The 68,075-nt window shown below is 48.2% G+C and overlaps 1 protein-coding gene across 2 annotated transcripts; it reads left to right on the top strand.

Moving 5' to 3' along the window:
• Positions 1-9,723: 9,723 nt before the first annotated feature.
• LOC126965474 (uncharacterized) lies at positions 9,724-60,692 on the top strand. 2 transcript variants are annotated; one of them, XM_050809104.1, is made up of 2 exons: positions 9,724-10,259; positions 59,561-60,692. In XM_050809104.1, the coding sequence occupies exons 1-2, from the start codon at positions 9,898-9,900 to the stop codon at positions 60,225-60,227; spliced, it is 1,029 nt and encodes a 342-aa protein (XP_050665061.1). In that variant the 5' UTR covers positions 9,724-9,897; the 3' UTR covers positions 60,228-60,692. The 2 variants fall into 2 exon arrangements, with proteins under 2 accessions (XP_050665061.1, XP_050665060.1); XM_050809103.1 differs by lacking the exon at positions 9,724-10,259 and adding an exon at positions 48,961-49,036 and having other exon boundaries at positions 59,268-60,692.
• Positions 60,693-68,075: the final 7,383 nt, after the last annotated feature.

The following is a 68,075-nucleotide window of genomic DNA, read 5'->3' as shown; positions in this document are numbered from 1 at the left end:
TACGTGTATCGTGCGTAGAAAATACTATGGTGTGTATAAGTGTTATTCCTAACTATTAAATTGGTAAATAAGTTAAGATTTATGTGTAAATATTACATTGACTGCTAACTCAATCTCATACATTTCAAAACATTCTTCATAATATATATTCTATTTATAGAATTTACCGACGCCATTAGCTTATAAAATAACAAGAACTTTTAGTGACTTTTAATTAAATTTTCGTAGAAAGTGGAGGAATAAGGAATTTCAAACAGTCTTATAAAAAATTAAATTATATTATTAATTGTAATTGTGAAAAACGAAGTCATAAGGCGTGTAAGTATTAAACTTAAAAAAATAAAAAATCTATCAACTGACACTACCGCCGCCATTTCCTTGTTTGTCCGTCGTTAAACCACAGAGTAGTTAACCAAAGGGAGGTGCCATTGACACAGAGTATATACCGGAAATCAATTACTAGTACTGATGGCGTTATAGTTGATACGGGAAATAGAAAAAGACTTAGTATTACATCAATATATTACATACATATATCAGTTAGAAAATATTTGAATATTAAAATGTCGTCTGATAAAATGCCGCTTAGTTCGCCAAAAACGCCTACGGAAAAATTGGGAGAATCTTCGCGTCCTGTATGGAAATGGTCACCAAGTGATGCACGAAAGTCATACAACGCCGTAATTGAAAAGTTAGATGAATCTTGGAATATTCCGTCCTCAACTAAAAAGATCATCAAAGATGCCTTGGACCTGTTTTATGACTTAATTAGAGAAGTAAACAGCGAAAACTTAGCTTTAAAGAGGGAAATGACAAAAATGAAACAAGATATGGAAAATATGGTTCAAGATGATAGCCAGGCTGGAACCACCCCCAAAAATCTGGATCACCTACTAGAAGGTGTTAAGGCCCTTAATGTCAAGAGCGACAAGTTGCAACAAGATATGGAACGCATCGCCTCACAAACAACGCGGTTTCTCGAGACAGCGCCGCAAATTGCTGTATCGCCGACCTATGCGGACGTTGTAGCACGAGCTCCGGCCACATCCGGTCACGCAATAATCGTAGGGAGCACGTCTCAAGACGACTCGAGCGAGAGCGTGCTCAAAAAGATTAGGGTGGCCGTCGATCCAATTAAAACTGGGGCCCGAGTCGATAGTGTCCGCAGGGTACGAAACCAGCGCGTTGTGATCACATGTGGATCGAGGGAAGAGGTGGAAGTTGTGACCGGCCGACTTAAAGAGAGCCCGACACTCACTTACCAGCAAGTAAAGGGGAAGAACCCTCTCATTATTATTAAGGATGTCCTGTCAGACCTTAAGGACGAAGATGTTCTTTTGGCCCTGACAGCACAAAATAAATGGTTATTTTCTGGGCTCTCAGAAGAGGAGCAAATAATGGAGATCCGATTTCGAAGACGGTGCCGCAACCCTCACGTAAACCATATTGTTATGCGCGTAGCTCCAAAGCTGTGGCAGCGGGTGACGGCGGAAGGTTCAGTCCACATTGACCTCAAGCGGTCAACGGTGGAGGACTTCTCGCCGGTCATCCAATGTACCCGCTGTCTTGGATTTGGACACGGTCGACGAAACTGTAAAGAAGCTACTAGCCTATGTAGTCACTGTGGTGGCCCTCACCTACGACACGATTGCCCTCATTATATAGTGGGAGAACAACCATGCTGCCTCAATTGCCGGAGCGCTGGCCTGGAGAAAACAGACCATGGGGCTTTTAGTGTCGAGTGTCCGGTCAGGCGAAAGTGGGACTCTATAGCCCGCCTGAGCGTGACATATTGTTGAGGAACCCGCGGTACTTAGTTATAATTAATGATATATAACTATTTTCATTTTAAATTGTTTACACTGTATTGAAATTATTGAAATATTATTATTAAAAATAAATAGTTATTTAGTTTGTTACAGTATTAAACTACTTGAAAAATAAAATGTTATCGTATTTCAGTTATATAATAGTTTTCCTATGTGAAAATGTATAAATCATTATAGTTTGAAAGGTTTCTATAGCAATATTCTAATTTAATTTGTTAGTGGTTTTTGTAACTTTGCAATATTGTTGTGTCTATAAAAATAAATCGAAAACCTTTCAGGCTTAATACAATAATAGCTCATTACAACATAAGTACCAATATTGGTTTTCAAGATTTATAGGAAATTGTACTTTTAAAATTAATACTTTAAACTTAAAACATTAAAATATAAGTAATTGCTAAGGTAACGTAGTCTTCTATTGTGGGAATTAATAAGAAACAATAAATAATAATAACAATACTTATAAGTTATAGGCAAATTCTTAAAAGTGCAAAGGTAACAAATATTTTTACTTTTCAATATTATGTTAGCTATAAAAACATTAATTATTATATTATTTGATTTTCAGATATGTTAAAGTGTTACAGGCGATTATAAAAATTAATGTCTAAATCTTTATTAATGTGTTAGCTTTAGAATGTTCATATAGCATTGTATACTTACTAAGCAGCTATGATTTGTGTTAGATTTTTATTTTTGTAAATTTAAAAACAAGTTGGAAAGCCTTTCAGTTTTATGATATTAGCTTTTTATGACTGAGTTAAGATACTCTTATTTTGTCGATATTGAAGATTTATATGTTAAAAAATTGTACTTTTATAATTAAAACTATAAAATATGTAATTTAAAGTGTTTAGGTATTTGAAGTAAATATAAGCATTATATAGTTAGTTGAATATTAATGCGGTAAAGAATTGTAAAGGTGAAAGAGTGTACTATTTCTATTAATTTTTGGTTCTTAAAAGCTTCTATAGCACTGTATATTAAGCAGTTAGCATTTGTTATTATATTATATCGGTTACGAAGACTTAAATCTTAAAAAAGTAATTAAAATTAAAAGTGTGAAGCTAGTTTAAGCAAATATATTTTATTTATAGTTAATTAAATAGTAATGCGTATGAGTACAACGAATTTTGCTTGTCCAAAAGGGTTGTACTCTTATTAGTTTATGGAATAGAAAATGCACATAGATTTTACTAAAAAGAGATTGTCTGATATGTCTGTCTATATGATAATAGATGGACCAGGCATTTCTATGCTATTATATCTAATTATATGTTATAAATGTATTGTATGCGAAGTAGCATTTATGTTAACCTTTTGATTATTTCATCTTTATTTGAACCATGTAAAGGGCTGCCGGAAAAAAAAAAATATATATATATATATCTATATATAAAAAAAAAAAAAAAAAAAAAAAAAAAAAAAAAAAAAAAAAAAAAAAAAAAAAAAAAAAAAAAAAAAAAAATAACAATAAAAAAAAAAAAAAAACCGGCAGTCTCTCTAGATAATAAATGAGAAGTGTACTTATTTACACAATAATTTAAAACTCTACGATATATATTACGATTGTAACAAATACGGTCAATTCACTTTCAGCAAATATTGTAAGTAACGACTGTAATTTAGGATCAAAACCCCGACCGCTTGATGGTTGGGAAAAAGTAGGGCGAAATTAAAAAAAAAAAAAAAAAAAAAAAAAAAAAAAAAAAAAAAAAAAAAAAAAAAAAAAAAAAAAAAAACCTAACCTAACCTAACCTAACCTAACCTAACCTAACCTAACCTAACCTAACCTAACCTAACCTAACCTAACCTAACCTAACCTAACCTAACCTAACCTAACCTAACCTAACCTAACCTAACCACCAGTCTCAGTCGCACCTCTGACGAGTTAGCAGGAAATCCGCATCGCTCCCGCATACGTAAAATAGTTGAAGTGGTATTTTTGCTCTGAAACTACCGTGTTATACGTCCACGGACGCGTCTTGCGACGACAAATCCGGTGATATAAGTTTGGTGAAAATCACCCAGTAAAAAGTGCCCAAAAGTGCCAAAAAACAGTGTTTTCTTTTATAAAAACTGTGTTAAGTGCTTCTCCCGGCGAAACAAGATCGGCAACCCACCTCAACCTTCGTGCCAGGAGCTGCGTCCTGTTGAGCTGTATATTTTGACCCCAAGATCGGAATTTTCCATCAGCGGGAAAAGGAATAATCCGGGAAATAGTGCATCAGGGCGTGCCACGAGGTTGGTGATCCTGCGTTGCAGAACATCGAGTAGTTGCTCGTTGGATAGTCCTCAACGAGCCCAACATAACGACATATCACAAGTGCAGGCCGTGATAACCAGGGAGCCCTCTGCGGCAGTCTTGCAAAAGGCTATATTTGCAAAGACCCTAATTCCAGGACCCCTGCAGCTGTACAAGTGAAAAGCCGGGAAAACGAAGACACCATTACACCACACATCCAGTAATTTTTTGAAATTTTTTATATTTTTAGTTAAGGTATTGTACAAATTACCAAGTTAACCTTTACCGTTAATAACGGCAAAATTAAGTTGGTAACTTCTTCCAACGCTTAATTCCGCTGGTTTTTCCAAAAATTAAAATAAGTCCCTTCTGGACAACCCTCTTATTATATATAATCAATTTTTAAATTTCCAAAATACGTAGCTTATTTCCTAAAATCTCATTTTTAAACTCAAAATTTAACATATTAGGAAGGGTTAACTTGGTACAACCCTCGGGCCCCAACCCTAATAAATTATCAAATTTTTATAATTAAAATAGATTAATTAAGCTTTCACCTTCCATAGCACATTAATTTCAAAATTTTTAGTCAACCGTAAGAGACATAAATTAAGCTCCAAAAATTATAGAAAATGTTTACGGTTAGTCTATGAAATGTTTATGTTTCTGTTTTCTGTTTTCATAATATAGAAGATTTGTACAAAAGCGGCTAAGGGTGTTCCGCATACTTGAATTAAATAATATTAAAAATTTAATTAAACTTAGGCATAATATTCATACGGACAGACTGACGAAAAATTTGGAAACCAGGATAACTTTGAAGTCCCCTTAGTTAGACCCCCCGAGCTTGGGCTTAAACTGTTCCTCTTCTCAAGGGGAACAGACTGGCACCGGCAGATTCCCCCTCCAATCTCCCCCCCCACCAAAATCCCAAATAATCCCATAAACACTCCATAGGTCGACTCCCGACATTTCCCCCCCCCCCCCCGAAATTTTCGACCTCACCCCCTCAGGGTCTAACTTTTGCCCCGCATATCTTAGACCCCCCGAGATTGGGCTCAAACTGTCTGTCTTCTTGAAAGGAGCAGTTTGGCCCCACCAGATATCCCCCCCGACCTCCCCCTCCCCCAAAATCTGAAAAATCCCCTAAACTCTCTCATAGGCCGACTCCCGAAACCTTCCCCCCCCCCCCGAAATTTTTTGACCTCACCCCCTCAGGGTCTAACTTCTGTCCCCTTCATCCCAGACCCCCCGAGTTTGGGCTCAAACTGTTTGTCTTCCCGAAAGGAACAGTTTGGCCCTGACAAATTTTCTCTCCGACCTCCCCTTCCCTTTAAATCTTAAAAAAATCCCCAAAACTCCTGGTTTTCCGAACTACATTAGATTGATACCTTAATTTTAACATCTCCGCTGTATATATTTCTTTTTTGCTTGTTTGTATTGTTTCGATTTAATTTTATATATTTGCTACTTATCTGCTGCCGTTCTAAAAAAAAAAAAAAAAAAAAAAAATGTCAGCGTCTTCCGACAAGACATCTCGCCCTTTCAGAACTAGTAATAAGGGGTCGGTGGCAACAGCGATGGCCACAAAACGACCATCTTCTGACCCCGGAAGGCCTCGTACATCAGTAAGCCGAAAGACCGACGCGGAGGAGGGTTCCTTCACTGGAAGCGAATTCGGTGCGGGCTCGGGCAGCAAGCCTGGCAGTGCCACCCTGGCGCAAACACTCCAGTGGGAGGCGGATTACCATACCCCGCCATCCGGAGCAAGATCCGTCAGCGCCGGGGAGCCCGAGAGCCCGACGGCAACCCTCCTAAAGGATGCCAATCGCGTGTACCAGCGGGCCAAGGAAGAGCTGGAGAAGTCAGGCAACCTGAAAGGGTCCATTAAGGCTACTGTGGTGGAGGGCCTCAACTTCCTGTATGAGGCCACACTCCAAGTTAATAGTGCGCGGCGTGACCTCCAATTAGAGGTCGCAAACATGAAGAGACGCCACGCAGAAGACATCTCGAGGAGGGAGTCCAGCCACACGGAGCAGGTCATGCTTCTTACGCAGCGGCTGGAGAGGGCGGACGTGAGTGGACAGACTGCGGAGTTGCGAAAGGAGCTGGAGGCACTCCGCAAAATAGTCGAATTTGACCTTATCCAGCAGGTCAAACTGTTCCCCTCTCCACCCGCAGCGGACCTGGGCTCCCTGCTGGGAGAATTAAAATCAATGCGTGAGGAGGCAACAAACATGCTTGTTGAGGTGCGAGCTCTGGGGGCCAAAACAACGAAGCTCCGGGAGGAGCCTACACAGGCTCAAGTGCCACCTTCATATGCGGCAATGGCCGCCAAGGCGCCTGCAAAGTCCGGCCACTCAATAGTGGTGACAAGCAAGTCGCCCGAGGATTCGAGCGACAACGTTGTCGCCAAAATAAGAGTGGCCGTTGACGCCACTAAAACCGGCGCCAAGGTGGACAGCGTCCGCAAAGTGCGCAATAAGAAGGTGGTGCTCACTTGCGGCACCAAAAGTGAGGTGGAGGCTGTAAAGACCCGGCTTGGGGCCAACTCTGGCCTCCAAGTTCAAGAGGCAAAGGGTAAGAACCCGATGGTAATCATCAGGGACGTACTCGCTTGCCTCAAGGACGAGGAGGTCATCGGAGCCCTAAGAGCACAGAATCGGGAGCTCTTTACAGGCCTCCAAAAAGACCACGAAACGGTAGAAACATGCTTTCGCCGTAGGTGCCGCAACCCGCACCTCACTCATGTTGTCCTGCGTGTGGCCCCTCCGCTCTGGCGCCGTATGACGGACGAGGGATCTGTCCACCTGGACCTTAAGCGGTCTAAAGTGGAGGACTTCTCGCCCGTCATACAGTGCTCGAAATGCTTAGCATTCGGACACGGTCGGCGTCACTGCAAAGAGTCTTCGGACCTTTGCAGCCACTGCGGGGGGCCACACGTAAGGTCCGAATGCCCCGATTATGTCACGGGGGAGCCGCCCAGCTGCGTCAACTGCAGACACGCAAAGCTGGATAAGACCGACCACGGTGCGTTTAGCAGCGACTGTCCGGTGAGGCGGAAATGGGATGCCATTGCCCGCCTTGGCGTGTGTTACTGCTAAGGGCACCGCGGTTGTGTTTCCAGTCGGTCGTGGGCTCGGGGATGCTGCTTCAAGGCATATGATACAGGTTAACCTGCAGCGGAAGCGATTGGCAACCGATGAGCTGATGGCTGAAGCTGTCAGCCAGAAGGTGAGCCTGGCAATGCTGCAGGAACCCTACACAAGTAATCAAGGTGCCTTGAAGCGGTATCCGGGGGTCCGCGTCTATCAGATGGACCAGGGGACAAGTAGAATCAATCCCGCAAAGGCCGCAATAGCGGTCTTTGATAAAGACCTCCAGGTTAGGTGTGACCCGAGCCTCCAGTCGGAGAACATAGTGGCAATCACCATTGAGTTCTCCGACTGGACACTTGGGATAGTATCCGCCTACTTGGAAGGGGATAAGCCCCTGGACCCATACCTGGAACGTCTATCCAGCGTCCGATCCAAATTGGGAACCTTGAGTGTTGTGATCGGAGGTGACTTTAATGCGTGGAGCCCCTGGTGGGGTAGCACGCTCGAGGACCACCGGGGAACCGAATTGGCAGGGTACTTTGATGACAACGAGCTGCACATCCTAAACACTGGGACCGAACCCACATTTCAGGTGGTTCGGGAAGGTCGGCTCTGCACAAGCAGAGTCGACATCACGGTGTGCAGCCAAAGTATCCTGTCAAGGATGGAGTCCTGGAGGGTGGACCCAGACATGGTCAGTTCCGATCACAATGCCCTAAGGATAGGCCTTCGCACAGGTCGTGCGAAAGCACCTGGCCCAGCACCAACCACTCGGGTTTACAACACAAGAAAGGCAAACTGGGATAAGTTCCGAAAGGAACTTATCCTACAGTTACAAAACCGCCAAATCCGAGTGGATAAAGTGTCGGCCATAACCGCCCCCGAGGATATCGAACACGTTGTCCTCGAATATCAGGAGGCGGTTCGTCATGCGTGCGAGGCCGCCATCCCAAAGTTGAAGCGAACACTGAAGTATGAACCACCTTGGATGACCTCCGAACTTCTGGCCCTAAAGCGCGACGCGATTACTAAAAAGAATCGCGTGCGCTGCGCGGCCCCAACAAGGAGGGAATTCGTCGTCCGCCAGTACCTGGATGCCCGGGAAAAGTATGAGTCTGCCGCACAAGCGGCTCAGACCCATAGCTGGAAGGAGTACTGCACAGCGCAAACGGGCGAGAGCTTGTGGGACGGTATTTACAGAGTCCTCCGTCAAACCTCGAAAAAACAAGAAGATAAACTTCTTGTGAGGGACGGAGTGACTCTGGATCCCAAGCAAAGTGCAGAGCTCCTTGCAGCTACGTTCTTCCCGGACGACAGGTTGGAGGACGACAGTCCCGTACATTCCGCAATAAGGAGGGAGGCGGACCGCCCTCTGTGTGAGTTAGCTTGCGCAGGGGACGATCCGCCTTTCACCCTTGCGGAACTCAGGGAGGCGGTTCACGGCTTCAGTGCTCGTAAAGCTCCTGGATCGGACGCGTTCTCTGCAGACATCAGTGCCAAGAGCATTGAGGCAGATGAGCGGCTCTTCCTAGAGATCGCCAACAGGTGCCTCGCTGTGGGATACTTCCCGAAGCCATGGAAGCGTGCGGCAGTCGTGATACTTCCCAAGCCGGGAAAGTCCGACTACCATCATCCAAAGTCTTACCGTCCGATTGGACTCTTGTCCGTCCACGGTAAGACTTTGGAGAAAATGATGGTACGTCGGATAAAGTGGCACGTACTGCCGACGCTGAATCCGGCTCAATTCGGATTTATGCCACAGCGAAGCACTGAGGATGCCCTCTTTGCCTTGATCGAGCACATCAGAGCTGAGGTCAGGGCAAAGAGGGTAGTCCTAATGGTGTCTCTAGACATAGAGGGGGCATTCGATAGCGCCTGGTGGCCAGCTATTAAACACCAGCTGGCCGCCAGGAAATGCCCCGGGAACCTGTACTCCGCCGTATGCAGTTACCTCAGTGATCGTGAGATCACCATTCGTTATGCGGGCGCCGAGTGCGTGAGGCCCACGACCAAGGGGTGCGTTCAGGGATCGATTGGGGGACCCATATTCTGGAACCTCCTGATCGATCCATTGCTGGGCGCCCTCGAGGAAGAGGGCCTACGCGTGCAAGCCTTCGCCGACGACGTAGTGCTCGTCTTCTCGGGCTCCTCTCCGGAGACTATCGCGCGGACCGCTAATTCCGTCCTCCGGCGGGTCTACGACTGGGGCTTGGACAACAAGCTGCGATTTGCTCCACACAAGACCAACGCCATGGTGATCACTAAGAAACTGAAATTAACACCTATTCAGATCACCATGGGCGGCGAATGTATAAAGATGGTAACCGAAACCAAAATCCTGGGTCTTACTATCGACCACAGGTTGTCTTTTAAGCCACATGTCGCCGAAGTTTGCCATAAGGCAACGGCCATTTATGGCCAACTATCAAGGGCGGCTAAGACAACCTGGGGTCTGAACCCAGAGGTGGTCAGGACCATCTACATCGCCGCTGTGGAGCCAATCGTACTATACGCTTCAAGCGTCTGGGTCCCAGCCGTAGATCAAGTCGGAGTGCGGAAGCTGCTGGACGCGGTTCAGCGGGGGTTCGCGCGCAAGATCAGCCGGACCTACAAAACCGCCAGTTTGAGTGCGGCGCTGATCCTGTCAGGTATATTGCCACTCGACCTGAGGATCCGAGAGGCGGCAGAATTGTACCGCTATAAAAGGGGTGAGGACATTGATGGTATGGCAGACAGGAAGGCTGAACAGCGGGTTAGCTTCCTGGATGCTCCCCATCCAGCCCTCGCTCCTGAGGTAGAATTCTGTTGCCTCGAGGAGACACAGGCCGAAACCGCCGTGGTAGAAGTGCAGGATGACCAAGGAGAAGGAGAGGGTTATCTGCAGGTCTACACCGACGGCAGCAAGATACAGGGCAGGGTTGGAGCCGGAATTTCATACAGGCGGCGAGGCCTGGAAGTCAGAGCAAGGAAACTCAAATTAGAGGATTATTGCTCTGTCTTCCAGGCCGAGATGTGCGCAATTTCGAAGGCTATCGAGGACATCTTGAAGATGCCCGACATGAAGGTCGAGATCCTTAGTGACTCCAGGTCGTCGCTGGAGCTGCTAAGGGATCGATCATCATTTAACCCGATAGCCTTCGAAATCAAAAACCTGATCCGGCGGGCTCGAGAATTGGGGAAAACCATTCGGTTCCGCTGGGTTCGGGCGCATGTAGGTATTGAGGGGAACGAGAGGGCTGATCACTTGGCGAAGGATGCGGCGCTCCATTCGAAATCGAGGGCCGCATACGACGGAGTACCGGTTTCGACTCTTCGCCGCGGTATAAGAGCCAGGACCCTCGACGTCTGGCAGGAGCGCTACACTGCGGGTCACACCGCAAGCGTCACAAAGGCGTTCCTGCCAGACGTCGTGGCGGCTTACAAGCTGGTGCGGGAGGCACCCTTCTCCGCTCTGATGGTCCAAGTCATCACGGGTCATGGTGGCTTCTCGGCGTATCTCCACCGGTTCGGACTGAAGGATAGCCCAGCGTGCATTTGCGACGGTCATACTGACGAAAGCGCAATGCACCTGGTGCTCGAATGCCCTAGGTTCGGTCGGTGGAGGTACGACCTTGAGGTCCAGAGTGGAGTGGCCGTACTGGAGGCCAACCTCCCCTTATTATTGTCAGAAAAACGAGAACTACTTGAGGCATTTTGCCTCAAGATATTGATAGATGTGCTGCCGAAGAACGGCAGCAATATAAATGTAAAAAAGCTTAAAATATAATGTGTGTAAATAAATAGTAAGGTAGGAAATAGATAAGAATAAAAATTTAGCAATAAATAAGTAAAGCACGGTTCCCTATGACTGAGCATAGGGCCCTTTTTACTACCAATAGTCTGTAAGAATGTGTGCCTAGGTTAAGATAGTGTTAAGAATCTGTATAGTATTAAAAAGCTAATAAAAGGAAAAAAAAAAAAAAAATATATATGTAAAATCTGTTAGTTATAAGATCAATATCATGTAAGAAATGTAATGAAAATATATATTAGTGTGTAAGCGACTGTAAATAAACATTGTAAATAAATAATAAACCACCCCCAAACCCTACAGCTCAATGGTAGGGAGGAAGTAGCTTAGTAGCTCCTCGGCCCTGGAACGAAAGTTGCCAGGGAGGTAGGCCACTAGTCGCAAAAAAAAAAAAAAAAAAAAAAAACCTAACCTAACCTAACCTAACCTAACCTAACCTAACCTAACCTAACCTAACCTAACCTAACCTAACCTAACCTAACCTAACCTAACCTAACCTAACCTAACCTAACCTAACCTAACCTAACCTAACCTAACCTAACCTAACCTAACCTAACCTAACCTAACCTAACCTAACCTAACCTAACCTAACCTAACCTAACCTAACCTAACCTAACCTAACCTAACCTAACCTAACCTAACCTAACCTAACCTAACCTAACCTAACCTAACCTAACCTAACCTAACCTAACCTAACCTAACCTAACCTAACCTAACCTAACCTAACCTAACCTAACCTAACCTAACCTAACCTAACCTAACCTAACCTAACCTAACCTAACCTAACCTAACCTAACCTAACCTAACCTAACCTAACCTAACCTAACCTAACCTAACCTAACCTAACCTAACCTAACCTAACCTAACCTAACCTAACCTAACCTAACCTAACCTAACCTAACCTAACCTAACCTAACCTAACCTAACCTAACCTAACCTAACCTAACCTAACCTAACCTAACCTAACCTAACCTAACCTAACCTAACCTAACCTAACCTAACCTAACCTAACCTAACCTAACCTAACCTAACCTAACCTAACCTAACCTAACCTAACCTAACCTAACCTAACCTAACCTAACCTAACCTAACCTAACCTAACCTAACCTAACCTAACCTAACCTAACCTAACCTAACCAGACATCAGTGCTAAAAGCATTGAGGCAGACGAGCGGCTCTTCCTAGAGATAGCCAACAGGTGCCTCGCTGTGGGGTACTTCCCGAGGCCCTGGAAGCGTGCGGCAGTCGTGACACTTCCCAAACCGGGAAAATCCGACTACCATCATCCAAAGTCTTACCGTCCGATTGGACTTTTGTCAGTCCACGGTAAGACTTTGGAAAAGATGATGGTACGCCGGATAAAGTGGCACGTACTGCCGACGATTAACCCGGGCCAATTCGGCTTTATGCCACAGCGGAGCACTGAAGATGCCCTCTTTGCCTTGATCGAGCACATCAGAGCTGAGGTCAGGGCAAAGAGGGTAGTTTTGATGGTGTCTCTAGACATAGAGGGGGCATTCGATAGCGCCTGGTGGCCAGCTATTAAACACCAGCTGGCCGCCAGGAAGTGCCCTGGAAATCTGTACTCCACCGTGTGCAGCTACCTCAATGACCGTGAGGTCGTTATTCGTTACGCGGGCGCCGAGTGCGTGAGGCCCACGACCAAGGGGTGCGTTCAGGGATCAATTGGGGGGCCCATATTCTGGAACCTCCTGATAGATCCGTTGCTGGGCGCCCTCGAGGAAGAGGGCTTACGCGTACAAGCCTTCGCCGACGACGTAGTGCTCGTCTTCTCGGGCTCCTCTCCGGAGACTATCGCGCGGACCGCTAACTCCGTCCTCCGGCGGGTCTACGACTGGGGCTTGGACAACAAGCTGCGATTTGCTCCACACAAGACCAACGCCATGGTGATTACCAAGAAACTGAAAATAACACCTATTCAGATCACCATGGGCGGCGAAAGTATAAAGATGGTCACAGAAACCAAAATCCTGGGTCTTATTGTTGACCACAGGTTGTCTTTTAAGCCGCACGTCATTGACGTTTGCCGAAAGGCAACGGCCATTTATGGCCAATTGTCAAGGGCGGCCAAGACAACCTGGGGTCTGAACCCAGAGGTGGTGAGGACCATCTACATCGCCGCTGTGGAGCCAATCGTACTTTACGCTTCAAGTGTCTGGGTCCCAGCCGTAGATCAAGTCGGAGTGCGGAAATTGCTGGACGCAGTTCAGCGAGGGTTCGCGCGGAAGATCAGCCGGGCCTACAAAACCGCCAGTTTGAGTGCGGCGCTGATCCTGTCAGGTATCTTGCCACTCGACCTGAGGATCCGAGAGGCGGCAGAATTGTACCGATATAAAAGGGGTGAGGACATTGATGATATGGCAGACAGGAAGGCTGAACAGCGGGTTAGCTTCCTGGATGCTCCCCATCCAGCCCTCGCTCCTGAGGTAGAGTTCTGTTGTCTCGAGGAAACTCAGGCCGAGACCGACGTGGTAGAGGTGCAGGATGACCCAGGAGAAGGAGAGGGTTACCTGCAGGTCTACACCGACGGCAGCAAGATACAGGGCAGGGTTGGAGCCGGCATCTCATACAGGCGGCGAGGCTTGGAAGTCAGAGCAAGAAAACTCAAATTGGAGAATGATTGCTCTGTCTTCCAAGCCGAAATGTGCGCAATTTCGAAGGCTATCGAGGACATCTTGAAGATGCCCGACATGAAGGTCGAGATCCTTAGTGACTCCAGGTCGTCGCTGGAGCTGCTAAGGGATCGATCATCATTTAACCCGATAGCCTTCGAAATCAAAAACTTGATCCGGCGGGCTCGAGAAATGGGTAAAACCATTCGGTTCCGCTGGGTTCGGGCGCATGTAGGTATTGAGGGGAACGAGAGGGCTGATCACTTGGCGAAGGACGCGGCGCTCCATTCGAAATTGAGGGCTGCATACGATGGAGTGCCGATTTCAACTCTCCGCCGCAAAATTAGAGCCAGGACCCTCGACGTCTGGCAGGAGCGGTACACCGCGGGTCAAACCGCAAGTGTCACAAAAGCGTTCCTGCCGGACGTCGCGGCGGCCTACAAGCTGGTTAGGGAGGAGCCTTTCTCCGCGTTGATGGCCCAGATCATCACGGGCCATGGCGGGTTCTCGGCGTATCTCCACCGGTTCGGACTAAAGGATAGCCCAGCGTGCATTTGCGACGGTCTAACTGACGAAAGCGCAATGCACCTGGTGCTCGAATGCCCTAGGTTCGGCCGGTGGAGATGCGACCTTGAGATTGAAAGTGGGGTGGCCGTCGTGGAGGCCAAACTACCAGCCTTGGTTTCAAAGCCTTTACGGAAAAATTTTGAAATTTTTTGTCGTAGGATTTTAGCCGATGTGCTGCCGAGGAACGGCAGCAACATAAAAGTAAAAATTAAATAGTCTAGGAATTGTAAATAATACGTGTCTTTTGTTTTCTTTTTATTAATAAGTAAATTTGTAAATAATGTATAGAAAGGTTCCCTATAATATTGTTATATAGGGACCTTATACAACACAGAGACACACACAAGATATAATTTTAAATTCAATTGTATGTTCACTAAAATCGTGTATTTAGTCATAAGTGTAAGAAAATGTAAATATAAAATATTATTAATAAATGATTACCCACCCCCAATCCCTGCAGCTCAATGGCAGGGAGGAAGTAGCGTAACTAGCTCCTCGGCCCTGGGACGCAAGTTGCCAGGGATGGTAGGCCACTAGTTAGAATAAAAAAAAAAAAAAAAAAAAAAAAAAAAAAAAAAAAAAAAAAAAAAAAAAAAAAAAAAAAAAAAAAACTAACCTAACCTAACCTAACCTAACCTAACCTAACCTAACCTAACCTAACCTAACCTAACCTAACCTAACCTAACCTAACCTAACCTAACCTAACCTAACCTAACCTAACCTAACCTAACCTAACCTAACCTAACCTAACCTAACCTAACCTAACCTAACCTAACCTAACCTAACCTAACCTAACCTAACCTAACCTAACCTAACCTAACCTAACCTAACCTAACCTAACCTAACCTAACCTAACCTAACCTAACCTAACCTAACCTAACCTAACCTTTTTTTTTTTTTTTTTTTTTAACGAGGAGGAAATACATTTACGTACTACCCCTGTGCACTATGTGGCACAGGGAGTGTGGGACTCAACCACTTAGACCATCTTCTACGTAGCTAGAAGTTGGCCAAGTTTGGTAATACCCACTAAAACCTCCTCGAAAGCAGAGAGTTCCCCTTTTTGAGAGGTTCTCCGGGATCTTTGCAGGGCATTTCACCGGAGAAAACCTAACCTAACCTAACCTAACCTAACCTAACCTAACCTAACCTAACCTAACCTAACCTAACCTAACCTAACCTAACCTTTTTTTTTTTTTTTTTTTTTTTTTTTTTTTTACGAGGAGGAAATACATTTACGTACTACCCCTGTGCACTATGTGGCACAGGGAGTGTGGGACTCAACCACTTAGACCATCTTCTACGTAGCTAGAAGTTGGCCAAGTTTGGTAATACCCACTAAAACCTCCTCGAAAGCAGAGAGTTCCCCTTTTTGAGAGGTTCTCCGGGATCTTTGCAGGGCATTTCACCGGAGAACCTCGGGGAAGAGGCCATCAGTGGCCCTCTACTGGCTGCTAGGGGCTGGGGTTGAGAGGTCTTCTGGGACCCCTCTCCCCCTCCTGCCCCGCTCTGCTGCCCTCTGAAGGGCAACTGATGCCCTCTCTCTGTTTCTTTCGGCTTCCTCCTTCTGTAGCATTACGTGCTCGCAGAAGGAGGAAGCCGCCTTCCAGGACTCCTCGCTGTCCAGCATGCTCTTGACCATGCCAGGCAGCGAGAGGTCCTGGCCGATCACTGTCCTCAGGTCTTGACGCCTCGTTTCCCACGCGGCGCAATTCCGGAGAGTGTGATCGGCCGTATCCTCCTCGGTGTCATCACAGTGATGACACCGAGGCGATACCTCCTTCCTCACAACCCGGCACAGATATCGTCCAAAGCAGCCATGGCCCGACAACACCTGTGCCAGGCGGAAGGAGATCTCCCCCTTTCGTCTTTTCTTCCAGTCACTTAGGACTGGAAGTATGGCGCCTATAGTGCGCGCGCCCACTTGGGAGGACTCAAGTTCCTCCCGCCACTGCCGCATAATGGCAGCGTCAGCCGCGCGCCTTATAGACGCCTCGCGCTCCCTCCAAATTTCGCCGCCCATTTCCGCCTTAAGGCGATATAGGGCGGCGCTCATGCGAGCCTCCAAGGCCCAGGGCGGAGTGCCCGCAATAACGCAAGCCGCATCAAATGATACCGTCCGATAGCACCTGGCTATGCGGTTCGCTATCACTCGCTGCGGCCTGCGGAGGAGTGACCCATTGCCTTTTCTTTTTAAGGCATCTGCCCAGATGGGGGCCCCATACAGAGCCATGCTCTTCAGGACCCCGCTATACAGCCTCCTGACGCTTTGGGACGGCCCCCCCGCGTTTGGTAATAAACGCGCGAGAGCTCCAGCCGCCCCAACCAATCTCTCTCCGAGGTGCCTGAAGTGCGCCTCAAAGCCCCAACGGCCATCCAGCACAAGGCCTAGGTACCTCATGCAGGGGGCCACCGGGACACGCACTCCGTTCACCTCGATGAAAGCGCCAGGAGGTGGGCCCCTCCTTGGGCCGTGGAACAGGATGGCGTCCGTTTTACTTAGCGCCACCCTGAGCCCCAACAGCCTGATCCGCTCAACAACAAGGGAGGTCCCGACCGAGGCCAGTAAACCTGCCTCCCCAAAGGACCCCCCCTGGGCCACCACCAGGGTGTCGTCTGCATAGCAGAAGATGCGCATCTTGGGTAGAAGCGCACCTCGCAACACCCAGTCGTAGCCCATGTTCCAGAGGAGCGGACCCAGCACCGACCCCTGCGGGACTCCGCACTCTACGGGACGCCGCCTCATCCTCCCGTCTCCCGCCACGTAGGCCACCCGGCGCCCAACCAGGTAGTCCTTCACTATTCGGCGCAAGTACCAGGGCACCTCGAAGAAGTCGAGTGCCTCAGCAATTACGCCGAACGGGAGACTGTTGAAGGCGTTGGCTATGTCCAGGGAGACCGCCAACGCCCTCTCACCATCCGCCACCACACTCTCAACATGAGCCCTCAGCTCAGTGAGGGCGTCAAGCGTCGAGCGGCCCTTCCTAAAACCGAACTGGTGTTCGGACAAGTCCGGGCCCTCGGCAGAGAGGTGGCGACTTAGGCGTGAGGCCACTATCCATTCCAGCAGCTTCCCAACCTCATCCAGCAGGACTATAGGTCGGTAAGCCGCTGGAGAATCATTTGGCCTACCCTCCTTTTTGATGAGGCATAGGCGTCCCTCCTTCCATACTTCCGGGAACCGCCCGACATTAAGACATTTGTCGAACAGTCCCCGGAGTTCCCCCTCGACATGTGGGAAGGCCAGGGCCAGGACACGGCCGTGGATACCGTCCGGGCCCGGAGCCTTCTTCCTTGTCTTGAGGCGATCAAGGCAGAGGCCCAGTTCCACATCTGTCACGCCCTGGACCTCCCCTGTCGCCTCTTCCATAACCTCCCGCTCCCGCATCCTGGGCGGGATCAGGTCCACTGCGGTAGGGAAGAGCCCCGCGACCACTTCCTCTACAAGCGCTGGCTCCAAGACCTCCGTGAGCGGAGCCCCCCCACCCTTCAGCTTGTTTCGAGCTGAATGGTAAGGGCGCCCCCACGGGTCCCTCTCCAGGCCATCGAGAAGGTCCTCATAAGCCTTCTCTTTAGCCTGCCTGATCGCAGACTGGAGAGCCCTCTTTCGGTCATAATATACCGTTCGAAGGCCCTCCATCATTTCAGGCGTGTCGCCTCTCCGACGCCGACTCCGCAGATAGGCCCTACGGGCCCCTATGCTTTCGGTGCGTAGGACGGCTAGCTCCTGTGACCACCAGAAAACAGCCGTCCTGCGCGGGGCCCTCTTCCAACGTGGCATCGAAGAGTCTGAGAGGGACTTCATCGCCCTCTTAAAGTCAAGAGCCAGCGCTTCCACGTCATTTGTCATAGCTGGGCCTCCGGGCCTGAGCCACGATCTTATGATCGCCGCCTCCTCGGCCAATTCCCGATCAAGGTGACTAATCACCCATCTCGGGAAGGCCGAGTTCACCCCCTCCGGTGGGACACCAGGAGCCGGGCAGCAGCTAGATGTGAGGACCCCCAGTCGGATGTACCTATGGTCCGACAGGGTCTCCACATCCTCCACCACCCGCCAGGCAGTGACCCTGCACGACGCCTCAGGGGAGGCGAGGGTAATGTCAACTATCGATGCCCCCTGAGGCCTCACGCACGTCGCTACTCCCCCGGTGTTGAGAACGACGAGGCCCAGCTCAGCCGCCCATGCCACCAAGGGAGCACCCCGCACTCCGGTCATGGTGTCGCCCCAACTGCGTGAGCGACAGTTGAAGTCCCCCATGACCAATATGAGGCGGGACCTGGCCCTCCTGATGGCCGGCCCAAGGCAGCCCAGGAAGCCCTCAAACTCCCACAGAGGTCTGTTAGGGGAAAAATATACCCCCACCACTGTTAGAGGGCCCCAGTCTGCTACGACAAAGCCATCCCCCCTTTCCCGAGCTATCAGGGGCGGACCCCCTGACCGTGCAACAATTGCGACCAAGCCATGAGAGTCCGCCGCCCAATTACTTCTCTCGGGAGGACTATATGGCTCCGCCGCTACCGCCACATCCACACCCCACTCGGCCATTGACTGCAGGAATAAGTCCTGTGCCCCAGCCGAGTGATTGAGGTTCCCCTGAAGGAGCTCAAACAGTGTCGTACCGTCCATTACGACGACATTTGTTCAAGCTCCCCCTGAGGAGCAACCGTACCCTCCAGACTGGTGGGCGCGCTCGGTGCGCTCGGTTCCATGGATATGGCGGGGGCCGGCACCCCCGTTCTCGGTGTGTTCCTTTTAATTAGCGGGGGGTTGCACCTCCGCCCCCCCATGCGGTGTCCTGCGGGTGCTCCGGCATCGGCACAGACGTCGCACCTTGGCTCCTCGGTGCAACTTTGTGCAAGGTGCCCTGTCCCACCACAGCGGCAACATAGGCCGCTGCGGTCCTTTGCAGTGCACGTTGCACTGCCATGTCCGATGCCGTAGCACCGGAAGCACCGTAAAGGCCTAGCCTCAAGGAGGGTGACCCGTACGGTGCTCCATCCTATACAAAGGCGATCCTGCATGATCGCCTTTGCTGCTGTGGTGGGGCACTTTACTATCGTGCTGCCCATGGAGATACGCCCCGCACGCACATGTTCGCGGGGAACATTCCCCCTGGCAGCAACGGCCCCCACCACGTCATCTAGCGTCACGCTGTCTTCCAGCCCGCTGATCCGTATATCCACGGATTTCACAGGCCGGTTGACAGTCGCGATCCCTGCTAGTGCTCCACGTATTTCCTCAGCAAGCCTATCAGCTTGCTGAGATCGCTCGGGCCCCCCAATTTCAAGGATTCGGCTTCCGAGGGCCGTTTTCCTTGTGCGGACCTCCTTCACCCCTATGTCCGCCAAGCTGACCCGCTGCTTAGCAGCGGTGAGTGCCCAAGCATACGTTGCGCCCCCCGCTACCGCATCCTTGGACAGGGTGATGACCACCGCTGCAGTTGAAGGTGGCCTGAGGCTCACCTTCGCTTTGGGCGATCCTGCCAGCCCATCTCCCTTTGTCGGCTTCACTGACTTCACCGGCTCCACTGGCTTGGTGGACTCATTCGCACGTATCCGGCGGATTCCAGCCTGCGCCTGCGGAGCCGGATTAGCCGGCGCGGTCAACGTCGTGTTGACCGTTGTTGGAGCAGGCTGCGTCCTCTTCTTTTTTCCCCTCGCCGCCACCTTGGTCCACGAATCGGCTTGAGGATTTGCCGCTGGGACAGGGGGGCCCTGGGGAGCTTCCTCTCTAGTGCTCCGCTCGACCTGCCTGGTGGCAGCTGCCAGGGGCGGCCGGACCACCGGTGCCGGCAGCAACCGGTCTTCGATACCAGCCAGCTTAGCGTCCATCATCTCGCCGATGGTTCGCGTCAGGTCACCCTTCAGACCTTCGACCACCTTCTTGATGATGGCTGCCTCCGAGGATGGAGCCTCCGCCACCACTGTGTCCACCACAGCCTTGCGTTCCGAGAACTCCCTGCGTATGGCCTTCAGGTCATTCTCAAGGTCGGTGACCCGCGCTCTCAGGCGATTGTTGTCGTTTGACAACCGCCGCGCTTCATCGCGGAGCTGCCGCGACTCCTCTTCTGCGGTCCTTGCCGTCAGGACCTCAACCATCTCCGCCATATCTTTGGCGGCAATCTTAAGGTCGCGCACGTAGCCACCTTTCAGGTTGCCCGACTTTAAGGCGATGTCCAAAATCTTTTGGGACCGCTTATTCGCACGTTGCAGGATTTCAAACCCCGCCATCCTCTCTAGGTCCTTGCCTAGAATCTCATCTGAGATTCCAGGCTCAGCATCAAGCTCAACAGCAGCAGGCTTCCGGAAAGCCTGGCTCCTGAGCTTCTTCTCTAACTCGTTTTCTTGTTCTTTCTCCCTACCTTCTTTTAGCAATCGTTTGGCCTGAGCCAACCCTGCTGTGTGACCAGCAGCCTTTTTTTTGGCCTTATTGGCCCTCCTCTCCACGGATTCCTCGGTCTCAGTAGCCGAGGCTTGGTCGGAATTACTCGACCGCTTATAAAACGACCGTTTCCGGCCAGCACCGTATTCAGAGCAACTCGACTCATTTAAGCTATCCGTGTCCATTGTTGCAGGTTTACAGACTACAAGCAACAACGGAAACAGATAAACACACAAAAAATTTATAACATAACTTATACACTATGAAAATATTAATTAGTAACTAAACTATGTCTAAGCACTAACCTACAATAGAGTATCTAACCACACAGTTCTTAATAACTACTTATATCTATTACGCTAGTGTCCTCTAAGTCTTCGACCTGTCGGCGTCACTGCTCGGCGTCACAGAGAGAAGCGCGAGCCGCGCTCGCCGCGCTCGCCGCGAGTCTCGCGCGGGCGCGACACTAGCGACACCGCGACGCTCTGCGGAGCGTCACCCACAACTCGGAACAAAGGAAATGGCTATTTCCCTTTGTATGGGTACGATATTAACAAACGATATATCGTTGGATTCGTCTTAAAACGGCGATCTCAACGATATATAACACTTAACTGATAAATTTATACACAGTGAAGTAAAAGCATATAAAATTTACTTCAAATTAAAAATTCTCACGGCCGTATAAGTGGTCCGATTTCGAATTTGAAAGCACTCACGTGTCTACCAGAGCCTGGTGCACCACACAAACACTAAAAACAGGGGGGTTACCGCGACTCCCAGCGAGTAAACCACACCCAAACTATGTGTCACTATCACTTCAGATGTTGAGATCGATAGATAATTTACCGAACACTCGAAAGAAAAACTAATTACACCACTGTATTCGCCGTAAAAAGGCGCGTCTTTTGATATATAGCAAGTATATACATACAAGCTATAATCACACCAAAAGCCGTCGTGAACGCGGAGCGAGGTGAAAACGATGTTGCCACTACGACCGCACCAACCTAACCTAACCTAACCTAACCTAACCCAACCCAACCCAACCCAACCCAACCCTTTTTTTTTTTTTTTTTTTTTTTTACGAGGAGGAAATACATTTACGTACTACCCCTGTGCACTATGTGGCACAGGGAGTGTGGGACTCAACCACTTAGACCATCTTCGACGTAGCTAGAAGTTGGCCAAGTTTGGTAATACCCACTAAAACCTCCTCGAAAGCAGAGACTTCCCCTTTTTGAGAGGTTCTCCGGGATCTTTGCAGGGCATTTCACCGGAGAACCTCGGGGAAGAGGCCATCAGTGGCCCTCTACTGGCTGCTAGGGGCTGGGGTTGAGAGGTCTTCTTGGACTCCTCTCCCCCTCCTGCCCCGCCCTGCTGCCCTCTGAAGGGGAACTGATGCCCTCTCTCTGTTTCTTTCGGCTTCCTCCTTCTGTAGCATTACGTGCTCGCAGAAGGAGGAAGCCGCCTTCCAGGACTCCTCGCTGTCCAGCATGCTCTTGACCATGCCAGGCAGCGAGAGGTCCTGGCCGAGCACTGTCCTCAGGTCTTGACGCCTCGTTTCCAACGCGGCGCAATTCCGGAGGGTGTGATCGGCCGTATCCTCCTCGGTGTCATCACAGTGATGACACCGAGGCGATACCTCCTTCCTCACAACCCGGCACAGATATCGTCCAAAGCAGCCATGGCCCGACAACACCTGTGCCAGGCGGAAGGAAATCTCTCCCTTTCTTCTTTTCTTCCAGTCACTTAGGACTGGAAGAATGGCGCCTATAGTGCGCGCGCCCACTTGGGAGGACTCAAGTTCCTCCCGCCACTGCCGCATAATGGCAGCGTCAGCCGCGCGCCTTACTGACGCCTCGCGCTCCCTCCAAATTTCGCCGCCCATTTCCGCCTTGAGGCGATATAGGGCGGCGCTCATGCGAGCCTCCAAGGCCCAGGGCGGAGTGCCCGCAATAACGCAAGCCGCATCAAATGATACCGTCCGGTAGCACCTGGCTATGCGGTTCGCTATCACTCGCTGCGGCCTGCGGAGGAGTGACCCATTGCCTTTTCTTTTTAAGGCATCTGCCCAGATGGGGGCCCCATACAGAGCCATGCTCTTCAGGACCCCGCTATACAGCCTCCTGACGCTTTGGGACGGCCCCCCCGCGTTTAGTAATAAACGCGCGAGAGCTCCAGCCGCCCCAACCAATCTCTCTCCGAGGTGCCTGAAGTGCGCCTCAAAGCCCCAACGGCCATCCAGCACAAGGCCTAGGTACCTCATGCAGGGGGCCACCAGGACACGCACTCCGTTCACCTCGATGAAAGCGCCAGGAGGTGGGCCCCTCCTTGGGCCGTGGAACAGGATGGCGTCCGTTTTACTTAACGCCACCCTGAGCCCCAACAGCCTGATCCGCTCAACAACAAGGGAGGTCCCGACCGAGGCCAGTAAGCCTGCCTCCCCAAAGGACCCCCCCTGGGCCACCACCAGGGTATCGTCTGCATAGCAGAAGATGCGCATCTTGGGTAGAAGCGCACCTCGCAACACCCAGTCGTAGCCCATGTTCCAGAGGAGCGGACCCAGCACCGACCCCTGCGGGACTCCGCACTCTACGGGACGCCGCCTCATCCTCCCGTCTCCCGCCACGTAGGCCACCCGGCGCCCAACCAGGTAGTCCTTCACTATTCGACGCAAGTACCAGGGCACCTCGAAGAAGTCGAGTGCCTCAGCAATTACGCCGAATGGGAGACTGTTGAAGGCGTTGGCTATGTCCAGGGAGACCGCCAACGCCCTCTCACCATCCGCCACCACACTCTCAACATGAGCCCTCAGCTCACTGAGGGCGTCAAGCGTCGAGCGGCCCTTCCTAAAACCGAACTGGTGTTCGGACAAGTCCAGGCCCTCGGCAGAGAGGTGGCGACTTAGGCGTGAGGCCACTATCCATTCCAGCAGCTTCCCAACCTCATCCAGCAGGACTATAGGTCGGTAAGCCGCTGGAGAATCAGTTGGCCTACCCTCCTTTTTGATGAGGCATAGGCGTCCCTCCTTCCATACTTCCGGGAACCGCCCGACATTAAGACATTTGTCGAACAGTCCCCGGAGTTCCCCCTCAACATGTGGGAAGGCCAGGGCCAGGACACGGCCGTGGATACCGTCCGGGCCCGGAGCCTTCTTCCTTGTCTTGAGGCGATCAAGGCAGAGGCCCAGTTCCACATCTGTCACGCCCTGGACCTCCCCTGTCGCCTCTCCCACAACCTCCCCCTCCCGCTTCCTGGGCGGGATCAGGTCCACTGCGGTGGGGAAGAGTCCCGTGACCACTTCCTCTACAAGCGCTGGCTCCAGGACCTCGGTAAGCGGAGCCCCCCCACCCTTCAGCTTGTTTCGAGCTGAATGGTAAGGGCGCCCCCACGGGTCCCTCTCCAGGCCATCGAGAAGGTCCTTATAGGCCTTCTCTTTAGCCTGCCTGATCGCAGACTGGAGAGCCCTCTTTCGGTCATAATATACCGTTCGAAGGCCCTCCATTACTTCAGGCGTATCGCCTCTCCGACGCCGACTCCGCAGATAGGCCCTACGGGCCCCTATGCTTTCGGTAACCTAACCTAACCTTACCTAACCTAACCTAACCTAACCTAACCTAACCTAACCTAACCTAACCTAACCTAACCTAACCTAACCTAACCTAACCTAACCTAACCTAACCTAACCTAACCTAACCTAACCTAACCTAACCTAACCTAACCACTACCACTAGTAAAATAAAATCCACTACACCAACGGCTGAAATAAAAAGACTGCAAAAACCTCAGTATAAAAACAAAACAGCCGAGGCTAAGGCTTACTTATCAAAAGCCAAATTGCACTTAAACAATAGTCGCAATTTAAAAAGTGAGATTAAGGCCGAAGTTACAGACGCCATAGAAAAGTTATATCTTATGGTAAAAGAACTCGAAGGGAAACTGGAATCACGAGGAACTCCAAAGAGCGACGAGACATCCAAGACTGAGAGATTGGAACAACATAGTATGCAGATATTGCAAGAAATTAGGGAAAACAGGAAACAAATTGAAAAGCTTACAGAAATTGTTATAGAAAAACGCGAAATGCAAGAAGCATCTAATACTTATGCAAGCGTTACTGCTGCTGGGACCGCCAAACTTCACTCACACAGAAAAACACTTCACTCAGTCGTGGTCACCTCAAAGGACGAGGGAGAAACCGGTGACCAGGTCCTCGATAGAGTTAGGAAAGCAGTAGATGCCAAGGAGGGTTGGGTCAGGGTTGAAAAAGTAAGAAAAGCCAAAGACAGAAAAATTATATTGGGTTTCAAAACAAAAGAGGAAAGAAAGAAAGTAAGAGACAGATTGGAAAGTAAAGGGATAAATCTCACAGTTGAAGAGGTAAAAAATAAGGACCCGCTTCTGATCCTCAAAGGAGTCCTAATGGCCAATACCGACGATGACGTCCTCAAAGCTATTAGGAACCAAAACCATCGCCTGTTCAAGGACCTAGGCGAGGACGAAGACAGGGTAGATATAAAGTATTCCCGTAAGGCAAGAAATCCTTATACTCGCCACATTGTAATAAGTGTCTCGCCGACCATTTGGCAAAGGGCAACTGAAAGCGGTTATCTGCATATAGATCTCCAAAGAATACGGGTAGAAGATCAAACCCCACTCATTCAATGTACGCGGTGCCTAGGGTACGGCCACAGCAAGCGGCACTGTAAGGATACAATCGACCTGTGTAGCCATTGCGGTGGTCCCCACCTAAGGACAACGTGTGCAGACTGGCTAGCAGGAGCGTTACCAAACTGCCGAAACTGTGTAAAGGCAAATCTGGGTCATGCAGAACATAACGCTTTCAGTACAGAATGCCCAATAAGGAGGAAATGGGACGAACTGGCCCGTTGCACTGTGGCATATTGCTAAAGGCACCCCAGGCAAACAAACTCGATTCGTAATCTTACAAGCCAACTTACAAAGAAAGAAACTGGCAACAAATGAATTACTTATCGAAGCCAAGAAACGTGGAGCGGCCATTGCACTCCTTCAGGAACCCTATGTGGGTGGGGCAAGAAGTATGAGATGCCACAAAGGCGTTCGTATCTTCCAATGTGCTGATGCAGGAAATGGCACGGTCAAGTCTGCCATAGCCATCTTTAATGCAGACTTGAACATAACACAGTATCCAAAGCTTACTACAAGCAACATCGTTGTGGTTGGGATTAAAACCAGCACTTGGGAGATGACACTCGCTTCTCTGTACTTTGAGCCGGACCAATCACTTTGTAGCGGCCAAATCCGCTACTTACTTCCGCACCGCCGCTTATGTTCTTGGACCACACGACATCACGCCACATCGTACGATCTATGACGACAGCCTACGTCACGGGTGGTGCGAGCTGCGAACCGGCTGCATCGCGTGCGCGTCCCCGCGCCCGCGCTCCCGCCGCACACCGCGGGCCCTGCGCCCGCCGCCACAGCTAGGCCTCCCGCGCCTGCGCCCCGCGCGTCGCATAAATACCAGAGGCGATCGCCCGCGCCACGCATTCTGCACATTTATTTACCTCGCGCTCACAGCTTTCCGCTTGCTTTATTTTTGCTTTGTATAGACGCTCATTGCATTCTACATTTTGTAAAGTATTTCTTTTAATTAGTAGTAAATTCAACCTTTCATCTTTGACTCAATCTTTCATTCTTACTTCGCTTCAAACAAATATCATAGCATCCCTAGCTCAGCCAGGGGTAGTCATCGAGAAGTCGTAGGAGTAGAATACGTGCTACAGTGGTGACCCATCCGACAAGTGACACGATGACTGGCGCAGAACAACAACAAAAGGGATTAGGCGGTGGTCCAAGTACAAGTGACGGCGGAAATAACAGTGACGTATTTCGAGTGGGCGTACGGATACCACCCTTTTGGCCCGAGGAACCGGCTGTATGGTTTGCCCAAATTGAAGGTCAGTTCATTTTGTCTAATGTTACAAGTGACTCCACCAAGTTTTATTATGTCATTAGCCAATTAGACCATCAGTACGCAGCAGAAGTCAAAGATATCATTATTTCCCCGCCGGCTACAGACAAATACGAGAAATTAAAGTCGGAACTTATCAAGCGCCTCACAACGTCTAGAGAACGTAAAATTAAACAGTTGTTGATGCATGAAGACCTTGGTGATAGAAAGCCATCTCAATTTTTGCGTCATTTACAAAGCTTAGCAGGGAAGACAATACCAGAAGAGCTTATACGAACTATTTGGTCGAGTCGATTGCCAAATAATTTACAAACAATTGTCGCATTACAGAAGGACAGCGCCCTCGAAACCGTGGCAGATCTGGCGGACCACGTTCATGACATAGCACCGCCCGCAGTCGCTCAGGTAGCCAGATCAGCAACTGAACAGCCAGGTACTGCTTTTGAAATTATGTGTAACAAAGTAACAGAACTGACACGGCAGGTGGAGTCACTAATGCAGAGCCAGCAACGGCAGTCTCGATCCCGCTCCAATGACTTTAGGAACGAATACCGCACGTCACGATCCCGCTCTAATTCCCGATACCGACAGCAACCAGAAGACGATACACAATGCTGGTATCATTTCCAATTTGGCTCGAACGCAAAGAAGTGTGTCAAGCCCTGCACATTTCGTTCGGGAAATGCCAAGGGCAGCCACTAGTGGCCGAACACGTCTGCCCTACATCATCAGGCCGCCTTTTTATCACCGACCTTAACACAAAAGTACAATACCTTATCGACACAGGGTCTGACTTATGCGTTTATCCACGTTCTCGCATTCAAGAACATCGCACGAAGACGCAGTACGAGCTCTTTGCAGCAAACGGTACGGTGATATCAACATTTGGGTACGTTCACTTACAACTCAACCTAGGGTTGCGCCGCGTATTCAGTTGGCGCTTCGTGGTGGCAGACGTCTCCAAACCAATCATTGGCGTCGACTTCCTTAGCTTTTATAACCTGCTCGTCGACTGCCGCAATCACCGCCTGGTCGATGGGGTAACGTCACTGTCCGTCGCCGTACCACGCCAGCACCACAAGGAGGACATCTCATCAGTACGTACAACATCGCCAGGGGACTCGTTGTATAACGACATTGTACGAGAGTTTCCGAACATTACACGCCCAGCTGGTAAGCCAAGTGAACCAAAACACAACACGGTTCACCATATTAGGACGACGCCTGGCCCACCAGTATTTTGCCGCCCTCGTCGGTTAGATCCGGAGAGACTCACCATTGCCAAAAAGGAGTTGGAAGAGATGGTACAAAATGGTACAGCTCGGAGATCAGAGAGCCCCTGGTCCTCAGCACTGCACCTAGCACGTAAGAAAAACGACGGCTGGAGACCTTGTGGGGATTACAGAGCATTGAACGCTCGCACTATTCCAGACCGATACCCTGTGCGGCACATCCAGGACTTTGCGCACCAGCTGGCAGGCAAAAAAGTCTTTTCTACGGTGGACCTCGTTAAAGCATATAATCAGATCCCAGTCCATGCTGACGATATTCCTAAGACTGCCATTACCACGCCTTTCGGATTATTTGAATTCCCTTACATGACATTCGGACTTCGTAATGCTGCACAATCTTTCCAACGTTTTATGGATGAAGCACTTAGAGACCTAGACTTCTGTTTTGGGTACATTGATGACATCCTAATCTTCTCTGAATCTCCATTACAGCACCAGCAACACCTTCGCCAGCTATTTCAACGTTTGACAGATTACGGCATACTGATAAACACAGCGAAATGTGTATTTGGTAAGGATGAAGTAACTTTTCTTGGCTTCACAGTGTCCGCAGCAGGCGTTAAACCTTTGGAGGAAAAGGTCCAGGCAGTTCAAGACTACCCGCCACCCAAGACGGTAAAGGAGTTGAGGCGATTCCTAGGAGTCATCAACTTCTACCGAAGATTCATTCCTGGAGCAGCAGCAATACAAGCACCGCTTAATGCCTTACTAGCTGGACCGAAAACCAAAGGATCACACCCAGTCAACATGACTCTAGAGCTGCTAGAAGCATTTAAAAGATGTAAGTCTAGTCTTTCCCATGCCACACTCCTAGCACATCCAGATACCACAGCAGAGCTGGCGATACAGACTGACGCTTCGGACCACGCTATTGGAGCCGTACTGCAGCAAAGTAAGGGAAACACCTGGCAACCCCTCGCTTTTTTCTCCAGAAAACTCAGCCCTTCCCAAAAAAAGTACAGCCCTTACGACAGGGAATTATTGGCGATTTATGAAGCGATTCGTTATTTCAGATACATGGTTGAAGCGAGGACATTCACCATCTACACTGACCACAAGCCCATTACGTTTGCATTCAGCACTCAACGTGACAGCTGCTCACCTCGTCAGTTCCGGTACTTGGACTTCATCAGTCAATTCAGCACTGATATCAGGTATATCCCTGGGAGGGACAACACAGTAGCTGACAGCATGTCTCGGGTTGAAGAGATGACAACGCCCCTAGATTACCAGTCCCTCGCCCGTGCCCAGGATTCTGATGCTGAACTTCAAAACTTACTCGTAAGTGGGTCAGGCCTAAAATTAGAAAAGGTCATGCTAGAGAACTCTGATATTCAGGTATTCTGCGACACTTCTACTCAATACACCAGACCTTTTGTTACTTCAGCTTTCCGACGTCAGGTATTCAACACGTTACATAGTCTAAGTCATCCCGGAGCAAAAGCCACAGCGCAATTGGTAGCACAACGCTTCGTTTGGCCGGGTATTAAGAAGGACTGTCGACAATGGGCCAAAGAGTGTCAACAATGTCAGCGCAGTAAAATATCTCGCCACACATCAGCTCCATTAGCAAAGTTCACAATGCCTTCAGCTCGCTTCCGTCAGGTCCATATGGACATAATAGGTCCCTTACCTTCTTCTGTTGGTCACAGGTACTGCCTCACCATGATCGACCGCTTCACTCGATGGCCGGAGGCCATGCCCTTGCAGGACATCACTGCAGAATCCTGCGCTGCCGCCTTCGTAACTGGGTGGATTGCGCGGTTCGGTTGCCCCGAGAGCATCATAACCGACCGCGGCCGCCAGTTTGACAGCCAGCTGTTCAAGAGGGTCGCCGCGCTGGTAGGCGCCGACCACCGCACCACAACAGCTTATCATCCCGCAGCAAATGGCCTCGTAGAGAGGCTACACCGTCAGCTCAAGGCCGCTATAACCTGCCACACCAGTGCTCAATGGACGGAGGCATTACCTCTCGTGCTGCTGGGCATACGCAGCGCGTGCAAAGATGACCTGCAGGCGTCTACCGCGGAATTAGTCTACGGCGAGCCACTCCGCTTACCTGGACAGTTCCTTCAGCCCATACGGGACGACCACATCGACGTTACCGACTTCGCCAGCAGACTGAAACAGCACATCACTAAGCTGTCACCAACATCTACGTCATGGCACGGACAACGTACATTCTACGTGCCCAAAGACCTACAGCACTCCACTCACGTGTTCCTGCGCCAGGGTCCTGTAAAACGGCCGCTACAAGCCCCGTACACCGGACCCTACAAGGTACTACGTCGGGGCTCCAAGTCATTTGACATAGAAGTCCAGGGTAAGACGTCAACAGTAACGATCGACCGTCTCAAACCAGCATATATCGCAGATGACAACTTATCAGGAAAAGACACACAAACACAGACTGTACCTACACAAAAGGAAACTACGGAAGAAGAACACATCAGAACTACAAGAAGTGGACGAAGAGTCAAGTTTCCCGACTACTATCACCCGTAGTCACGGTCTCAGTGGGGGAGTACTTGTAGCGGCCAAATCCGCTACTTACTTCCGCACCGCCGCTTATGTTCTTGGACCACACGACATCACGCCACATCGTACGATCTATGACGACAGCCTACGTCACGGGTGGTGCGAGCTGCGAACCGGCTGCATCGCGTGCGCGTCCCCGCGCCCGCGCTCCCGCCGCACACCGCGGGCCCTGCGCCCGCCGCCACAGCTAGGCCTCCCGCGCCCGCGCCCCGCGCGTCGCATAAATACCAGAGGCGATCGCCCGCGCCACGCATTCTGCACATTTATTTACCTCGCGCTCACAGCTTTCCGCTTGCTTTATTTTTGCTTTGTATAGACGCTCATTGCATTCTACATTTTGTAAAGTATTTCTTTTAATTAGTAGTAAATTCAACCTTTCATCTTTGACTCAATCTTTCATTCTTACTTCGCTTCAAACAAATATCATAGCATCCCTAGCTCAGCCAGGGGTAGTCATCGAGAAGTCGTAGGAGTAGAATACGTGCTACAACTTGATCCCTTTTTAGCCCACTTAAAGAAAATAAAACGAGAGATTAAACCCCAAAAATGGTTAGTTGGCGGAGATATAAACACGAAAAGCTTATGGTGGGGAAGCCAAACAACTGATAACAGAGGTGACGAAATATTGGGAGCGCTTACAGAGCTAGATCTGAACATAATGAACAAAGGGGAAACACCAACTTTTGATACAATCAGAGGAGGAAAGCGATTCAGTAGCTATGTCGATATTACGGCATGCTCGACAAACATTCTGGACCTGGTAGACGACTGGAAGGTAGTCGAGGGACTCACAAGCTCCGACCACAACGGCATCGAATTTCACATACACTTACAGAAACCACAAGATACACAGATAATTAGAACTACACGAATTTACAACACAAAAAAGGCGAATTGGACCCAATTTCATACGAAGCTAGGCCAGTTAAAAGCCGATAACCAAATTACTTTACACAAAATAGATCATAGAAATAACACCAACCAACTAGAACAAATAATAAAAAACTACACAGATATTATAACACAAACATGTACACACACAATACCCAAAGTAAAACAAAAAACAACACTTGCGTTGCCGTGGTGGACGGAAGAACTAGCACAAATGAAAAGAGAAGTAGCTACCAGAAAACGAAGAATTAGATGTGCGGCTTCAGTTCGTAGAACAAAGGTCGTTGCCGAATATCTCGAACTAAAACAAGAATACGAATCGCTTGCAACCCGTTCCCAAATCGAAAGTTGGAAATCGTTTTGTGAGAAACAGGAGAGGGAGAGTGTCTGGGAGGGGATCTACAGAGTTATCGGGAGAACCACGCGCAGAGAGGAAGACTTGCCAATGGAAAGGGACGGAGAAATACTTGACGCAAAAGGATCTGTCGAGCTACTGGCAAATACTTTCTACCCCGATGACCTTGAAGATGGAGATAACCCTCATCATTCCCAGGTCCGTGAACAGGCCAACAGAGTAAACAGGGAAAGGCATCCACCGTTTACAATGAGTGAACTGAAATGGTCGATGAAATCATTCAACCCCAAGAAGGCCCCAGGAGCTGATGGACTCACTGCAGATATATGCTGTCGGGCAATAGAAAATGATCCCGAATTATTCTTGCGGATCATAAATAGATGCCTCGAGCAGTGTTACTTCCCTGAAGCCTGGAAAGAAGCCGTAGTCATCGTGCTCAGGAAACCAGGGAAATCAAATTACTGCAACCCAAAGGCTTATCGGCCTATCGGCCTACTGCCACTGCTAGGTAAGATTTTTGAGAAGATGCTGGTGCGCCGCCTGAAGTTCCATTTATTGTCAAAAATGAGTACTCGCCAGTACGGATTCATGCCACAGAGGAGCACCGAGGACTCCCTCTATGACTTGATGCAATACATCCGCACCAAGCTGGATGAAAAGAAATTAGTAACACTCGTTTCCCTTGACATAGAGGGAGCCTTCGATAGCGCTTGGTGGCCAGCAATAAGGATCCGACTGGCTGAGGAAAATTGCCCCTTGAACCTGAGAAAAATTATAGATACCTTAGTAACAGAAAGGTAAGGGTCCGATACGCAGGAGAAGAGTTCTGTAAAGAAACAAAAAAGGGCTGCGTCCAAGGATCTATTAGCGGTCCACTATTATGGAACCTTCTATTAGACCCTTTACTCAAGGGCCTTGACAAAATTGGAATCTACTGTCAGGCCTTTGCAGATGATGTGTTGCTGGTATTCGACGGCAAAACAGCACTAGATATTGAAGTACAAGCCAATAGTGCTCTCAGGCTTGTTTGGGAGTGGGGTGTACAGAATAAGCTTAAATTTGCCCCACATAAGACCAATGCAATGACCATCACACGTAAACTTAAATACGACACCCCACGCCTGAACATGGGCGGGATCGATATTGCCATCTGCAACGAAATAAAAATTCTAGGTGTAACATTGGATGCCAAACTTACCTTTAACACGCATGTCTCCAATGTCTGCAGAAGGGCGATAGCCATATACAACCAACTATCCAGGGCAGCAAAAAGCACTTGGGGCCTTCACCCAGATATAATACGCATTATTTATCTCGCTACAGTGGAGCCAGTGGTTCTATACGCCACTAGTGTATGGGCTCCTGCAGCTGCTAAATTGGGGGTAGTGAAGCATTTGGGTACGGTCCAACGGGGATTTGCCCAGAAATTATCCAAAGCGTACAGAACCGTATCGCTGAATGCTGCTCTAATATTAGCCGGAATTCTGCCGCTTGACCTTCGAGTTCGAGAAGCCGCGTCTCTTTACCAATCCAAAAGAGAGGTAACTTTGACTGCATTAGCAGGAAGAAATGTGGAACAGATGTCATCTGCAATACATTCTCGACACCCTGCGGAAGACGTGGATATCGAACTAACAACTCTGGCAAACCAAGACCATTTGGACACATACGGCAAAGCGGATATTCAAATCTTCACTGATGGAAGCAAAATTGAGGGCAAGGTTGGCGCAGCTATATCCATCTGGTGCAGTGGTACAGAGGAGAAATCAATTAAACTTGCACTTTCTCAGTACTGCACTGTGTACCAAGCTGAGCTCTTTGGCATATGTAGAGCTACGAAAGAAATATTAAAATCTAAGCAGCTATCGTTCGGAATATACAGCGACCCAGCTGCCCTCCAAACAATCACGGACTCAAACTCCCTACATCCCCTAGCAATAGAAGCACGAGATAATATAAGAACTGCATCTCTCCAAAACAAAGTAGTTTATCTGTTTTGGATTAAAGCTCACGCTGGACTGGAGGGGAATGAAAGGGCCGATTGTTTGGCAAAAGAAGCTGCCTTAAACTTGAAACGCAAGCCAGATTACGATCTGTGTCCAATCTCACATATAAGGAGAAGCATCCGAACAAAAACACTTGAAGAATGGAATGAACGCTACGTAACTTGTGGAACCGCGGCCGTCACAAAATTGTTTTTCCCCGACGCAAAGATGGCCTATAGTTTAATAAGGAAAATTCAAGTATCCAATATACTAACACAAGTTATGACGGGGCATGGCGGCTTTTCTGAATATTTATACCGCTTCAAGTGTAAAGAAAGCCCTGCCTGTATATGCGATCCAACAAGCGAAGAGACAATCCAGCACGTACTATTCCACTGTCCTGTTTACTCCAAATTTAGGTTTGACATTGAACTAGAACTAAACATACACTTAAAAGAAGACAATGTGAAAGATATCATGATAGATGGCGACAGGGACAAATTTTTAAAGTACTGCATAAAAATAGCACAAATTGTTATAAACAGAAACAAGTCAAAGTAAACAAACTATGTTTCAATAATATAATAATTATATTAATAGTAAACATAGAATAACAGATTGAATAAATAATATTAATAAATCATAGTAGTACTAAGGAAAAATAGATACTAAGTGTATAGTGTAATAATAAATAAACAAAGTGTTTGATTAGCTAAGAAACCCAAAAATAAGAAATAAACAAGAAATAGTATACATAGGATTAGATACATGGGAATCCCACCCATAAAACAGTAATGAAAGTTGAAGTAGGACAGAAAGATATCGTATGAAGAATGAAAGTACGAGAGGCATAACAGTGAGAACTGGCATGTAAGAGACATTAGATAATATAGGCTCCGATTATGTTGGAGGTAGGATATATATAAAAAAAAAAAAAAAAAAAAAAAAAAAAAAAAAAAAAAAAAAAAAAAAAAAAAAAAAAAAAACCTAACCTAACCTAACCTAACCTAACCGAGTCGCATCGCAATCGCCAGTGAAAGTGTCACGATTTTGAGTAGCTCCGCAGTTTTAAAATCCCATAAATAGGTTTTTTCGCGATATCATATCCAAGTTATATATCATTGGATGCGCGCTCGAACGTCTCAGTGATTAGTGAAAGTGTGTTGAAAATCGGTTGTAATTTGGACTTTTTATTAAGAAAAAACACAAAAGTGAAACTTTACAGTTAAATTGTGCCGAAACAAGATCGGTGACGTATTGTTTTCGGACTGCAGTGTTGTGCACCTTGTCTGCCCTCACTCTTGGAAAACACGTCCATTTTTTTCTGGGGAAGAACCGAAGAAGAGGAGGAAAAAATTTATTTTGCGACTGAAATAGACTACATAACTACTTTTTTTGAATTGTAATTCTGTGCACTACATCTGCCTCCTTCGATTAAGACCACTCCCAGATTTTTCTGGTGAGGCTACGAAGTAGGAGAAGGAAAAATTTAATTTGCGGCTAAACAGGTTCGTCAATCCAAAATTATTAATAACGATCAAGAGCCCCTCGTTAATACGCATCTTTTGAGACCCATCACAGAATTTTTAGTCAAGGCCTCGAAGTAGGAGAGGCAAAAAAACAACATCCAGGTGTGAGCCATCAGCCATTCGAAGAGTCCGACGGGATCCAAGGGTACCAGAAGATCGGCCGCGACGAGCTCCTTACGAAGACACCAATCAACAGTAATTTTAATTAATTTTTAACCATAAACCAGCCTTTTTTCGTTTTGTAAGTAAAAAATTTTAAATTTGTAATTAAAATAGTAATCGTAAAATTAACTCTTAAATTAATTGTGTGATACTGCTAGAAAGAGCTCTTTACGCTCTTTTCAGGCATACCAAGCAAGCTGACGTACCTTAATATACTAAAGTACAAACATCATTACCAAGTTATATTTTGCGGCTTATAACTGCAACGTATAGGTTGGTAAAATTTTGTGTTCCGAAATACGGCTAAGGGTGACACGTTTTAGATTCAATTTAATTAAATTTAATTAATTTTTAGACAATAGATTGCCACAAGCAAACATACAAAAAATCTTCAAATAGTCATAACACCCGTCTCAGTTGACTCAGACCCTTCGAGTTTGGGTTGCAACGGATCCTTTCCTCGAGGGGAACAGTTTGGATCAGGCGGATTTCCCCCCAGATACCCCCCCCCTGAAATACCAACAAATTATTTTTAACACTTCCATAGGCCGTCCCCCGAAATCTCCCCCCCTCCCCCATTTTCGACCTCACCCCCTCTAGGGCTAACTTTGGCCCCTGTGCTCCCAGACCCACCAAGTTTGGGCTCAAACGAACCCTCTCATTGAGAGGAACAGTTTGGCTCCGACGGATTTCCCCCACGACCCCCCCCCCTGAAATACCAACAAATTATTTTTAACACTTCCATAGGCCGTCCCCCGAAATCTCCCCCCCTCCCCCATTTTCGACCTCACCCCCTCTAGGGCTAACTTTGGCCCTTGTGCTCCCAGACCCACCAAGTTTGGGCTCAAACGAACCCTCTCATTGAGAGGAACAGTTTGGCACCGACGGATTTCCCCCACGACCCCCCCCCCCCCCTGAAATACCAACAAATTATTTTTAACACTTCCATAGGCCGTCCCCCGAAATCTACCCCCTCCCCCATTTTCGACCTCACCCCCTCTAGGGCTATGGCCCCTGTCAGTCTTCTCGAGAGGAACAGTTTGGCCCCCACAGATTTTCCCTCCGACCACCCTCCTCCCTAGAATCTCAAAAAACACCTCCAAAGACCGACTTCTGACTTAAAATCCTATACAATCCGAAATGGCACTTTGTAGAACCCCTACAAAAACTCCAAACTCGTTTGAGAGCGAAGAGCAAAAGTCACCGCCCAAAATGATAACAACATATAAAAACAGACTTACCGAAGCTGCGGCGCTACAGCAGAGCGCCATTCTCCAACTAGACTCAGCGAGAAATTTGAAAGGAGAGATTAAAACTGCAGTTTTGTCTGCAGTGAAACGACTCTATACACTAGTTAAAGAGGCAGACGGGACGGCGAGTAACAAAAACGAAAAACAAACCAACATAACAACTAACGTAGATTTCACACTAGAACCAAGAATCGACAGGCTAGAAGAACACCTTAACAAATTAGAAAGAGAAACAAATAAGCTGGAGAAAGTCAGAAGAGAACTAGAGAGACAAACCATGAACAACATAGAGGCACTTGATCACAAGGGCAAGGAAATAGTGTCCAGGATAGAACAGGAGACGGGTAAGATGATAGCAACGTACGCGAGTGTTACAGCAGGCCAAAAACCAACAACACCACAAAACGTCGCGTACCGTAAGGAGCCACCAATACAAGAGCAGATGCACTCGATCATAATTAAATCTTCTAACCCAGAAACCACCGGGGAGATAATCGAGCGCATCCGAACCACCGTAGATGCCAAAAATACAGGTATAAATATTGATCGCATCCGGAAAATCAAAGACCAAAAAGTCGTGGTAGGGTGTAACACAACGGCGCAGCTAGATAGGGTAAAGGACCGATTAAAGGCTGATTCTGTGCTCACCGTCGAAACGGCAGAAGCTAAGGACCCCTTGGTCGTCCATCGAGGTGTACTGCAGATCAACACTGATGAAGACATAGTTGCCTCTGTAAAGAATCAGAACAAGGGCTTATTTAAAGATCTACGCCCAGAAGACATCAGAGTCTCGGTCCGATACAGAAGGAAGACACGAAACCCACATACAAATAACATTGTGCTTCAGGTCTCCCCCCAGGTGTGGAAGATACTAACTCAGATAGGAAGGGTCCACATAGATCTACAGAGAGTCGAAGTATTAGACCAATCACCACTGGTGCAATGCTCGAGATGTCTAGGCTATGGCCACGGGCGAAGACACTGCAAAGAAGAAGAAGATCTGCCCTGCGCCTGTGCCCACTGCGGCGGACCCCATATGCGTAATGATTGTCCATTATATAAAGCAGCGGAAAGACCTACCTGCATAAATTGTAAGAAGGCGAACATCGAGAGGCACGATCATGGAGCGTTCGACTCACAGTGCCCAATAAGAAAGAGGTGGGACACCCTGGCCAGAAGGTCGGTAGCGTATTGCTAAGGTGGCCAAAGGCTTTGACAGACCGCTAAAAATAATACAGGCTAACTTACAGAGGTCGACCCTTGCTACTGAAGAACTAATAATGGAGGCAAAGAAGCGACGAGCAGCAATAGCTTTAATCCAGGAGCCATACGTGGGGTCTATTGGCAGGATGAAGTCCTATACGGGAGTCAGGATTTACCAAGATAGCAGCGCAGCCGAAGGTCCTAATAAAGTGGCTATTGCAGTATTTGACGATGACATCCAAGTCGTGCAATACCCTACTCTCACTTCCGCAAATATCCTACCTATAGGTCTGCGCACAGCAAAAGGTGTGGTGAACCTGGTTTCGGTCTATTTTGAACCCAGCCCAAGCCCGATAATACACTACATTGGAAGACTTGAACACGTCCTGAAACATCTCTCTAATAAAATCATCGTTGGAGGAGACGTCAACGCAAAGAGCCCCTGGTGAGGATGCGACGCGCCCGATGAAAGAGGTGAAGAAATTGAAGCCACACTTGATCGCATGAGCCTGGAAGTCATAAACCACGGTAGGGAGCCAACCTTCGACACAATCAGAGGTAACATTAGGTACACAAGCTATGTTGATATCACGGCCGCCACTCACGATCTCCTTGGCCTTATTGAAGACTGGAGGGTGGATTGTGATGTGACTGGTTCTGATCACAACGCCATCACCTTTACTCTTAATTCGGAACTCACAAAAAATAATGGCATACACAGCACAACTAGGGTTTATAATACCCGGAACGCGGACTGGATCCATCTTCACTCGAAGATTTGCCAGTCGCTTTCCGAGCGCAACATCTCCTTAGAACAAGTAAACAACATACACTCCACAAATGAATTGGAAAACACACTCACACACTACACACACATAGTAACAGAAACATGTAACACAATCCTACCTAAAATAAACAAACGCAAAATACTCACCTCCCCACCGTGGTGGACTGAAACGCTCAGCAAGCTTAAGAGCGACGTCGCAAGAATGAAGCGAAGGATTCGCTGCGCAGCTCCGATTCGCCGCCCAAAGGTTGTCCAGGAATACCTGCAAGTAAAAGAAGAATACAAAACGGAAGTTGAAAATGCAAGACTTAATAGTTGGAAGGCTTTTTGCGAGAAGCAGGATCGGGAGAGCCTTTGGGATGGCATCTACAGGGTAATTAGGAGAACCTGCCAAACGAGGATTGAAGACCCGCTTATTAGGGACGGTAAAGCGTTAACAAGCGCTGAATCTGCCGAATTTCTGGCGGAGACACTCTTCCCTGAAGACACGTATACAGGTGAAAATGAAGTACACGCCGATATTAGAAGAAAAGCCCAAAATGTTAACTTAATGGACCAAGATGAACTCCATGACCCGCCTTTTACGCATACGGAGTTATTTGAATGCGTAGCAAGCTTTAACCCAAAGAAAGCTCCGGGAGGAGACGCGCTCACTGCTGACATTTGCGGAAATGCTATCGCTGCCAACCCCGATGTCTTTTTGGCCATTGTGAATCAATGTCTTGCGTCTGTATCAATGTCTTTGTCTGAGTTATTTCCCCGTGCAGTGAAAGAAGGCAGCCGTAATCATTCTGCGGAAACCGGGTAGGGATAATTATACACAGCCAAAATCGTTCCGACCTATCGGACTGCTGCCTATCTTCGGTAAAATCTTAGAAAAAATGCTCGTAAGACGTCTTAACTTTTACCTCGTCCCCAGGCTCTCGGTGAATCAATATGGATTTGTACCACAGCGTGGAACTGAGGACGCACTGTACAAACTCACAAACCACGTAAGGGAAGGTGTTAAAAACAAAAAGATTGTCACCCTCATATCCTTGGACATAGAAGGCGCTTTTGATAACGCATGGTGGCCCGCCATCAGGATAAGGTTGGCAGAAGAAGGCTGTCCCGTCAACTTAAGACGCCTAATCGATAGCTATTTACACCAGAGAGAAATAAGGTTGCTCTATGGAGGGGCCGCTATTACCAGGACAACGAGTAAGGGCTGCGTCCAAGGTTCTATCGGAGGACCTATACTCTGGGACCTCCTACTAGACTCACTCCTAAAGCAGTTGGACGCCATGAACATTTATTCCCAGGCCTTCGCCGACGATATAGCCCTCGTTTTTACAACCAACAGCTCTCTTGAAACGGAAATGAAAGCTAATAAAGCTCTGGAACATGTTCGAAGCTGGGGGATGCAAAACAAACTAAATTTCGCTCCAAACAAAACAAAAGCAATGATAATCACAAATCGGATAAAATATGAAACACCTAGACTAGTAATGGGAGGCTCACTCATCGAAATCACAGATAGCATAAAGATATTAGGATTAATAATTGATAACAAATTAACTTTTAATAAACACACTATCTCAGTAAGTAAAAAAGCCATAGAAATTTATAAACGCGTTGCAAAAACAGCCAGGGTGAGTTGGGGACTGGACTCAAAAATTATTAGAACCATTTATACTGCTGTAATTGAGCCAATTATGCTATACGCTGCAAGTTCATGGTTTCCAGCTGCGAATAAAATATACATTAAGCAGAGACTCGATACTGTACAGAGAGGATTCGCAGCTAAGATCAGCAGATCGTACCGCACCACCTCCCTCAACTCATTGAGAATTATCGCGGGTTTACTCCCGCTCGATCTGCGCGTTCAGGAGGAAGCACTATTATACCAGCTGAGAAAGGGTCACATAGAATGGGATGATCTGAAAGGCGCGGAGGTTGAACGCAAGACTGCATTCGAAGATATCCCGCACCCAGCAGACGCACCAAAAATTTCATATCGAATCCTGGGCAACGAAGAGCTGGAAGCAGACAGCGAAACTCCCGAAACTGTCCATATATATACAGACGGCAGTAAGACACTGGACGGTGTGGGGGCGGCGGTGACGCTCTGGAGAAATCAATGCGAGTTAGGAGCTCATAAATTACCACTTGCCCATTTCTGCAGTGTTTATCAAGCAGAGCTGGTCGCTCTAAACAAGGCAGTGCAGTTGGCAACAAAGCGAAATGGGACCGGCTTTAACATTTACAGTGACTCTAGGTCTGCGCTTGACGCGGTAGCGGGAACCCGCTCCCTCAATCCCCTCGCCACAGAGATCCGTGACATGTTGAGGTCCAATCCTCACAAGGAGATTAAGCTTTTCTGGGTCAAAGCACATGCGGGAAGGGAGGGAAATGAGCGAGCGGACGAGTTGGCAAAGAAAGCTGCCAGCAATGTTAAGTTAAGGCCGGTCTATGATCGCTGCCCACTGTCGCACCTCAAACGCATCATAAGAGCAGGAACACTGCATAAGTGGCACACCAGATACAATAACACATCTACAGGTAAAATCACAAAAATATTCCTTCCGGATGCAATTGCAGCATATAGAATCCTAAGTACCGTTGAACCTAACTACGTTCTGGCGCAGGTCCTCACTGGTCATGGGGGCTTCTCAGAATATTTGTATAGGTTTAAATGCAAAAGCACTCCTACATGCCCATGCGGGCATCATGAAGAGTCCGTGCCTCACATACTAATCGATTGTCCGATATATGGTTATGAGAGGCATGAGCTAACGCAAAAACTAAAAGACAAACAATTAGAAATACATACCATAGCCGATATCATGGCGGACAAAAAAGCTAGGCCCATATTTCTAGAATTCTGTTTAAGTATAGCCAAAAAAGTATTTAATAAAAACAAAACAAGATAATTCACTAACACCCTAACGGCTCAAAAAAATCGGAACGAAACCATGTATTAATTAAGTTATAAGTTAGAATAAGTATAAATAATTAATGTAGTATAAAGTAATCAATATACTTGTTATCCACTTATTTAAAATTAGACTATTAAATATTGTAATTAGAATAAAAACTTCATATAAGAAGTTAGTCGAAAGAATTGTATAAAATAAGACTCTTTAATATTGTTATAAAGATAAGAATCAAACGTGTGTTAGAAGAAGTTAAGTATTATGTTGTAATAAATAAGACTCTTAAATATTGTTATTTTGATTAAAACTAAACATGTATTAGAAGTAAGTAAGAATAAGTAACATTGTGATGATCAATAAAAACCCCACAAGTTGTTTCACTTTAGCTCGAAATCCACGGCCCGGTGATAACCTCGCCCGGGGGGTAGGCTATTAGGCAAAAAAAAAAAAACCTAACCTAACCTAACCTAACCTAACCATTAGCTAGCGGCGCTCCATTCGAAATTGAGGGCTGCATACGATGGAGTGCCGATTTCAACTCTCCGCCGCAAAATTAGAGCCAGGACCCTCGACGTCTGGCAGGAGCGGTACACCGCGGGTCAAACCGCAAGTGTCACAAAAGCGTTCCTGCCGGACGTCGCGGCGGCCTACAAGCTGGTTAGGGAAGAGCCTTTCTCCGCGTTGATGGCCCAGATCATCACGGGCCATGGCGGGTTCTCGGCGTATCTCCACCGGTTCGGACTAAAGGATAGCCCAGCGTGCATTTGCGACGGTCTAACTGACGAAAGCGCAATGCACCTCGTGCTCGAATGCCCTAGGTTCGGCCGGTGGAGATGCGACCTTGAGATTGAAAGTGGGGTGGCCGTCGTGGAGGCCAACCTACCAGCCTTGGTTTCAAAGCCTTTACGGATAAAGTTTGAAATATTTTAGCCGATGTGCTGCCGAGGAACGGCAGCAACATAAAAGTTAAAAATTAAATAGTCTAGGAATTGTAAATAATACGTGTCTTTTGTTTTCTTTTTAATCTTTAGTATTAATAATTAAATTTGTAAATAATGTATAGAAAGGTTCCCTATAATATTAAGTATAGGGACCTTATACAACACAGTGACTCCCTTTAAAAATGTATAGAGACATAATTAAGATATAATTTAAAAAGTTCATTAAAATCGTGTATTTAGTCATAAGTGTAAGAGAATGTAAATATAAAATATTATAAATAAATGATTACCCACCCCCAATCCCTGCAGCTCAATGGCAGGGAGGAAGTAGCGTAACTAGCTCCTCGGCCCTGGGACGCAAGTTGCCAGGGATGGTAGGCCACTAGTTAGTAAAAAAAAAAAAAACCTAACCTAACCTAACCTAACCTAACCTTAGCTCATAAAATTAGCAAGAACTTTGAGTGACTTTTTATTAAAGTTTCATAGAAATACATCTTAAAAGGCTTTCAAACAGACTCTTAAATATTTAAATTAATATTATTCTACTGTCATTGTGAATAACGAAGTGATAAGACGTGTAAATACAAAACTTTAAATATAAAAGACCTATAATTAGCAGTTATCACCGCCATTTCCTTGTATGTCAGTCGTCAAACCACAGAGTACTTAACTAAAGGGAGGTGCGATTGACACGGAGTATATACCGGATAACAATTACGGCTACTGATTGGCGTTACACTTGATCTGGCAAAGAGAAATAGATTTGGTCATTTATTGAAAGATTACATACGTACATACATTAGTCAGAATTAAATTGAATTAAAAAAAAAAAAAATGTCGTCTGATAAAATGCCGCTTAGTTCGCCAAAAACGCCATCGGAAAAATTGGGAGAACCTTCGCGTCCTGTATGGAAATGGTCACCAAGTGATGCACGAAAGTCATACAACGCCGTAATTGAAAAAGTAAAGTAACTTTAAGTGTTTAGCTATTTGAAACAAATACAAGCAATATATTTAGTTGAATATTATAGCGTATGAGAACAAAGAATTTTGTAAAAGTGAAAGTTAGTTAAGTTTTTTTTTATGTCTTGGATTTTAAAAGTTTCTATAGCACTGTAAATTATGTAACCATTATTTGTGATAAATTTTTGAAAACTTGTCAGGCTTACTACTCACATAAGCTACAGGTAAAATACTTGTTTCTATATCGGTTAAGAATACTTAAATGTTAAATATGTAATTAAAAGTCGGAAGAAATTTAAAACAATGTATTTTATGTTATATATATAGTTAACTGAATATTTATGCATATGAGTACAACAAATTTTGTCCGTCCAAAATGGTTGTACTTATAATTATTTTATGAAATAGAAAATACACAAAGTGTTGGTAAGAAGAGATTGTCTGATGTCTGTCTATATGGTAATAGATGGACAAGGCATCTCTAATTTGTAAGAGTTTTTATTGTATTGATTGCGAAGTAGCATTTTATGTTAACTTTTTTATTATTGTAAAGAGCTGCCAGAAAAAAAAAATATATGTAACTAAAAAAAAAAAAAACGGCAGTCTCTATCTGAGAACTGAGAAATGTACTAATATACACAACAATGTTGAACTACGATACTACGAATAAGATCTAGCAAATATGATAGCAACTCACTTTCAGCAAATATTGTAAGATATGCCTGTAAAATAGGATCACAAACCCGACCGTTTGATGGTTGGGAATAACTTGGAGCGAAATTTAAAAAAAAAAAAAAAAAAAACCTAACCTAACCTAACCTAACCGCACTTGTGACTAAACCATTGAGTCGTCTACATATAGCTCCCAGTAAAAAATTATTTAAAGTGGTAAATAGTGCTTTGATTGTTATAAAAATTGGTACAGTGTATTGTTATAACATAAATCACCGGGATTATTGTTGGCAAAAGTTTTGCACAGCGCACTCCTAAGTTACGGGACCTAGACTTTCTGTCAGTTTCCCTGAGTTGTTGCTATAGTGATCAAGAAACTAATTACTAATCCCGCTAGTGCTCATCATGACCAATCCAGCAAAGCCTTCAACTGTCTTCGTACCACAGACCACTGATACGTCTTCAAAGGAAATATAGATCCTACAACTCACCGACGACGGAACACGGAAGTCATCCAAATACATCGGCAAGACATCAGGCAAAACACCAGAGGTACAACCCACCCCTTCCCCCTCACTAACCATTAACCCCCTGGTCATCTCCACCCACTTACCGATTAATTGGCCCCCCCCCCCCCCCCTCCTCCTCCCCTCTAACAAAAATAACAACCTATCCCAATAGTCTTCCCGTGAAACGCCCTCCCCCCCTCCCCCCTCCCCCCTCCCCCCAACCATACCTCACCCCCCTTGGTCATAACTCGTGAACCGAGGCAGCTAGGGTAGCCGAGTTTGGGCTTGCCTGAACCGTCTTTTTAAGATCTTTTAATTGGCTCCGACGAAATTTTTAAATTCTTTGTTTTTAACTAGTTATAGGTATTTTTTTTTTATATTTTTGTAAAAATTATTTGTAATTTCTTTATTTTTCACTAAGGATAGCCGTGTTTGGGCTCATTTTCATCGTAAAGAGTAGTTCTCTCTATTGGCGCTACTAAAAATCTGTTATTGTCAAATTATTATATTATTAAATCTTAATAAGTAATTCTACGTGTCGCCGTTCTAGCATTATGTCAACATCATCGGCTAAGTCTTCCCGCCAGATTAGAACCGGCGATAAGGGGTTGGTGGCCACAACGATGACCACGAAACGGCCATCATCAGACCCCGGAAGAATACGAGCTGTTTTGAGCCGAAAGGTTGACGCGGGGGAAGGTTCCTTTACCGGTAGCGAATTCGGTGCCGGCTCGGGAAGCAAACCTGGCAGTGGCGCCTTGGCGCAATCGATCCAATGGGAGGCGGTCGGGGATTTTCACACCCCGCCATCCGTAAGTAAGATCAGTAAGCACCGGGGAGCCCGAAAGTCCAACGGCAACAATATTAAAGGACGCTAACAGAGTCTACCAGCGGGCTAAAGAAGAGCTGGAAAAATCAGGAAACCTGAAAGGCTCTATCAAAACAACCGTGATAGAGGGCCTCAACTTTCTGTATGAGGCCACTTTACAGGTAAATAGTGCGCGGCGCGATCTCCAAATGGAGATCGCAAATATTAAAAGGAGACACGCAGAGGACATCTCCAGAAGAGAGTCCGGCCACGCGGAGCAGATTTTGCTCTTAACGCAGCGGGTGGAGAAAGCAGACGTGGGGGGGCAGACGGCGGAGTTGCGCAAGGAGCTAGAGGCACTCCGCCGTATAGTTGAATTCGAAGTAATTCAGCAAATTAACACAAGGCTGCCCCTCCATCCCCCGCTGCTGAGCTGGGCTCCCTTCTGGGAGAATTAAAGTCCATGCGGCGGGAAGCTACAGACATGTTGGCTGAGGTGCGAAGTCTGGGAGCTAAAGTAACAAAGCTCCCAGAGGAGCCCGTACGGGCCTCAACACCGCCTTCGTATGCGGCGAAGTCCGGTCACTCAATCATGGTGACGAGTAAGTCGCCTGACGACAGTAGCGAAAATGTCCTCACCATGATTAGGGCGACTGTTGACCCAACGAAATCCGGTGCCAAGGTGGATAGCGTCCGCAAAATCCGCAACAAGAAGGTGGTGTTAACGTGCGGCACGAAAGGTGAGGTAGAGGCCGTGAAGACTCGGCTCGGAGCCAACTCGGGCCTCCAAGCTCAAGAGGCAATGGGGAGAAATCCGATGGTGATCATCAGAGACGTCCTCTCTTGCCTCAAAGACGAGGAGGTCATTGCGGCCCTGAGAGCTCAGAATAAAGAGCTCTTCACAGGCCTCCAGAAGGACCATCAAACGACGGAAACATGTTTCCGACGTAGGTGCCGCAACCCGCACCTCTCACATGTCGTCCTGCGTGTGGCCCCTCCGCTGTGGCGTCGCATGACGGACGGGGGCTCCGTCCATCTTGACCTTAAGCGGTCAAAGGTTGAGGACTTCTCGCCCCTTATACAGTGCTCGAAGTGCTTAGCCTTCGGGCACGGACGGCGCCACTGCAAAGAGTCTTCGGACCTTTGCAGTCACTGCGGGGGACCACACGTTAGGAGCGAATGCCCCGACTATGTCGTGGGAGAGCCGCCCAGCTGCATTAACTGCCGTCACGCGAAGCTGGAAAAGACGGACCACGGTGCATTCAGCAGTGACTGTCCGGTGAGGCGGAAGTGGGATGCCCTTGCCCGCCTTGGCGTGTGCTACTGCTGAGGGCACCGCAGTCGTAATTCCAGGAGGTCGCGGGCCCAGGGATGCTGCTTCAAGGCACATGATACAGGTAAACCTGCAGCGGAAGCGATTGGCAACCGATGAGCTGATGGCAGAACCTGTCAGCCAGAAGGTAAGCCTGGCACTGCTGCAGGAACCCTATACAGGTAGTCAAGGTGCCTTGAAGCGATACCCAGGGGTTCGCGTCTATCAAATGGACCAGGGGATAACTAGGACCAACCCCGCAAAGGCCGCAATAGCGGTCTTTGATAAAGACCTCCAGGTAAGGTGTGACCCGAGCCTCCAGTCGGAGAACATAGTGGCAATCATCATAGAGTTCTCCGACTGGACACTTGGAATAGTGTCCGCTTACCTGGAAGGGGACAAACCCCTGGATCCATACCTGGAACGTCTGTCCAGCGTCCGATCCAAGCTGGGAACCTTGAGTGTTGTGATCGGAGGTGACTTCAACGCGTGGAGCCCATGGTGGGGTAGCACGGACGAGGATCACCGGGGAGCTGAATTGGCTGGATACTTTGATGATCATCAGCTGCACATCCTTAATACCGGAATCGAACCCACCTTCCAAGTGGTTCGAGGAGGTCGGCTTTGCACAAGCAGAGTCGACATTACGGTGTGCAGCCAAAGTATCCTGCCAAGGATGGAATCCTGGTGGGTGGACCCCGCTATGGTAAGCTCCGATCACAACGCTCTAAGGATAGGCCTCCGCGCTGGTCGTGCGAAAGCACCCGGCCCAGCACCAACCACTCGGATATATAACACGCGAAAGGCAAACTGGGACAAGTTCCGAAAGGAACTTATCCTACAGTTCGAAAGCCGGCAAATCCGAGTGGAAAGAGTGTCGGCCATAACCGCCCCCGAGGACATCGAAAACGTTGTCCTCGAATACCAGGAGGCGGTCCGACAAGCGTGTGAGGCCGCGATCCCAAAGCTGAACCGATCACTGAAGTATGAACCTCCATGGATGACCTCCGAACTTCGGGTCCTGCAGCGAGATGCGGTCACTAAAAAGAGACGCATACGCTGCGCGGCCCCAACAAGGAGGGAATTCGTCATTCGACAGTACCTAGAAGCTAGGAAGAAATATGAGTCTGCCGCGCAAGCGGCGCAAACCCATAGCTGGAAGGAGTACTGTACCGCGCAAACAGGCGAAAGCCTGTGGGACGGAATCTACAGAGTCCTCCGTCAAAGCTCGAAAAAGCAAGAAGACAAACTTCTTGTGAGAGACGGAGTGACTCTTGATCCCAAGCAAAGTGCAGAACTCCTTGCAGCTACGTTCTTCCCGGACGACTTTTGTCAGTCCACGGTAAGACTTTGGAAAAGATGATGGTACGCCGGATAAAGTGGCACGTACTGCCGACGCTAAATCCGGCCCAATTCGGTTTTATGCCACAGCGGAGCACTGAAGATGCCCTCTTTGCCTTGATCGAGCACATCAGAGCTGAGGTCAGGGCAAAGAGGGTAGTATTGATGGTGTCTCTAGACATAGAGGGGGCATTCGACAGCGCCTGGTGGCCAGCTATTAAACACCAGCTGGCCGCCAGGAAGTGCCCGGGGAACCTATACTCCACCGTGTGCAGCTACCTCAATGACCGCAACCAAGGGTGCGTTCAGGGATCGATTGGGGGGCCCATATTCTGGAACCTCCTGATTGATCCGTTGCTGGGCGCCCTCGAGGAAGAGGGCCTACGCGTGCAAGCCTTCGCCGACGACGTAGTGCTCGTCTTCTCGGGCTCCTCTCCGGAGACTATCGGGCGGACCGCTAACTCCGTCCTCCGGCGGGTCTTCGACTGGGGCTTGGACAACAAGCTGCGATTTGCTCCACACAAGACCAACGCCATGGTGATTACCAAGAAACTGAAAGTAACACCTATTCAGATCACCATGGGCGGCGAAAGTATAAAGATGGTCACAGAAACCAAGATCCTGGGTCTTATTATTGACCACAGGTTGTCCTTTAAGCCGCACGTCGCTGACGTTTGCCGGAAGGCAACGGCCATTTATGGCCAATTGTCAAGGGCGGCTAAGACAACCTGGGGCCTGAACCCAGAGGTGGTGAGGACCATCTACATCGCCGCTGTGGAGCCAATCGTACTCTACGCTTCAAGCGTCTGGGTCCCAGCCGTAGATCAAGTCGGAGTGCGGAAGTTGCTGGACGCAGTTCAGCGAGGGTTCGCGCGGAAGATCAGCCGGACATACAAAACCGCCAGTTTGAGTGCGGCACTGATCCTGTCAGGTATCTTGCCACTCGACCTGAGAATCCGAGAGGCAGCAGAATTGTACCGATATAAAAGGGGTGAGGACATTGATGGTATGGCAGACAGGAAGGCTGAACAGCGGGTTAGCTTCCTGGATGCTCCCCATCCAGCCCTCGCTCCTGAGGTAGAGTTCTGTTGTCTCGAGGAAACACAGGCCGAAACCGACGCGGTAGAGGTGCAGGATGACTCTGGAGAGGGAGAGGGTTACCTGCAAGTCTACACCGACGGAAGCAAGATACAGGGCAGGGTTGGAGCCGGAATATCATACAGGCGGCGAGGCTTGGAAGTCAGAGCAAGAAAACTCAAATTGGAGAATTATTGCTCTGTCTTCCAAGCCGAAATGTGCGCAATTTCGAAGGCTATCGAGGACATCTTGAAGATGCCCGACATGAGGGTCGAGATTCTAAGTGACTCCAGGTCGTCGCTGGAGCTGCTAAGGGATCGATCCTCATTCAACCCGATAGCCTTCGAAATCAAAACCCTGATTCGGCGGGCCCGAGATATGGGTAAAACCATTCGGTTCCGCTGGGTCAGAGCGCATGTAGGTATTGAGGGGAACGAGAGGGCTGACCACTTGGCGAAGGATGCGGCGCTCCACTCGAAACAGAGGGCTGCGTACGACGGAGTGCCGTGGAATAAGAGCCAGGACCCTCGGCGTCTGGCAGGAGCGTTACACTGCGGGTCAAACCGCAAGTGTCACAAAGGCGTTCCTGCCAGACGTCGCGACGGCTTATAAGCTGGTGCGGGAGGCACCCTTCTCCGCTCTGATGGCCCAAGTCATCACGGGTCATGGTGGCTTCTCGGCGTATCTCCACCGGTTCGGACTGAAGGATAGCCCAGTGTGCATTTGTGACGGTCAAACGGACGAAAGCGCAATGCACCTGGTGCTCGAATGCCCGAGGTTCGGTCGGTGGAGATACGATCTTGAGGTCCAGAGTGGAGTGGCCGTACTGGAGGCCAACCTCCCCATATTTTTGTCTAGCCACAGAAGACTTTTTGAGGCATTTTGCCTCAAAATCTTGGTAGATGTGCTGCCAAAGAACGGCAGCAATATAAATTTTAAGAATGTAAAAATGTAATTGTGTTTGTAAGCAAAATAGATTTAATTGTATGTATAGAATAAATAACACTAGGCTTAAATAATGTAATTTAAAATATAGCAAGGCATTTGTAAAGCCTGGTTCCCTATGATTCAGCATAGGGACCTTTTTACAAACCTAAGCCTCTAAGATTGATTGTGTGTGTGCCTAGAGTAAGATAGGATTAAGTCATTGTAATATAGTAAGTCAAATAATAGTCAAATTGAATTGTAACATAAATACATAGTAGTAGCCTAAGAACTGGAAAAAAAATGTATTTAATTAAGTAGATAATAAGTTTGTAATAAATGTAGATGTAAATAAAATACTCCCACCTTCAACCCCTACAGCTCAATGGTAGGGAGAAAGCTGTTAACTAGTAGCTCCTCGGCCCTGGAGCGAAAGCTGCCAGGGAGGTAGGCCTAGTAGACAAAAAAAAAAAAACCTAACCTAACCTAACCTAACCTAACCTAACCCGTTTCGCAACCCACGTCGTGCTGAGTGCATACAAATGTTCTGCTCTGCTATATAAAAGGTCGTAGTGTTGGAAAAAATAAGTTAAGTGAAGTTAATATTGCTTATATGTGTGTTGTTCAAGTATATTAGTGCATTTCCACAAGAAAGCAGCTTCAAAAAAGCTCCTAAACAAATAAGTTACATAAAATTGTTACTTGTGCTGTGTCGTCGGAATCAATTGACAATCAGGTCAGAACATACTGTGGTGTGTACAAGTGTTCTTTCTTATTATTTTATATATAAATGAATCAATACAATTGGATTAAAGCTACATTAAATGATAACTCAATTATAAATATCATACTTTCCGCATACTAAACATTCTATTTATAGAATTTACCGACGCCATTAGCTCATAAAATTAGCAAGAACTTTGAGTGACTTTTTATTAAAGTTTCATAGAAATACATCTTAAAAGGCTTTCAAACAGACTCTTAAATATTTAAATTCATATTATTCTACTGTCATTGTGAATAACGAAGTGATAAGACGTGTAAATACAAAACTTTAAATATAAAAGACCTATAATTAGCAGTTATCACCGCCATTTTCTTGTATGTCAGTCGTCAAACCACAGAGTACTTAACTAAAGGGAGGTGCGATTGACACGGAGTATATACCGGATAACAATTACGGCTACTGATTGGCGTTACACTTGATCTGGCAAAGAGAAATAGATTTGGTCATTTATTGAAAGATTACATACAAACATACATTAGTCAGAATTAAATTGAATTAAAAAAAAAATGTCGTCTGATAAAATGCCATCGGAAAAATTGGGAGAACCTTCGCGTCCTGTATGGAAATGGTCACCAAGTGATGCACGAAAGTCATACAACGCCATAATTGAAAAGTTAGATGAATCTTGGAATATTCCGTCCTCAACTAAAAAGATCATCAAAGATGCCTTGGACCTGTTTTATGAGTTAATTAGAGATGTAAATAGCGAAAACTTAGCTTTAAAGAGGGAAATGACAAAAATGAAACAAGATATGGAAAATATGGTTCAAGAAGATAGCCAGGCTGAAACCACCCCCAAAAATCTGGATCATCTACTAGAAGGTATTAAGGCCCTTAATGTCAAGAGCGACAAGCTGCAAGAAGATATTGAACGCATCGCCTCACAAACAACGCGGTTTCTCGAGACACCGCCGCAAATTGCTGTATCGCCGACCTATGCGGACGTTGTAGCACGAGCTCCGGCCACATCCGGTCACGCAATAATCATAGGGAGCACGTCTCAAGACGACTCGAGCGAGAGCGTGCTCAAAAAGATTAGGGTGGCCGTCGATCCAATTAAAACTGGGGCCCGAGTCGATAGTGTCCGCAGGGTACGAAACCAGCGCGTCGTGATCACATGCGGATCGAGGGAAGAGGTGGAAGTTGTGACAGGCCGACTTAAAGAGAGCCCGACACTCACTTACCAGCAAGTAAAGGGGAAGAATCCTCTCATAATTATTAAGGATGTCCTGTCAGACCTTAAGGACGAAGACGTTCTTTTGGCCCTGACAGCACAAAACAAGTGGTTATTTTCTGGGCTCTCAGAAGAGGAGCAAACAATGGAGATCCGATTTCGAAGACGGTGCCGCAACCCTCACGTAAACCATATCGTTATGCGCGTAGCTCCAAAGCTGTGGCAGCGGGTGACGGCGGAAGGTTCAGTCCACATTGACCTCAAGCGGTCAACGGTGGAGGACTTCTCGCCGGTCATCCAATGTACCCGCTGTCTTGGATTTGGACACGGTCGACGAAACTGCAAAGAAGCTGCTAGCCTATGTAGTCACTGTGGTGGCCCTCACCTACGACACGATTGCCCTCATTATATTGTGGGAGAACAACCATGCTGCCTAAATTGCCGGAGCGCCGGTCTGGAGAAAACAGACCATGGGGCTTTTAGTGTCGAGTGTTCGGTCAGGCGAAAGTGGGACTCCATAGCCCGCCTGAGCGTGACGTATTGCTGAGGAACCCGCAGTACTCGGTCGTAAACATGATATTTACAATCTGTTAAAAAATTATATTACGATAATCCTTATTCAAAATTATTTTCTACATTATTGAACTTTTTGAGATATTACTACTAAAAAAAAAAATAAATAGCTATCAAGTAAAATTTTATTCTTACACTACTAAACTAATTGAAATATCAGTTGTAATATAATAGTTTTTTTTTATGTGTCAACCATTATAAGCTTTAAAGGTTTCTATAGCAGTATTCAGTTATGATTTGTTATTGACTTTTATAATATATAAAAATAAATTGAAAACCTTTCAGGCTTATTATGCTCTTTATAAACGTTTAGGCTACAACATAAGTATCAACTTTGTTTTTAAAGATTTATAGAATATCTGTACATTTGTCATTAAAACTATATACTTAAATCATTAATGAATAAGGAACATAGCCTTCTATTATGGAAATTAATAAGAAAATGAAATAGTAATAACAATACATATAAATAATAGTATGCAAATTATTAAAAATGCAATGACAACATGTATATATTTTTATTTTTATTTTCAATATTAAGTCAATTATTACAACATTAATTATATTATTTTGATTTTTAGTTAATTTACACTTTTCTGGGTGACTATAACAATGTATATATATTTTTATATAGCACTGTAAAGTTATCATGCAGCTATGATTATTATTGATTTTTGTAAATATTAAAAACAATTTGGAATCCCTTTCATTTCATTATATCAGCTCTCTATGACTGAGCTAAAATACTCTTATTATTATCGATATGAAGATTATATGTTAAAAAATTGTGCCTTTATTGTTAAAACTATGTATATAAGTAATTTTAAGTGTTTAGCTATTTGAAACAAATACAAGCTATATATTTAGTTGAATATTGTAGCGTATGAGAACAAAGAATTTTGTAAAAATGAAAGTCTTGGCTTTTAAAAGCTTCTATGGCACTGTATATTATGTAACCATTATTTGGGATAAATTTTTGAAAAACTTGTCAGGCTTACTACTCACATAAGCTACAGGTAAAATACTCGTATCTATATCGGTTAAGAATACTTAAATGTTAAAAATGTACTTAAAAGTCGGAAGAAATTTAAAACAATGTATTTTATGTTATATATATAGTTAACTGAATATTTATGCATATGAGTACAACAAATTTTGTCCGTCCAAAATGGTTGTACTGCCAGAAAAAAGAAAAAAAAAATACAAAAGAAAAAAAAAATATATGTAACAAAAAATAATAATAATAATAATAATAAAAAAAAAATAAAAAAAAAAACGGCAGTCTCTCTATCTGAGAACTGAGAAATGTACTAATAAGTTCAACAATGTTGAACTACGATACTACGAATAAGATCTAGCAAATATGATCAACTCACTTTCAGCAAATATTGTAAGATATGCCTGTAAAATAGGATCACAACCCCGACCGTTTGATGGTTGGGAAAAACTTGGAGCGAAATTAAAAAAAAAAAAAAAAAAAAAACCTAACCTAACCTAACCTAACCTTTTTTTTTTTCACCAAATCATTGCGTCGTCAACGTATCGCTCTGTTATAAAAATTAATAAAAGTGGTTAAAAGTGAACGTATCAGCCTGAAATTTGGTACAGTGTTGTGTTAGCCTACAATTCACCAGGATTAGTGTTTGTGGAAGTTTTGTGCAGCGCGCTCCAAAGATACGGGGCCTGGACTTTGTGTCAACTGCCCCGAGTCGCCGCTGCAACAATCAAGAAACGCAGTACTAATTCCTGTAGCGCTGATCAAGACCTAGCTATTGATCCAAGTTTGAATAAAATCGGCCGTTGGATTGCGGAGATATTGAAAGATTAAGGTGCATCCCATAACCTCGTCGGCATTGTATGGGAGAAGCAGCCACGCGGTGCCACGCGGTTTGGGAAAAATTCAGACAGCTCGAGCACCAGTGACAACTGACAGCCGTCAATTTCAATACTCCGCACCACTGAGAAGAAAACTAAATAGATCCGACGAACATCAGACATAGGAAGTCATCGAGGTGCAACATCGCGGCAAAACACCACAGGTACCCGATATCCTCAGTAACCTTTAACCCCTGGTAATCGCCACAACTAACACACTAATTGCCATCTACCTTAGCTAACCCCCCCCCCCCCTCTAACAAAAAATATTTCCCTACCCTAATCATCTCCCCACGAAACCTCCCCCCCCCCTCCCCCCTCGGGTATACCTCACCCCCCTTGGTCCTATCTTTGGAACCAAGGCACCTAGGGCAGTCGAGTTTGGGCTCGTCTGAACCGCGGTTGGAAGATCTCTCGATTGGCCCCTTCAGAATTTCAAAATTATTGTTTTTAATTAATTTATAGGGTTTTTTATATTTACAGAACTGGAATCGTCATAACTTCTTTGTTATTTAACCTAGAGCATCAGTGTTTGGGTTCGCCTTAATCGCAAAGCTGAGTTCTGTCGATTGGCACTATTTAAAAGTTGTGTTTGTAAAATTTTTTTTTTTTTTTTGGTATTTTTTTTTTAATTTTGATACTTTATTGATTTTGTTTTATAATTATTGATTATTTAATAAACCTACGTGCTGCCGTTCCAGTAAGATGTCTTCAACATCGGCTAAGTCGTCACGCATTCTTAGAGCCGGAGACAAGGACTCTGTGACTTTAATGACAAAACGGCCATCATCAGACCCTGGAAAGGTACGGGCAGTAGTTAGCCGGAAAGTTGACGTGGAGGAGGGCTCCTACACTGGAAGTGAGTTCGGCGCGGGCTCTGGAAGCAAACCAGGCAGTGGCACCCTCGCCCAAGCGTTCCAACGGGAAGCGGAGGTCGCTTTTCATACTCCGCCATCCGGAGGACGCCACAGCAATATAGGGGGACCCGAAAGCCCAACGGCTACAGTGCTCAAAACCGCCAACTCTGTGTACCAGCGAGCCAAAGAAGAATTAGAAAAATCTGGCAACCTGAAAGGCTCCATAAGAGCTACAGAGTTGGATGGCCTCAACTACCTGTATGGGGCCACCCTTGAAGTGAACAGTGCGCGGAGTGATGTCCTTTTACAGGTAGAACACCTGAAAAGGACACACGCAGAGGACATCTCCAGGAGGGAGTCCAGCCATGCGGAGCAGATCATGCTCCTCACGCAGAGGTTGGATAAGTCGGACGTCGGTGGACAGACTGCGGAGTTGAGAAAGGAGCTGGAGGCACTCCGCAGAATAGTCGAATTCGACCTAATCCAGCAGGTCAAACTGTTCCCTTCTCCACCCACAGCGGATCTGGGCTCCCTGCTGGGAGAACTTAAGTCAATGCGTCAAGAGGCAACCAACATGCTTGCTGAGGTGCGAGCTCTGGGGGCGAGAACAACGAAGCTCCTGGAGGAGCCTATGCAGGTAAAAGCACCGCCTTCATATGCGGCGATGGCCGCTAAGGCGCCGGCAAAGTCCGGCCACTCAATCGTGGTGACAAGTAAGTCGCCCGATGATTCGAGCGACAGCGTTGTCGCCAAAATAAGAGTGGCCGTCGACGCTACTAAAACTGGCGCCAAGGTGGACAGCGTCCGCAGAGTGCGCAATAGGAAGGTGGTGCTCACTTGCGGCACCAAAAGCGAGGTGGAGGCAGTGAAGACCCGGCTCGGGGCCAACTCGGGCCTCCAAGTTCAAGAGGCTAGGGGTATCCACTGTGGAGCCGTCTGACAGACGAGGGCTCCGTCCACCTAGACCTTAAGCGGTCGAAGGTGGACGACTTCTCACCATTAATACAGTGCTCAAAGTGCCTAGCCTTTGGGCACGGACGGCGCCACTGCAAAGAGTCCTCGGAACTTTGCAGCCATTGCGGGGGCCCACACGTGAGGGCCGAATGCCCCGACTATGTCGTGGGGGAGCCGCCCAGGTGTGTCAACTGTCGACATGCCAAGCTGGACAAGACGGATCACGGTGCATTCAGCAGCGACTGTCCGGTGAGGCGGAAATGGGATGCCATTGCCCGCCTCGGCGTGAGTTACTGCTGAGGGCACCGCGGTCATAAATCCAGGTGGTCGCAGGCCCAAGGATGCTGCTTCGAGGCACATGATACAGGTAAATCTGCAGCGAAAGCGATTGGCAACCGATGAACTGATGGCAGAAGCTGTCAGTCAGAAGGTTAGCCTGGCACTGCTGCAGGAACCCTACACAGGTAATCAAGGTGCCTTGAAGCGGTATCCGGGGGTCCGCGTCTTTCAGATGGACCAGGGGATTAGTAAGACCAATCCCGCAAAGGCCGCAATAGCAGTCTTTGATAAAGATCTCCAGGTTAGGTGTGACCCGAGCCTCCAGTCGGAGAACATAGTGGCAATCACCATCGAGTTCTCCGACTGGACACTTGGAATAGTGTCCGCCTACCTGGAAGGGGACAAACCCCTGGATCCATACCTGGAACGTCTGTCCAGCGTCCGATCCAAGTTGGGAACCTTGAGTGTTGTGATCGGAGGGGATTTCAATGCGTGGGGCCCATGGTGGGGAAGCGCAGACGAGGACCACCGGGGAGCCGAATTGGCAGGATGCTTCGACGACAACCAGCTGCACATCCTCAACACCGGTACCGAACCAACATTTCAAGTGGTTCGGGGAGGTCGGCTCTGTACAAGCAGAGTCGACATTACGGTGTGCAGCCGAAGTATCTTGTCAAGGATGGAGTCCTGGAAGGTGGACCCCGACATGGTCAGTTCCGAACACAACGCTCTAAGGATAGGACTCCGCGCTGGCCGTGCAAAAGCACCCGGCCCAGCACCAACCACTCGGATATATAATACACGCAAGGCAGACTGGGAAAAGTTCCGAAAGGAACTTATCTTACAGCTCCAAAAGCGCCATATCCGAGTGGAAAGAGTGTCGGCCGCAACCGCCCCCGAGGACATCGAAAACGTTGTCCTCGAATACCAGGAGGCGGTTCGCCAAGCGTGTGAGGTCGCAATCCCAAAGCTGTCGCGAATGTTGAAATATGAAACTCCATGGATGACCTCCGAACTTCGGGCCCTGAAGCGCGATGCGGTTACTAAGAAGAATCGCATCCGCTGCTGGCCCCAATTAGGAGGGAATTCGTCGTCCGCCAGTATCTCGACGCCCGGGAAAAGTATGAGTCTGCCGCACAAGCGGCACAGACCCATAGCTGGAAGGAGTACTGCACCGCGCAAACAGGCGAAAGCCTGTGGGACGGCATCTACAGAGTCCTCCGTCAAACCTCGAAAAAGCAAGAAGATAAACTTCTTGTGAAGGACGGAGTGACTCTTGATCCCAAGCAAAGTGCAGAACTCCTTGCAGCTACGTTCTTCCCGGACGATAGAGTGGAGGACGACACTCCCGTACATTCCGCAATAAGGAGAGAGGCGGACCGCCCTCTGTGCGAGTTATCCTGCACAGAGGACGATCCGCCCTTCACTCTTGCGGAACTCAGGGAGGCGGTTCACGATTTCAGCGCTCGTAAAGCGCCTGGATCGGACGCGTTCACAGCTGACATCAGTGCCAAGAGCATTGAGGCAGATGAGCGGCTTTTCCTAGAGATAGCCAACAGGTGCCTCGCTGTGGGATACTTTCCGAAGCCGTGGAAGCGTGCGGCGGTCGTGACACTTCCCAAACCGGGAAAATCCGACTTCCACCATCCAAAGTCTTACCGTCCGATTGGACTTTTGTCAGTCCACGGTAAGACTTTGGAAAAGATGATGGTACGCCGGATAAAGTGGCACGTACTGCCGACGATTAACCCAGGCCAATTCGGCTTTATGCCACAGCGGAGCACTGAAGATGCCCTCTTTGCCTTGATCGAGCACATCAGAGCTGAGGTCAAGGCAAAGAGGGTAGTATTGATGGTGTCTCTAGACATAGAGGGGGCATTCGACAGCGCCTGGTGGCCAGCTATTAAACATCAGCTGGCCGCCAGGAAATGCCCCCGAAATCTGTACTCCACCGTGTGCAGTTACCTCAATGACCGCGAGGTCCTTATTCGATACGCGGGCGCCGAGTGCGTGAGGCCCACGACCAAGGGGTGCGTTCAGGGATCGATTGGGGGGCCCATATTCTGGAACCTCCTGATCGATCCATTGCTGGGCGCCCTCGAGGAAGAGGACCTACGCGTGCAAGCCTTCGCCGACGACGTAGTGCTCGTCTTCTCGGGCTCCTCTCCGGAGACTATCGCGCGGACCGCTAGCTCCGTCCTCCGTCGGGTCTACGTCTGGGGCTTGGACAACAAGCTGCGATTTGCTCCACACAAGACCAACGCCATGGTGATTACCAAAAAACTGAAAGTAACACCTATTCAGATCACCATGGGCGGCGAAAGTATAAAGATGGTCACAGAAACCAAGATCCTGGGTCTTATTATTGACCACAGGTTGTCTTTTAAGCCGCACGTCGCTGACGTTTGCCGAAAAGCAACGGCCATTTATGGCCAATTGTCAAGGGCGGCTAAGACAACCTGGGGTCTGAACCCAGAGGTGGTCAGGACCATCTACATCGCCGCTGTGGAGCCAATCGTACGTTACGCTTCAAGCGTCTGGGTCCCAGCCGTAGATCAAGTCGGAGTGCGGAAGTTGCTGGACGCAGTTCAGCGAGGGTTCGCGCGGAAGATCAGCCGGGCCTACAAAACTGCCAGTTTGAGTGCGGCGCTGATCCTGTCAGGTATCTTGCCACTCGACCTGAGGGTCCGAGAGGCAGCAGAATTGTACCGATATAAAAGGGGTGAGGACATTGATGGTAATGCAGACAGGAAGGCTGAACAGCGGGTTAGCTTCCTGGATGCTCCCCATCCAGCCCTCGCTCCTGAGGTAGAGTTCTGTTGTCTCGAGGATACACAGGCCGAAACCGACGCGGTAGAGGTGCAGGATGACCCAAGAGAGGGAAAGGGTTACCTGCAAGTCTACATCGACGGAAGCAAGATACAGGGCAGGGTTGGAGCCGGAATATCATACAGGCGGCGAGGCTTGGAAGTCAGAGCAAGAAAACTCAAATTGGAGAATTATTGCTCTGTCTTCCAAGCCGAAATGTGCGCAATTTCGAAGGCTATCGAGGACATCTTGAAGATGCCCCACATGAAGGTCGAGATCCTTAGTGACTCCAGGTCGTCGCTGGAGCTGCTAAGGGATCGATCATCATTTAACCCGATAGCCTTCAAAATTAAAAACCTCATCCGGCGGGCCCGAAATATGAGTAAAACCATTCGGTTTCGCTGGGTTCGGGCGCATGTAGGCATTGAGGGGAATGAGAGGGCTGACCACTTGGCGAAGGATGCGGCGCTCCATTCGAAATTGAGGGCTGCATACGATGGAGTACCGATTTCAACTCTTCGTCGCATGCTTAGAGCCAAGACCCTCGAGGTCTGGCAGGAGCGCTACACCGCGGGTCAAACCGCGAGTGTTACGAAGGCGTTTCTGCCAGACGTCGCGGTGTCTTATAAGCTGGTCAGGGAGGAGCCTTTCTCCGCGTTAATGGCTCAGGTGATAACAGGCCATGGCGGGTTCTCAGCGTATCTCCACCGGTTCGGCCTGAAGGATAGCCCGGTGTGCATATGCGACGATCGTACAGATGAAAGCGCATTGCACCTGGTGCTCGAGTGCCCAAGGTTCGGCCGGTGGAGATGCGATCTTGAGACTGTAAGTGGAATGGCTGTCGTGGAGGTCAACCTTCCAACCTTTGTTGCAAAGCCATGGAGGACGGAATTTGAAAGATTCTGCCGAAGAATCCTCGCTGATGTTCTGCCGCGGAACGGTAGCACTTTTAAATTCTAAAATCATAATAATATGTACATAGTTTAAAAAGTAGAAATATGAAATGAATAATTTTTTGAAAATTTTATAATATAGTTCCTTAGGTTAATAATCAAATTGTTTTACGTACACTGTAGTTATCTAATGTATAGAAAGGTTCCCTATAATCAATTATAGGGACCTTATACAACCACTAGAATATAAGATTGTGTGCCTAGTTTTAAGTAGCAGATAAGTACATGATATTATGTTAATAAATGGTAAAAAAAAAAAAATGTTAATGTAAGTATAAGACCTATAAAAATGTAACACCAAATTCCGGTTAGATTAAGTAAAATAATGTGGATTAAGTAACTAAAAATGTATTAAGTAATAAAAAATGTAGAATTAGTGTGATTAGTCGTAGGTGGAAAAAACTGTAATACGTTCTAAATAAATGATACGCCACCCCCAAACCCTGCAGCTCAATGGCAGGGAGGAAGTAGACGTAGCTAGCTCCTCGGCCCTGGGACGTAAGTTGCCAGGGATGTAGGCCACTAGTTAGATATAAAAAAAAAAAAAAAAAAAAATGCATTGATTTATGTTAAGAAATTGTGTGTTAAATTATAGTTGTATATTTGAGTAGGTTAATAGTTATAATATGTGCACTTAAAATTTTTTGTTTATTGTGTTTAGTCTTAAGTCTTAGTATGTAAGAATTATATAGTTTATAAATAAATGAAACGCCACCCCCAAACCCTGCAGCTCAATGGCAGGGAGGAAGTAGACGTAGCAAAAAAAAAAAAACCTAACCTAACCTAACCTTTTTTTTTTTTGTAACGAGGAGGAAATACATTTACGTACTACCCCTGTGCACTACACGACCATCTTCTACGTAGCTAGAAGTTGGCCAAGTTTGGTAATACCCACTAAAACTTCCTCGAAAGCAGAGAGTTCCCCTTTTTGAGAGGTTCTCCGGGATCTTTGCAGGGCATTTCACCGGAGAACCTCGGGGAAGAGGCCATCAGTGGCTCTCTACTGGCTCCTAGGAGCTGGGGTTGAGAGGTCTTCTTGGACCCCTCTCCCCCTCCTGCCCCGCCCTGCTGCCCTCTGAAGGGCAACTGATGCCCTCTCTCTGTTTCTTTCGGCTTCCTCCTTCTGTAGCATTACGTGCTCGCAGAAGGAGGAAGCCGCCTTCCAGGACTCCTCGCTGTCCAGCATGCTCTTGACCATGCCAGGCAGCGAGAGGTCCTGGCCGATCACTGTCCTCAGGTCTTGACGCCTCGTTTCCCACGCGGCGCAATTCCGGAGGGTGTGATCGGCCGTATCCTCCTCGGTGTCATCACAGTGATGACACCGAGGCGATACCTCCTTCCTCACAACCCGGCACAGATATCGTCCAAAGCAGCCATGGCCCGACAACACCTGTGCCAGGCGGAAGGAGATCTCTCCCTTTCGTCTTTTCTTCCAGTCACTTAGGACTGGAAGAATGGCGCCTATAGTGCGCGCGCCCACTTGGGAGGACTCAAGTTCCTCCCGCCACTGCCGCATAATGGCAGCATCAGCCGCGCGCCTTATAGACGCCTCGCGCTCCCTCCACATTTCGCCGCCCATTCCCGCCTTAAGGCGATATAGGGCGGCGCTCATGCGAGCCTCCAAGGCCCAGGGCGGAGTGCCCGCAATAACGCAAGCCGCATCAAATGATACCGTCCGATAGCACCTGCCTATGCGGTTCGCTATCACTCGCTGCGGCCTGCGGAGGAGTGACCCATTGCCTTTTCTGTTTAAGGCATCTGCCCAGATGGGGGCCCCATACAGAGCCATGCTCTTCAGGACCCCGCTATACAGCCTCCTGACGCTTTGGGACGGCCCCCCCGCGTTTGGTAATAAACGTGCGAGAGCTCCAGCCGCCCCAACCAATCTCTCTCCGATGTGCCTGAAGTGCGCCTCAAAGCCCCAACGGCCATCCAGCACAAGGCCTAGGTACCTCATGCAGGGGGCCACCGGGACACGCACTCCGTTCACCTCGATGAAAGCGCCAGGAGGTGGGCCCCTCCTTGGGTCGTGGAACAGGATGGCGTCCGTTTTACTTAACGCCACCCTGAGCCCCAACAGCCTGATCCGCTCAACAACAAGGGAGGTCCCGACCGAGGCCAGTAAGCCTGCCTCCCCAAAGGACCCCCCCTGGGCCACCACCAGGGTGTCGTCTGCATAGCAGAAGATGCGCATCTTGGGTAGAAGCGCACCTCGCAACACCCAGTCGTAGCCCATGTTCCAGAGGAGCGGACCCAGCACCGACCCCTGCGGGACTCCGCACTCTACGGGACGCCGCCTCATCCTCCCGTCTCCCGCCACGTAGGCCACCCGGTGCCCAACCAGGTAGTCCTTCACTATTCGGCGCAAGTACCAGGGCACCTCGAAGAAGTCGAGTGCCTCAGCAATTACGCCGAACGGGAGACTGTTGAAGGCGTTGGCTATGTCCAGGGAGACCGCCAACGCCCTCTCACCATCCGCCACCACACTCTCAACATGAGCCCTCAGCTCAGTGAGGGCGTCAAGCGTCGAGCGGCCCTTCCTAAAACCGAACTGGTGTTCGGACAAGTCCGGGCCCTTGGCAGAGAGGTGGTGACTTAGGCGTGAGGCCACTATCCATTCCAGCAGCTTCCCAACCTCATCCAGCAGGACTATAGGTCGGTAAGCCGCTGGAGAATCAATTGGCCTACCCTCCTTTTTGATGAGGCATAGGCGTCCCTCCTTCCATACTTCCGGGAACCGCCCGACATTAAGACATTTGTCGAACAGTCCCCGGAGTTCCCCTCGACATGTGGGAAGGCCAGGGCCAGGACACGGCCGTGGATACCGTCCGGGCCCGGAGCCTTCTTCCTTGTCTTGAGGCGATCAAGGCAGAGGCCCAGTTCCACATCTGTCACGCCCTTCCTCGACGCGACCACTTCCTCTACAAGCGCTGGCTCCAAGACCTCGGTGAGCGGAGCCCCCCCACCCTTCAGCTTGTTTCGAGCTGAATGGTAAGGGCACCCCCATGGGTCCCTCTCCAGGCCATCGAGAAGGTCCTCATAGGCCTTCTCTTTAGCCTGCCTGATCGCAGACTGGAGAGTCCTCTTTCGGTCATAATATACCGTTCGAAGGCCCTCCATTACTTCAGGCGTATCGCCTCTCCGACGCCGACTCCGCAGATAGGCCCTACGGGCCCCTATGCTTTCGGTGCGTAGGACGGCTAGCTCCTGTGACCACCAGTAAACAGCCGTCCTGCGCGGGGCTCTCTTCCAACGTGGCATCGAAGAGTCCGAGAGGGACTTCATCGCCCTCTTAAAGTCAAGAGCCAGCGCTTCCACGTCGTCCGTCATAGCTGGGCCTCCGGGCCTCAGCCACGATCTTATGATCGCCACCTCCTCGGCCAATTCCCGATCAAGGTGACTAATCACCCATCTCGGGAAGGCCGAGTTCACCCCCGCCGGTGGGATCCCAGGAGCCGGGCAGCAGCTAGATATGAGGACCCCCAGTCGGATGTACCTATTGGTCCGACAGGGTCTCCACATCCTCCACCACCCGCCAGCCAGTGACCCTGCACGACGCCTCAGGGGAGGCGAGGGTAATGTCAACTATCGATGCCCCCTGAGGCCTCACGCACGTCGCTACTCCCCCGGTGTTAAGAACGGCGAGACCCAGCTCAGCCGCCCATGCCACCAAGGGAGCACCCCGCACTCCGGTCATGGTGTCGCCCCAATTGCGTGAGCGACAGTTGAAGTCCCCCATGACCAATATGAGGCGGGACCTGGCCCACCTGATGGCCGGCCCAAGGCTGCCCAGGAAGCCCTCAAACTCTCACAGAGGTCTGTTAGGGGAAAAACATACCCCCACCACTGTTAGAGGGCCCCAGTCTGCTACGACAAAGCCATCCCCCCTTTCCCGAGCTATCAGGGGCGGACCCCCTGACCGTGCAACAATTGCGACCAAGCCATGAGAGTCCGCCGCCCAATTACTTCTCTCGGGAGGACTATATGGCTCCGCCGCTACCGCCACATCCACACCCCACTCGGCCATTGACTGCAGGAATAAGTCCTGTGCCCCAGCCGAGTGATTGAGGTTCCCCTGAAGGAGCTCGAACAGTGTCGTACCGTCCATTACGACGACATTTGTTCAAGCTCTCCCTGAGGAGCAACCGTACCCTCCAAACTGGTGGGCGCGCTCGGTGCGCTCGGTTCCATGGACATGGAGGGGGCCGGCACCCCCGTTCTCGATGTGTTCCTTTTAATAAGCGGGGGGTTGCACCTCCTCCCCCCCATGCGGTGTCCTGCGGGTGCTCCGGCATCGGCACAGACGTCACATCTTGGCTCCTCGGTGCAACTTTGTGCGAGGTGCCCTGCCTTACCACAGCGACAACAAAGGCCGCTGCGGTCCTTAGCAGTACACGTTGCACTGCCATGTCCGATGCCGTAGCACCGGAAGCACCGTAAAGGCCTAGCCTCAAGGAGGGTGACCCGTACGGTGCTCCATCCGATGCAAAGGCGATCCTGCATGATCGCCTTTGCTGCTGTGGTGGGGCACTTTACTATCGTGCTGCCCATGGAGATACGCCCCGCACGCACATGTTCGCGGGGAACATTCCCCCTGGCAGCAACGGCCCCCACCACGTCATCTAGCGTCACGCTGTCTTCCAGCCCGCTGATCCGTATATTCACGGATTTCACAGGCCGGTTGACAGTCGCGATCCCTGCTAGTGCTCCCCGTATTTCCTCAGCAAGCCTATCAGCTTGCTGAGACCGCTCGGGCCCCCCAATTTCGAGAATTCGGCTTCCCAGGGCCGTTTTCCGCGTGCGGACCCTTCACCCCTATGTCCGCCAAGCTGACCCGCTGCTTAGCAGCGGTGAGTGCCCAAGCATACGTCGCGCCCCCTGCTACCGCATCCTTCGACAGGGTGATGACCACTGCAGCAGTTGAAGGCGGCTTGAGGCTCACCTTTGCTTTGGGTGGTCCTGTCAGCCCATCACCCTTGGTCGGCTTCACCGGCTCCACTGGCTTGGTGGACTCAATCGCGCGTATCCGGCGGACACCAGCACGCGCCTGCGGAGCCGGATTAGCCGGCGCGGTCAATGTCGTGTTGGCCGTTGGCGGAGCAGGCTGCGTTACCTTCTTCTTTCCCCTAGCCGCCACCTCGGTCCAAGAATCGGCTTGAGCATTTGCCGCTGGGACTTTAGGGGGGCCCTGGGGAGCTTCCACTGAAATAAGCACTGAGGTGTCCGCTCTAGTGCTCCGCTCGACCTGCCTGACGGCAGCTGCCAGGGGCGTCCGGACCACCGGTGCCGGCAGCAACCGGTCTTCGATACCGGCCAGCTTGGCGTCCATCATCTCGCCGATGGTTCGTGCCAGGTCACCCTTCAGACCTTCGAACACCTTCTTGATGATGGCTGCCTCCGAGGATGGAGCCTCCGCCACCACTGTGTCCTCCACAGCCTTGCGTTCCGAGAACTCCCTGCGCATGGCCTTCAGGTCATTCTCAAGGTCAGTGACCCGCGCTCTCAGGCGATTGTTGTCGTTTGACAACCGCCGCGCTTCATCGCGGAGCTGCCGCGACTCCTCTTCTGCGGTCCTTAAAGTCAGGACCTCAACCATCTCCGCCATATCTTTGGCGGCAATTTTAAGGTCGCGCACGTAGCCACCCTTCAGGTTGCCCGACTTTAAGGCGATGTCCAAAATCTTTTGGGACCGCCCAAAGTCTCCAAGGTTGAAGATACCAAATTAAATATTAACATCCCTGAAGTGGACGAGGCCTCCACCGATCTAACTAAATCACCAATATATTCGCCAAGAATCACTAGAGCCACTCTCGCAGCAACAGTCATGGCTGAATTAGACCTAAATACCCTATTTAAATTTATTAAACCTTACGACGGCAGCCGAGAATCAGTCAATTCATTTATAATTAATTCTAATAACGCATATGAGCTAGCTTCCGACTCACAAAGACCAGTTCTTTTTAAATATATTCTTAGCCAGTTGCATGGAAAGGCAGAAATTGCTTGCTCTATAAAGGAATTCACATCCTGGGATCAACTCAGAGAATTTCTTAAAACCCAGTTTTGTGAACGCAAACATTATTCACATCTTCTTACGGACTTACAAGAAAGTAGGCAAAACCCACAGGAAAACGTTAGCCAGTATTCGCTTCGAGTGGAAACTTGCCTCTCACAATTATTAACCGAAATTTCCTTGTCTAACACTAAAGCTAAAGAGTTACCTGGTCGTACAGCCGCTATGGAGGATCTTGCCCTCCACCATTTCCTTATGGGCCTTCAACCACGGGTTTCGAACATTGTGAGATGCAGGTCGCCTAAGAATCTTAACGAGGCCATAAACCTCGCGATATCTGAAGAGAGGATTCAACAAAGTATTTTCAAGAGAAATCCTAATAATGAGCACAAACCAAAACCTTTGAATCAGTATCGGCAACCACAAAGGTCACCAAATCCAAACAACAATTCACAGCCTTCAACTTCTAATTTTCAGGGATCAACAATCCCATCATCAAGTATCATTTGCCGATACTGTAAAATACCGGGTCACGATATATCAGTGTGTCGGAAACGCGACTATAACAATCGTTTCTGTAAACAACAAAATACCTTTCAGAAACAAGGGCCTTTCAGACCACCCCCACGTGTCAATTTCCTTCAAAACACATCTAGTGAAGCCTATGGCCAAGACGAGGTTGATGATGCTCAACCCGGTCAAGGTCAGGATTTAAACTAAGGCCTGGCCCGCGCTTGTGCCGTCCGGGCCGGAGATCTTCCAAAATCGACACAACACTCAAAAATCACAAATTCCTACCATGTACTAACCGACAGGGTAGCCAGCCCCAAACCGACAGTACTATTCACCTTAAATCCAACACTAACCGACAGGGTAACCAGCCCCAAACTGACAGTGTTACTACCATCTTACTATGTACTAACCGACAGGGTAGCCAGCCCCAAACTGACAGTACTACTCACCTTAAATCCAACACTAACCGACAGGGTAACCAGCCCCAAACTGACAGTGTTACTACCATCTTACCATGTACTAACCGACAGGGTAGCCAGCCCCAAACTGACAGTACTACTCACCTTAAATCCAACACTAACCGACAGGGTAACCAGCCCCAAACTGACAGTGTTACTACTATCTTACCATGTCCTAACCGACAGGGTAACCAGCCCCAAATTGACAGTACTATTCACCCTAAAACCAACATCAACCGACAGGGTAGCCAGCCCCAAACCGACAATGTCTCCAATTTCATGTCTAGCCCAAATCAAGGAAACACTCACAATCAAAACATTTACGAAGTAAATATAGACACAACTAAAAGGTTGTTACCACACGTTCTTTTAAACACGCAAGTTTCACATGTTCCCCTTACGCTCTTAGTTGATTCAGGATCAGCTATATCACTAATAAAACAGTCCAGTATATTATATAAACAAAATCTAAAAAGGGAAACGATTAACATTAAAGGAATTGATCCAGGTGAAGAAACTACACCAACACTTGGCCATTTTGGTCTAAAATTACAGCTGACCGAAAAGAAAACGATATGTCATAGGTTTCATGTCATATCGAATATTAATTTACCATATGACGGCATCATAGGTACCGACCTCCTTACATCATTCAGCTGTAACATCGACTATGACACAGACATTTTGAAAATAGGTAATTTTAAAATACCACTTCATTTTTATGATCCATACTATGTAATTCCACTTCGTACAGAGACTGTGATCGAGTGTTCAATTCAAAACACTGACCTTAAAGAAGGCCTAATCCTGGATCAACATCTTTCCCATAACCTACTTCTATCCAACTGCATAGTAAGAGTCAAAGATAACA

This window comes from Leptidea sinapis, chromosome 7, assembly GCF_905404315.1.
Source record: "Leptidea sinapis chromosome 7, ilLepSina1.1, whole genome shotgun sequence".
Lineage (NCBI taxonomy): Eukaryota > Metazoa > Arthropoda > Insecta > Lepidoptera > Pieridae > Leptidea > Leptidea sinapis.
This window is presented reverse-complemented; position numbering and strand designations above follow the sequence as displayed.

Excerpts from the sequence above, each read along its gene's own strand:
- LOC126965474 (XM_050809104.1), top strand. The coding sequence starts at position 9,898 with ATGGCAGACAGGAAGGCTGAACAGCGGGTTAGCTTCCTGGATGCTCCC. Across the intron at positions 10,260-59,560 it reads GAGATCCTTAGTGACTCCAG|GTCGTCGCTGGAGCTGCTAA; the intron begins GTCGTCGCTGGA and ends TAGTGACTCCAG.